General features: G+C 43.7%; 2 non-coding genes across 2 annotated transcripts; both read left to right on the top strand.

Moving 5' to 3' along the window:
• The first annotated feature begins 24054 nt into the window (after positions 1 to 24054).
• On the top strand, positions 24055 to 24136 carry trnas-cga (transfer RNA serine (anticodon CGA)). The gene has a single exon. It is a non-coding gene; the product is annotated as a tRNA-Ser (tRNA).
• Positions 24137 to 49216: 25080 nt separating this feature from the next.
• trnas-uga (transfer RNA serine (anticodon UGA)) lies at positions 49217 to 49298 on the top strand. The gene has a single exon. It is a non-coding gene; the product is annotated as a tRNA-Ser (tRNA).
• The last annotated feature ends 22791 nt before the right edge of the window (positions 49299 to 72089 follow it).

Raw genomic sequence — 72089 nt, 5'->3', positions numbered from 1 at the left:
AAGGGTTAAAGGCGATTTGAAGGGAACATTGGTCATCCAGATATTTGTGGGGGTCTGGAACTCACTGTCTGAAAATGTCTGTTCTGGTGTGTTGGCTGTGCCCTCCCTGGGCTGGCGTGCTGGGTGAGCCTGGCCTTGCTGGGCTGTTGGGAGTCATTGGGTTTAATTTCCTGGTCCGGGGCGGTGTCGTTCAGCCTTTGGGTGTGTCTTGTGGTCTCTGAAAAGGTGATAGCTGCTGGAGGTTGTTCAGGGCAGTCTGTGAACCGCAACCTCGTTTGTTCCACCTGCTTTCTGCAAATTTATCCAATATCAAGTTGACTGCAAACATCCTACTCCCTTCTTTAGTTATCACCGTGTCTGCGTTTCACTTGGGACTATGTCCATAGTTTAGCACAAACACAGGGTCGTTCAGATCCACTTCCCGTGACGCGACCATCATTTACATTTTGTTGCTACCGGCTGCTCTCTACCTGATCATGAAGATTGGGGTGAATCAACGTGATTCTGGATTTAAGTGACCTTTTCAAGAGTTGCTCAGCCGGGGGCACGCCTGGGAGCAAGGGAAATCTCGTGCGGTTGCTGAGCAGTACTCGGGACAGGCGGGTTTGGAGTGAGCCTTCTGTGATTTGTTTAAGGCACTGTTTGATTTTTTGTACTGCCAACGCTGGCAGCCCATTGGCTTCTGGTGTAAATGGGGCCGAGGTTACATGTTTGATCCCATTGCGGGTCATGAATGCTTTAAATTCGGCACTGGTTAAACATGGCCCGTTTCACTGACCAGTACATTAGGCAGGCCATGGGAGGCAAATATGGCCATCAGACTTTCAATGGTGGCCGTTCCTGTTCTTCCCGACCTTATTTCATGTTAATTCGATTTTGAGAAAGCATCCACTACCAACAGGAACATTTTACCGAGAAACGGGTCCGTATATTCGCCATGGTTCCTCGACCATGGTCTGAAGAGGGCCAGGACCACAAACATAGTGGTGCCTCTTTGTGCGCGTTGCTCAACTGAGCAAACACGCTGCATTGCTGTAAACAAGACTCTCAGTCATAGTCGATACCGTGTCACCACACGTGGGATATGGCTATCACTTTCATCATTAATATACCCGGCTGGGTGTTTTGGAGATCGGATATGAACATGTCCCTGCCCTTGTTGGGTAGGACTACACAGTTACTCCACAACAGGCAGTCTGCCTGAATCGACAGCTGGTCCTTTCCCCGTTGGAACGGCTAGATTCACTCTTGCATTTCAACGGGGATGCTGGCCCAGCTCCCATGCAGTACACAGTTTTTTCAAGGGTCAGCAAAGGATCTTGGCTGATCCAAGCCCTAATCTGGTAGGCCGTGACAGGTGAGTTATCATTTACAAACACTTGCATGACCATCAAAAAGTCTGCGGGCTGCACCATCATCAACAAGTTTGCAGGCTGCGCCATTTTCACCTCCGTAATGGGCAATGGTAGCCGACGGGGATGATCTGTACAGTTCTCGGTGCCTGGCCAGTGGCGGATGGTATAGTTATACGATGATAGCGCGAGTGCCCACCTTTGTATGCAGGCTAAGGCATGAGTATTTATCCCCTTGCTTTTAGCGAACAGGGCTTGTGATCGCTTTCCATCTCAGATTTACGGCCGACAGGTACTGATGCATTTTCCATACCTTGAGCACACACACTAATGCCGCTTTGTCAATCATGCTGTAGGCCCTCTCGGCCCTGCACAAGCTCCTGGAGGCATAGGCGACAGGTTGCAACTTCCGTGCAACGTTAACTTGGTGCAATACACACCCGGCCCCATATGACGATGCATTACATGCGAGCACAAGTCTTTTACACGGGTTATATAATACATGCAGCTTTATGGAGCAAAACATGTTTCTGGTTTCTCAAAAGCAATTACTTGTTTTTTTCCCCCATACCCAGTTCGCACCTTTTCGCAACAACATATGTAGAGGTTCTGAGAGATTGCTTACCCCAGTACGAAGTTACCAAAATAACTAGGGAGTCCGAGGAACAACCGCAGCTCTGTGACGTTCTGTGGGCTGCGCGATTTCCTGAAGCATGTGTCTTGGCTTCTGTGGGCCGAATGGCGTCCGGCCCGATCTTTCCCCCCAAAAACTCCACTTCTGTGGCTATGAAGACGCATTTCGACCTCATCAGCCGCAGCCCTCTGCGATCCAGTCGCTGAACGAACTGCTCCAGATTTTCTATTTGCTCAACGGTGTCGCGACCCGTGACCAAAATATCATCCTGAAAGTCCAAAGTGCGTGGTACCGACTTGAGTAGGCTCTCCATGTTTCTCTGGAAGATCGCTGCAGCCGACTGAATTACAAGCGAGCATCTGTTGTAGATGAACAGTCCCTTGTGCGTGTTGATGCAGGTGAGCCCGTTCGAAGAATCCTCCAGCTTCTGTATCATTTCAGCCGAAGTCAGGTCGAGCTTGGTGAATGAGTTGCCTCCTGCCAGTGTCAAAAATAGGTCGTCTGCCTCAGGTAAAGGGTATTGTTTCTGCAGCGAAAACGATTAATAGTTACTTTATCATCGCCGCTGATCCTGACTGTGCCATCACTTTTGAGTACTGGAAAAATCGGGCTGGCCATATCGCTGAATTCCACTGGAGAGATGATGCCCTCGCATTGCAGCCTGTCCAGCTCGACTTCTATTCTCTCCCTCATCTTGCGAGGTACCTCTCGCGCGATGTGGTGAATGGGTCGTGCCTCTGGGACCAAGTGGATCCGCACCCTATCCCCAGAAACGTCTCCAATGCCTGGTTTAAAAAGGGAAGGAAATTTGTTAAGAATCTGGGTACATGCGGCCTCATCGACATGTGATAGCGCTCGGATGACATCCCAGTTCCAGCAGATTTTGCCCAGCCAGCTGTTTCCATGCAGTGCGGTGCCATCGCACGGGAAAATCCAGAACGGATGTTCATGCACCTTGCTCTTGGACGTGACTTTACCACAGGGCGCCCAGGACAATGATGAGCTCTTTGGTGTAATTTCTCAGTTTCGTGTGAATGAAGCTCAGGGATGTTCTGAGTGCCTTCTTGCAACTCAGTCTCTCAAACATCGGTTTATTCATGATGGATTGTCTTGTGCCATGGTCCAGTTCCATGGCTAACGGTAAGCCAACCAATTTTATATTTTGCATGATAGGTCGCCATTTCGTCGGAAATGTGTGCACCCCGAGTACTTCATCATCTGCCTGCTCGCTCTGAGGCTCGAAATTGGTTTGGTCCACTGTGGACCAATCCTCCTCTGCCACTTGGTGGGTAACAGGCTTTGCAGAGCTTGCAGCTCGTCTGCAAGCTCGTCGGAGATGCCCCCACTGTTCCAAATCTCTTGCAAACATACCCTTTGAAGCGGCATGAATCTGCTGAGTGGAAGCCTCCACAAAGCCAACAAGTTGTTAATTGCCTTGCATTCATCCTTGGTTGTGGAGCTCGAGTCATCTGGTTCATCTGAGGCCTGCGGACAGTTGCAGACTCGTCGTTTCTGCCCTTTATAATTCTGCTCGCAAACAGTTATTTTATGAACATTGCTCGCACTTTTGTGCTTGTGATTTGTTTTGGTGTTATCATTGGTGGACATAATCGCAAAGGCCTTACTGAGGGTCAGTGACACTAGTGTAAAAGGTTTTGGAGGATGGTCTCGTGACCAATGCCCAGTACAAAAACATCACTGAGCATCTGCTACACGTAGCTATCAAAGTCACATTGTCCTGCAATCGCCTTAGTTCGGCGAAGTAGCTCGCCACTTCCTGACATTCAGATTGCTGCACGTGTAGAACCGATACCTCGCCATTAGAAGGCTCTCCTTCGGGTTAAGATGCTCCCTAACTATTGTACACCGCTCCTCATATGACTTATCAGTGAGCTTCACTCGAGCCAGAAAATTCTTCATGAGGCTGCAGGTCGCTGCCCCGCAGACCGTGAGGAGAACTGATCTCCTTTTTGGAGCGCTTTCTTCTCCATCCAGCTCGTTGGCTACAACGTTCTGGTCCAGCCGTTCGACATAGGCTTCCAAGTCCTCACCCTCCGAGAACTTTTCAAGGATTCCCATAGTTTGCTGTATCTTTGGGTTGGATTCGTTATTATCTTCCTAACACAGGTGAGACTGCACACAGGGAGGTTAAAGTAACAGTGACCTCACTCTTTATTAAGACACTCCAGAGTGAGGAACAGGCCTTCGGAGCCGGCTTATATACAGTGCTCCCAAGGAATGCAGGGAGCGGAAAATGGGAGTGCATGCTTTATAGATACACAAAAGAATGCCTTCTGTAACTCTAAATACTCCACATCCACTGGTGCCCCCTGATCCAACCTGTTCGTGGCATCCTCAAAGAACTCCAACATTGAGTCTTTTTCACTCTCAGTCTGTCTATCTCCGTCTCATTCTGTCTTTCGCTCTTTGTCTATCTCTCTCTCTCACTTTGTCTATATCGCGCTGTCTGTCTCTCGCTATTTGCCTGCCTCTGTCTCTCAATTAGTTCGTCTCTTTCTCACGGTGTCAAAGAAGTCCAGCATTGAGGCTTTGTCATTCTCAGTTTGTCTGCCTCCTTCTCAGTCTGTCTGTCGGTCTTTGTCTATCTTTCTCTCTCATTTTGTCACCATCTCGCGATCTGCCTCTCGGTGCTTCTTGGTTTGTCTCTGTCGCTCAATTAGTTAGTCTCTTTCTCACGGTGTCCAGTTCTGGTTGCAGCTTGATGACTGTACGGACAGATTCCATTCCCGTCGTTTCCTCGTTAGTATAATGCAGACTACCCCCGCCACGCGAGAGTGCAGGGTTCAATTCCCCGACGAAGAATCAGCATTTTAATGATATCAGATTTTACTTCTGTTTCTTGGTGCAGCTTGATAAAAAAATTATCTGGAGGAATACAGAAAAGTAACAATACGGCAAGAGGAGATTGTCTCTTCCAATGGTTTAGGGAAGATGTGCCCTTCTGCTGCAGAGAGAGGGATGATTGAGTCTTGCCTGCGCAATATTGATAGAGACAGAGATCCAGCAGGCGTGGCCGAGTGGTTAAGTTGATAGACTAAAAATCCACTGGGGTTTCCCTGCGCAGTTTCAAATCCTGCTGACTGCAATTAAGATAAGAAATTGGATTAAAACTAGACTATTTAAACACTTGAACCTGCTCTGCTATTGAATAAGATTATTGGCTCAGCTCCGCTCATCATTATTCTTTTGCTCACTAATCGCTCAAAGATCTGTCCATCTTTGCCTTAAATATATTCAATGACGAGTCTCGATAGATCTCTGGGGCCGGGAATATCATAGAATGACAACACTCTGAGAGCAGAAATTGCTCCTCATCTCCGTTTTAAATGGGCGACCCCGTATTGTAAGATGATCTCCCATAGTTTTGGTTAACTCAATGTTGAACTAAATTCTCTGCATCCAGTTTGTCGTTTCCAATCATTTTCTTTTAATTTACAATAAGATCACCTCTCAATCTTCTGAACTCCATTGTCGGTTGGAAGAACCCACTCAAACAAGCAAAAGGCAAAAAGTGCCACATAACAACAACATTTCAAAAGTGCAAAGTGTGTTAGAAAGACAATCCTGAAGGCTCTGTGCCTCACTGCGAGGAGTATTCGGAATAAAGTAGAAGAATTAACTGCGCAGATAGTAGATAACGATTGGCATCACGGAAACATGGCTCCAGGTTAGCCAAGGCTGGAAAATCAACATCCAGGGGTACTCAACATTTAGGAAGGAGAGACATAAAATAAAGGGGGCGGGGTGCCGTTGCTGTTTTAAGAGGAAATTAAAGCAATAGTAAGGAAGGACAACAGCGTGGATGATGTGGAACTAGTGTGGGTGGAGCTACGGAATACCAAAGGGCACAAAACGCTCGTGGAGTTGTGTGCAGACCAACAACCAGTTGCAGTGTGTTTGGGGAAAGCATCAAATAAGGAATAAGGGACGCGTGCAATAATGTTACAGCAAAAGCTTCTACTGATATCTGAAGAGATAAAGATTAGCGAAGACTGATGTAGGTCCTTTGCAGCAGGATTCAGGTGAAGTTTAATGGAGATCAACGAAATGGCAGACAAATTGAACAAATACTTTCGTTCTGTCTTCATGAAGGAAGACACAGATAGACTTCTGGAAGTACTAGGGGACTGAGGGTCTCGTGAGAAGTCCGAACTGAAGTCTATCCTGATTATGCGGAAAATTGTGTTCGGGAAATTGATGGGATTGAAGGCCGATAAATTGCCGGGGCCTGATAGTCTGCCTCCCAGAATACATAATGATGTGGCCCTAGAAATAGTGGATGCATTGGTGATCATTTTTCAACAGTCTATAGACTCTGGTTCAGTTCCTATGGACTGGAGCGCAGTTAATGTAAAGGCACTTTTTAAAACGCGAAGGAGAGGGAAATCTGGGAAATATAGACAGGTTATCCAGACATCAGTAGTGGGGAAAATGTTGGAATCAATTATTAAGGATGAAATAGTAGCACATTTGGAAAGCAGTGACAGAATTGGTGCAAGTCAGTATCGATTTATGAAAGGGAAATCTCCCTTGACAAATCTTCTGGAATTCTTTGAAGATGTAACGAGGAGAGTGGCCAAGGGAGTACCAGTGATGTGGTGTATTTTGACATATAATGGCTTTTGAGAAGGTCTAACACAAGAGATTGTTGAGCAAAATCAAATCACGTGATATTGCGGCGAATGTACTGACGTGGAAAGAGATGTAGTTGGCAGATCGGAATCAGAGATTTGGGATAAACGGGTATTTTTGAAAATGGCAGGCAGTGACTAGTGGAGTGCCAAAGGGCTCAGTGCTGGGACCCCAACTCGTTACGATACACATTCCTAATTTAGATGAAGGAATTGAGTGTAATATCTCCAACTTTGCCGACGGCACTTAGCTGGCTGACGTTGTGAGCTATGAGGAGGAAGTGAAGAGGCGGCAGGGTGATTGGATAGGTTAGGTGAGTGGGCAAATGCATGCAGATGCAATACAATGTGGATAAATGTGAGGTTATCCACTTTGGTGGTAAAGACAGACAGACAGACTATTATCTGAATGGTGAGAGATTAGGAATAGGGGAGGTGCAACGAAATCTGGGTGTCATGGTACATCTGCCATTGAATGTTGGCATGCAGGTACAGCAGGCGGTTATGAAAGCAAATGGCATGTTGGCCGTCATAGCGAGGGGATTCGAGTACAGGGGCAGGGAGGTGTTACTACAGTTGCACAGGGCCTTGGTGAGGCCACACCTGGAGTATTGTGTACAGTTTTGGTCTCCTTACTTGAGGAAGGGCATTCTTCCAATTGAGAGAGTGCTGCAAAGGTTCACCAGACTGATTCCTGGACGGCGCGACTGACATATCAAAAAAGACTGGATCAACTGGGCTTGTATTCACTGGAGTTCAGGAGGATGAAAGGGGTCTCATAGAAACGTTTAAAATTCGGACGGTTTCAGACAGGTTAGATGTGGGAAGAATGTTTCCAATGTTGGGGAATTCCTGAACCAGGGGTCACAGTCTAAGGACAAGGGGTAAGCCATTTATGATGAAGATGAGGAGAAACCTCATCACCCAGAGTGTGGTGAACCTGTGGAATTCTCTCCCATCGAAAGTTGTTGTGGTCAATTCATTAAATATATTAAAAAAAGGAGTTAGATATAGTCCCGACTACTCGGGGGATCAAGGGGCAATGCCAGCAAGTAGCAATTGGGAACTGAAGTTGCATGTTCAGCCATGAACTCATTGGATGGTGTTGCAGGCTCAAAGGCCGAATGGCCTACTCCTGCACTTATTTTCTATTTTTCTTTGTTTCTATGTTCTCATAGAAATTCTGAAACCCTACAAAGGCAGGGATTAAAATCAATCCCAAGAAAGCCCAGATGCGACAATATTTGGGACATGAGATATCAAAAGGGACTGGAACAATGTCTCGAGATTGGAAATAAGCTATGAGAATCAAGTCATGTGCAAAGACGCTCCGAGTGGTATGGAAAGTGCTGGGACTCCTTATGTACTGCAGATGAGTTATAGCCAATTTCGCAGCCATAGTTGATCCAATGCAGAAACTGGTGAAAGGGGGAAACACTCCCTACAAATTGTAGCGTGGGGCCATGAGCAGGAAACAGCATATGGTAATCTGAAAGTAGCCTTAATATTTGTGCCTGGCCTGGGTCTCCCGAACATCGACATATCTTTCCACAGTTACGGCGAAAATCAGGAAGGATTCTACAGGGCGCCGATCACTCAGATGTATGGGGACCGGATGTGTCCTCAAGCCTATTACTCAACCCAAAAGCCACTCGTGCCAGTCGGTTTGTTCCAGTGTGTGGCGGCTCTGGATTTCGCAAGGTAGGCAGAGAAAATCTGTGAACCGGTAGTGATAATCGGGGAAATTGTTCAGCACATTAAACAAACGCTGGGAGAAATGCTCAACACCGGAAAACTGAGATCCTAACCCGAACCCTAACCCTAACCCAATGTACGCAGGCTAAATGGGAGGCAGTGACACTCTCCAATGATGAGACCGTTAAAATAGTACGAGACACAGGGGAGGACCCTGCAGAGGGTAAACTGGCCACAAATGAACCCCATGAGTGACACACCCGAGAGTGGGAAGACTCACACCGTAATATATGTGAGATCACACTCGAGGACTCCGATTTAATCCTTCATGCGGGCGGGTCCCGCAATTTTTTTCGAAATGTCCCCACATACAGGTTGGGTGGTCGCCAATGCAGCGCTTCACCGTGTCCTAATTCGGAAACTGGACGGAGGACTTTCTGCACAAGTGGCAGAACTCACTGCCCTGACAGAAGCCCTCCAGTTAGCTGAAGGCATGCGGGTAAATATCTGCACAGTCAGCTGATATGCTTTTGGAGTACTCCATGACTACTTGACCGCCTGGGGAGGCGAGGATTTGCCATCTCCGGCGGGGAGGCCATCAAACATGAAGGCCGAATTAGGCTGCTATTAGATGCGGCGAGTAAACCCGCCGTGGCAGCGGTAATAAAGGTCAAAGGCCATCAGAAAGTGATAGATTATGTCCAGAGAGGTAATGATTATGTAGTAAGACAACGCAGGAGGCAACAGTTTCATCTGAAGTGAGGGAGAATCAATAACGAGTATCATCACTAAAGAAGATATTGATATTGCAAAATTACTTGCAGATGTAAGTTATGTAGAAAAGACAAATCGGAAAGACATGGAGGGGCACCAGATCCAGACTCCGTGTGGAGAATGGACGGTAAGGTGACAGACCCCACATGTATCAGGACGATGCTCATGGAACTGCACCACGGCATTAACCATGCCGGGCGAAATGCCATGATCAATAGTGTCTCCACGGATTGGTGGTTGCCACGCATGGGACGAGACATTGATAAATAATGCCAGCAATGTATTTCCTGTTACCCGACATAATCCGTGAAAAACCATTAAAATTAGAATGGCCCATCAAACACGGTCGCGAGGGTCATTGGGAGAAAGTACAAATTTATTTCACGGGACCACTGCCAATCTGTAATGGAAAGAAATACTGTCTCGTAATAATTTATTTGTTTACACGGTGGGTGGAAGCTTCCCTTAACCCGACACAGCTCGTGGCATAGCCGAGGAAATGATTCCCCGCTGGGGCATCCACAACGAAATCGACTCCGATCAGGGAACCAATTTCATAGGACAGATGGAAAACTTAACTTTGCACCATATTGAGGAATAAATAATAATTTCACATCCCCTACTATGCGTATGAATTGGAGAATAAACACAGTCTTGTCAAAAGCAATCCAAGAAACGGACAGGCTTAGGCTGATCTTCTCCCTGCTATCCTGATGAGACAAAGGCCAACACCTAAACAGACAACAGGAGTAATTCCATGTGAACTCATGCCTGATCGGGCAATTGCGACTGCCCGATGTTACAGTTACAGGAGAGTCAGATGTGGGCCAATTGCGGGATCAGATTAGAAGATATGTAATGGTGTTAAGTAAGTAAATTAAGGATATGGGGCAGGAAGTAAGATAACGGCAGGCAGGCCGGGATGAATACGAAGAGTTCGAGTCCCCGGTAGATCTTCCCCAAGTGCTATTAGACAGTAATGGTTAAGGGGCTATTGGGACAAACTGGGTTCGCACCGCAGTGGTAAGGAGCACACGAGATATTAATCAGTGGTGATGCATGTGGATATGAATAGAGTAGGACGGTCGAAACTATGGTCCCAGTTGAAAAGATCCACTGATATGTATCGTATAGCACAAGGGACTCCCGCCCTTTTACAGGACGGCCTGGCTTATGATGATACTGTTATGGATGATCCGGACAACGGATCAACACCACGAGGAAGACCCATGGATCCCGAATTCAGGCGAATCATTGTGGGGGTTGGAATCCACATGGCGGTGATATTTCGTTTAGACTGAGGTCCGGTGGACATTAGTCTGACACCGACTTCACCATCCGAAAATGCTCGTGGGTGCAACCGAAATTCTTAGGAATTTCTGTGATATCACACAGAACGGCATGTATATCCTATAAACTTGTTAGTGTCTTTATATGGACGCTCCTTATCGATCGCAACGATTATCGCAAATCATTATTATGACCATAAAGACTTTAAGGAATCATGCAAAAAAAATGGAAGAATACTATGATACAGATTCACAAGTTATGATTCATAAGTCTAATGTAATTAAGGTATGCGTCATGGCAGAACGAACATTTCGACACAGATACTACAATTGCCTTTAAAAAGACAGGTCATGTCCCTCGCCAATAATACGTGTGAGATGGGCAGACGAGTGAGCATTAACGACGGCACCGCCCGCCTCGCCAACACCACCGAAACCGTTAGAATATTCCACACATAACACGGGACCAGCATGCAGGATAGTCCTGAAAACAAAGGGAATCCAATTGTAAGAAAATATATACCATGACATATTAGCTCTAATAGTAATCCTGACGGACATAGGGCTAACAGAAAAAATGTGACCTTCAGTTACGGGCATTTCACACTCGAATGCTCAGCATAGTGTTGACAGAATCCCGGGACGCATCAGGAGCATCCAGATACCGGAGCCCTCTGAAAGCAGTTCAGACCGACAGACAGAAACGTGTTCTGATCAATTAAGTCTTAAAAAGTGTCAATACGGGAACCTGATTTATAAATGCCCTTGGTGTACATGCGAGACAGTGACAATTGGAAAGTCTTAAAGACACAGTCAGGAAGTTGCTGCAGGGGCAGACAGCTGCCGTCAAAGAGCCTGTGCGTGTAGGCGATGGGACAGCAGGGAGGTTAGTCAAAGGGATTACAGTCCTGCAGGGCCATGCTGCCACCATTAATCGCTGGATTGACTGACAATTCACTGCAGAAAAGGCAGAGGTTCAGCGAGACCTCTCCCACGCTTGTGGGGGATGGATGATTGGGCAGGTCAGGGAGAACCAGTACAAAATGCACAAGGGTGAACTCCCGGAATGGATTAACAGCACCCAGCTTTTTCACCGAGCACAGCACCCAGGGTCACTGTACATGTGCATCATGAAAGGAATGACAAGAGTCTTTTCGTTAACCGGCTGATGCAAAGATTCACTTTCTGCCCTGGTGGGGATAGTCCGAATGACTCTGGTAATGACGAACGGGGAGTTTGGATCACACCCCCAGTTAGAGGTAGAAAACTGGGCCTAATCCCGGGTGAGAACTGCATGCGCTATTAAACAATTGATCTATATGCCATCAAACCGAATGGATCCTGCGAGGGGTCACATTATCAGGGTACCGCAGCGTATGATGTCTAACAATATGTCCACATTCAGTAGGCTGGGGAAGCGAGGATGGGTGCGGATTGAATTAAAACATCGGGTTTGTCTTAGAAATCAACTCATCAGAACCGAATACACCCACTCAGCTTAACGCGGAAAGGGGGAATACTGTGTGGTAACCAACCAGCCAACTTATGCCAATGGAAATTATCTCTGTAATATCACTAACCCCAACTTTTGCTTCACACCGATGCTACCAGTAACAATTGGAGGAGCACGAATGAAGTATATGCTTGCTCGAGAAACCATTAGCCTGAGACTGAATGATGATATTAAACAAGATTAGCACCCATATGAAAGTGGACTGACTGCACCAATACCCCACTTGCCCGAGGGCGTGAGAGAAATAAAGGATCTTCTGCCTGCAAGTATAAATCTATATCACGTGCTCAAACAGTAACTGTGCGAACTGGTTTAGGACATTGGAAAAGACCTTCAAAGTACAACCTGGTACGAGAAGGCATGGAACTGGGGACTGAAAGGTAATATCCAGCCATGGATACGTATCATTTCTCAGTTATTAGTGGCATTTCAACTGATTTTGGCACTATGCTGGTTGATAATGACATGTGCAGCTTGTGGAAAGTGTAGAAAGCGGCAGCAAACGAAAGCAATGACACGTATGCAAGAGAAAGATAGACTGTTGTTGCATGTGGGACATTAACACCCCGGCTTAAGAAATGGACATCACAAACCTGGTGGCAGATCACTGCAAAATGCAGCGGGAAGTCTGAAGCATTAGATAGCATCGCTCTTCTGGTCTCATGGTCTCGGGGGAATCAAAAACCAGAGGGGGAATTGAAGTGGGACTTTTAGAAACCACCAGAGTGGAATAATGTTGCAGTTTGGAAAATGTGTTCACAAATGGACAAGTAGTAATATTGAGTTTTAGGATCAGCATCAGGGAAAAAAGCATGTCAAGTCGTTTTTGTCTGGCAACAACTCGCAAGGCCAATCAGAAAGCAGTTTATCTGCAAGAGGATGAGGTGGCAAGCTTAGCAAAGATAGATATAAAATGCAGACTTGCGGTTAGGCTAGTTGTTGAATAACAGGAAACATGGCTTGTTGTTCCATAGCTGCAAAGTGTAACATTTTTCAGTGTAGTGGAGCAGGTGACTTAGTGAATTGCATTTTTTGGCATTAAGTACTGAGAGCTGATCGCCACAAGCTGAGGAGTCATTAACGGGTTGCGTGATCTCAATTCAAACTGCTGTTCTCCCTTGGCCAAGGTATAGGTATTCGAAAATAAACATATTTTTATACTTTAGTAGACGTGGGTCACGCAGTTATTTTGAATCTACAACAAGAGACACAGGCGAGGGCAGAAAAAAAGATTGACGATGAAGATTCCATAAAGGCAAGGGTATACTTAACAGGGAATGATGAACATGCATGGTTTATTTTGCCTTGAAAAGAGAAGGCTGGTGTTGACCGAATAAAGCTCTTAAAATTGTCAAATACTTGGACTGAGCAATTGCAGTGAGAATATTTCCAGTTGTGCTTTGGAACAAAACCAGAGGGCATCAATATGAGAAAGTCACCACAAAGTCAAATAAAAATTATTTACGCAGATCGTGGTGAAAATGTGGAACTCGTTACCACAGGGAGTGGTTGAAGCAAATAGTGTAGATGCATTTAACGGGTGGGTTAGATAAACATTTGAGGGAGAATGGAGTAGAGCATTATTTGATCAAGTTGCATGAGGAAAGACAGGATAACGACTTTTTAATTCCTGATTTGTTTAATGAACTGAATTAAATTCCCAGCCGCCATGGTTGGATTTGTACTTATTTCTCTGAAATACAAATACAGTAACATTACCACTGTGCTGCCATGCACTAAGTTTCATCCCGCAACTGTGCAACTCGGTCAAAGGATGAATGGCCTCCTGCAGCGCCTATGCAACAGGCTTGAGTGGCTGAATGAACTTCTCCTGTTCTTGTGTAACCTCCCTCTATGTGCTGTATATCCTTCTCCTTTTCCAATATAACAGGCTCGGGATTTTGAATGTCCTACTGCTTTTCCAGTGAAACAAACTATATGGGCTCAATGGCCTCCTCTTGTTCCTAAAGAACAGTTTCGAGGGGCTGAATAGTGTTTCCCTATTCCAAAAACTGTCTGGAAGATGCTGAAATACCCGCCTCATGTTCTCATGTCAGATGCCTGAAAAGCTGAATGGCTGCCTCCTGTTCCTATTGGACATGTTTGAGGGGATGAGAGCCTGCTCCTGTGTAAAATATTCAAGGTCCTGTATGGCTTCTTCCAGTTCATGCGCAATAAGCTCACTTAGGATTACATTGGATTACTTCGCATATACGGCACATGCAGATGCCATTCGACTCAGCCAGTCGGTATGCTGCATTGGAGCCTCCTCTCGTCTTTCCTCATCTAAATCTATCAGTCGAACCCACTATTCCCTTCTACTGAAAATGCTTGTCTTGCATCTCCTTAAAGGCAATGATGCTATTCGTTTCAACCACTCCCTGTAGTAGCGAGTTCCACAATGTCACCCTGCTTTGGGATGATGAGTTTCTTCTCAATTCCCCATCTGATTTAATGGTGACAATCTTATAATGATGGCCTCTGGTTATATTCCTGGCGACAAGTGGAACATTCCTATTGTATACATCATCGACACCTTTCATAATGTTAAATGTCTCGATTAGGTCACCACCGTTCAAGGGAAAATGAGCCAGCCTGTTGATCTTACTCTGATATTGATACGCTGGCTGTTCTGCTATTATGCTGATAAATCTTCTGTGCATCCTCTGCAATGCCGCTATTCCGTTTTTAAAATTGTGGCGACCAGAACAGTACACAGTCCTCTACGTGTGGTCAAACTGACGTTCGATACGTTTTAGAATAACGTCGTCACTTTACAATTTTATACGTCAAAGAAATAATTCCTATTGGTTGCTTTGCTTTTGTATGGCCTCGCTAACCTGTGTCGTAACTTTTACAGTTTTGTGTAATTGTACTTCGCGTTCCCCTTGTTTTTCTGCGGCAACTAGACTGTGCCACCGCCTCCCCCCCCAAATAATAAGTGACCTCCCCATTCTCCTTCCAAAATGTAATACCGCACATTTATATAGTTAGAAATTAATTTGCCAAATATCTGCACATTCTGCAAATTATTAATGTCCTTCTTAAATTTGTTGCAGTCGTCCTCAGTATTAACTATCCCACTCCCTAATTTTGTGTCATCCGCAAATTTCGAAATAGTGTTTTTGATTCCTAATTCTAAATCGTTCATATAAATGGTGAACAACAGTGGTCGCAGACTCGATTCTTGGGGAGCACAAATACCCACCTTCTGCCGCTATGAAAAGCTACCTTTTTCTCATACACGTTGCTTTCTAAATTTTCTTTTATTCATTCATGCATGTGGTCATTGCCAGCAGGGGAACCATTTGTTGCCCATCTCTAACTGCCGTTGTGAAGTGGTGGTGAGCCACCTTTTGCAATTGAGTGGCTCGCGTAGCCATTTCAGAGGACCGTGAAGAGTCAACCAGATTGCTGTGGTTAAAGAGTCACATATAGGCCCAGACTTTTCAGGACTGCAGCTTTCCTTCCCGAATGGATATTAATGAACCAGATGGGTTTGCTTTAAAATTCTCGATTTATTTAATTTAATTTGAATTCCCTGCTCTCGTGGTGGGCTGTAATTTCTTCTGTGCATTATTAGTCCAGCGACAAAAGCATCATGCTGCAATGATTGTCTTCTGGTTATATAATGTACTCGAGGGGTTGGCAGCTGAATAATTCCTCCTTTTCCGATGCAACAGATTCGACTGGTTAAATGGACTTCTTCTCCTGTTGTACAACAGGCCTATGCAGCCTTCGGCTTCCGCCTGGCCTATGACGAAAGCTCGAGTGTTGAATAGACACCTCCTGCCCTTGTGTACAGGTGAAGGGTTTACCATTGCTATGCAACTGCTCCGTGCGACCGAATGGATTTCGACTGTTCTTATATAACAGGCACAAACAGCTGATTGCCTTCCTCCTGTCCTTTGTAACCGGTATTAAAGTTTAATGGACCTTCACCATTCCCTGTGGAACAGGCTCGATTGCTTGCTCCTGCATAACATACTCAAGCTGCCAAGGGAACTCACAGAATAAATTAGTTTGGTGGGAATCGATACAACAATCTTTGAATGCTTTATATGCCATTGATTAAAAGTCCAATGCGCTATCAATTGCGCCACAGAGCTGCCAAATATTGCAGCAATACAAAAGTAACATAGTATTGATGCCGGAAATCTGAACGAAAAAAAAAAACTCTGCAAGCACTCAGCAGATCAGGAATAATCTGCGGACAGAGAAATAGAGTTAAAGTTTCAGGTCAATGAACTTTCATCGCATATGGTCTGTTCAAAAGAAATGTGGTGTCAGAGCAGAAACATTCTGTGTTCGTTTAAAAGGGAAGTGCTTTCAGCAGCGAATCAATCTCTGTCTGTTTCAGACAATTGTGTTGTCATAGAGCATAGTAATTTACAGCCCGGAAGGAGGCCATATCAACCCATCCTGTCCGTGACGTCCGATAAAGAGCTCGCTAGCCTAATCCCACTTCCCAGTTCTCGGTCTGTAACTTTGTAGGTTAACTGTACTTCACGTGTATATCCAAGTAATTTTTAAATGTGGCGACGGCTTCTGCCTCGACCATCCTTTCTGGCAATGAGTTCCAGATACCCACCAGCATCTGGTGGAAACATTTCCCCTCAAATCCCCTCTACAATCCGACCAATTAAGTTGAGTCTATGCCGCATGTTTTGTTCCAACCCTCCAAAAGAAAATAAATCCTTCCTATGCACTCTATTTGGCCACTCATAATTTTATAAACATCAATACGGTCCCTCCTCAGCCTCCACTTTTCCAAAGAAAACAACCCCAGCCCATCCAATCGATCCACACAACTACCATCTCCAGTCCATGCAACATTCTCGTAAACCACCACTGTAACTCAGAGTGCAATCAGATCATTCCTGCAATGCAGTGTTCAGAAAAGCACGCAGTACTTTAGCTATGGCCTAACTGGTGCTTTGCACAGTTCACGTGTAACTTCCCCGATCTTGTATTCTATGTCTCGACTAATAAAGGCAAGCATACTGTTTTGCTTCTTATTTATGTTATTTCCCTTGCCTGTTACCGTCAAGGATCAGTAGACATGCACTCCAACGTCCTCCCATTTAATGTGTACTCCATTGCCTTATTAGATCTCCCCAAATGCATTAGCTCATACTCCTCCGGGTTGAAGTCCATGAGCCACTCTTCTTCTCACCTGATCAGTTCATTGATATGTTCCTGCAAGTCTGCCGCTTTCTTCCTCATTATCAACCATACCTTTTTGACGAAGCTTTTCGTCACCTGCACTAATTTCTAATTATGTGGCTCAGTGTCGAATTTGTATTGCATAATACTCCTGTGAAGTGCTTTGTGATATTTCACGACATTAAAGGTGCTATATTAATAAAAGTGGATGTAGTTGTTTAAAAGGGGTGACGCATAAATTTATGTAGAAATTGCATCACAGAAATAGAACATTTTCCCCAACTGGTTTTGCCGGAGTTAATGCTGCACACTAGCCACATTCACCTCATCCTATAGCATATCCTTCTATTCCTTTCTCACTGATGTGCTTAGGTAGCTGCGCCTTTAATGCATCTGTGCTATTCGCATCAATTATTGCTCTTGGTGTCGTCTTCTACATCCTACCCACTCTTGAATTGCCAACTGAATTTATCGGTGACTATCTTATATTTATGAACTCTATTCTGAAATCCTGCAATGGAGCATATATCTTCTCCTTGTCGACCCTATCAAACCGCGTCATAATGGTAAAGATACCTGCCTTGTCTTTTCCAGGGAAAGCTCCCCAGTCAGTTGAGTCTATCCCCATAAGTAAATCTTGTCAGTTCTGGCCTAATTGCTTCCTTTTGTGCTGTGAGATTCTATGATTCTACAATTTAATATTTCACATCGACTGAGACATGCAACAGGACGAGCATGCAGGCCAATTGTCTGATATTTAGCACCGAACACTAGACAATTAATTAAAGCATATTTTGTAGCTGCGATGACCAAGTGGCTTCGGCGCAAAACTTAAAGTCCAATGGGATTTCGCGGTGCAGATTCGATCCCTGCGCTCAGCGATTCTAGAGCAAACTGATTATTTGATCCCGAGCCTGTTCAAAATTAGCGATTGTTGTAAAGATCACTGTGAAATATAAACAACATAAAAATAATGCCTTTCGAAAAAGAGCCGTGGGAATCATCTTCAGCTGATGAGTTGAAAACACGACTGAACCCTGCATTCTTCTGATAACATCAGGTTTCGCGCCAAAGTCAGAGGCTTTATCCATTAAGTTATGCGACCCTGCAGTTCACAGCAGAATAATGGTCAGAATGAGCGATTACAAACCGGAATTGTATATATTTCAGTTCCATACTTTGAACCGCAAACCAATCAGCGGCATTGAGCCTTTCACTGATTGAATTACGAGAAGTCCCAAAATAAAGGAGTTAATCGAATTGTCCTTTAAACGCTGGAAACATTCCGCAGGTCCATGTGCTCTCGGCAGAACTACGATTTTGCAGCATTGTTTCAAATTATTGCAGTAACAGTGTGAGTTTCATTACTAAATGTTTAAGATGCTGTAAAATAATGAAGCTGAGATATTCGCAACGCCCTCCCTTCCTCAAAAAATAACAACTAAAGGCATCAACAGTGTTAGAACACGAAAATTTGTAGTTATCAACGCCACACTTTAACCAACCATGCTAACCCGCCATGTTAACCTGCACTTATATCGGCTATTCAAGAAAAAGCGAGCATTTCTACAGCTCTTGTCATATCAGGACTTCCCAAAGCGTTACACAGCCAGTTAAATACTTTAAAAGTGTGGCCACTGTTCTAATATAGGAAATGTAAAAGCAGATTTACACTAGCAAGAATGCACGACGTCATAATGACCAGATGTTGATTGAGTGATTTATATTGGCCACAGGACACTGGGGTGAACTCTCCTGCTCTTCTTCGGAATAGTGGCCTGGGGAATTTTTAGGTCCAGCTCGGAGGGCAGACCTGGCCTGGGTTTAAGATTTCATCCGAAAGACAGCAACTCCGACAGTGCAGTGATCCCTCAATAGTGCCACTCCGATAGTGAAAAATCGACTTGACCTCCTCCTCACCAACCTGTCTGTCGCAGATGCATTTGTACATGGCAATCTTGGTAGGAGTGAACACAGCACAGTACTTGTAGATACAAAGTCCAGTCTTCACACGGAGGTCACTCGGCAACGTCTTCTCTGGCACTACCACCGTGCTAAATGGAATAGATTCAGAACAGATCCAGCAGCTGAAAACTGCTGTCAGACATCATCACCAGCTGAATTTTATCCCTCACAATATGTAATATTATGACCCAGCACATCCCTCACTCTCCCAGTATCTTTTATAGAGGCTGATCCCACAGCCCTCTTTTTTCAAGAGAAAAAAGACGAGTCTGATCATCCTTTCCTGATATAAATACGCCGTCTGTTCTGTTACCATCGTTCTAACTCTGGCCTGCAAACTCTGCAATGCCTCTATTTCCTTTTTATAATCTGGCGACCAGAACTGTTAGCAGTACGCCAAGTTTGGTTTAACCATGATTAAATACAAGTTTAGCATAACTTTGCGACTTTTCTATTCAATACATCAAGAAATAAATCCTCGTGCTTGGTTTTTTTCTTTGGGTTGATAACATGTGTTGTAACTTTTAGAGTTTTGTGTATTTGTACTCCGAAATCTCTTTGTTCCTCTACGCCCCCCAGACCGGCAACCTCCAATTCTTCCCAATTCTTCCTACCAAATTGTGTTACCTCATATTTATATGGTTTGAAATTCATTTGCCAATTATATGCCCATTCTGGATGATTGTATATGTCCTCCTTCAGTTTGTTACAGTCTTCCTCAGAATTGAACATCCTCCTGATTTGGTGTCATCTGCAACATTTTGAAATTATTGTTTTTGATTTGCTGATCTAAATCTTTAATAGAAATTGTGAACAAGAGTTATTCCAGCACCGATCTTGTGGAACACCACTGCGCAACATCTGCCACAATGAAAAGCTATTTTTTACCCCTATTCTCTGCTTTCTGTCTTGAAGACAGTTATTTATACATTCATCTCGTTGTCTCCTGACTCCGCAATCGCTGACCTCGCTTGAGGCATTTTTTTCTCCTGACTAACAAACGAGAGGTTCAAATGTTTATTTTATAAATTCATGCATATGGGCAACGTTAGTGAGGGCAGCATCTGTTGTTAATCTCTAGTTGCCCTTGTGAAGATCGTGGTGAGCCACCACATGCACCTGAGTAACTCACTGGGCCATTTCCGAGGGCAGTTCAATGGAAACCACGTTGCTGTGGTTCTGGAGTCGCATATCAGCCTGCACTCGTCAGGACAGCAGCTTTCCAACCCTAAAGCAGACTAGTATACCATATGGGTGTGTTACGAAAATGGTCACCATTACTGATACTTTTAAATTTCGAGCTTTAAAAATGCAATTTAAATTTCACTGCTTTCGTGTTGGGCGGTGAATTCCTCTCTCTGGATTACTCTTGCATTAACATAAATATCTTGCTTTTTTGATTACCCCCTCGCCCCCCTGTGTAATGTGCTTGATGAATGCTCCTGTTCCAGTATAACAGTTTCGTGGGTCTGAAAAGCCTCGTACTCATTCCATGCAACAGTTTCGAGGGGTAAATGGGCTTCGAATCTTCTTATACATCAGGCTCAAGGAGCTGTATGACTTCTGCCTCTCCTCTGGCTCAATCCCGAAGATTTACTTTCCTCCCTCTGTCCCTGTATAACAGTCTCCAGGAGCTGAATGGCTTCCTCCTGTGCATTGCAACTAGCTTGGGGGGTGGGTTAATGGACTCCTGCTGGCCATGCGTTGCAATCTCGATGACCTGCTCCTGCTTCTGTGTAATCGATTCAGGGCGCTAATAGAACTCAGAGGAAAAGTGGGTGGGATTGGAGCCACTTTTGTAAAAAGAAGTGCTCGGGCAGCAGTTTCCCTGTCTGAATTGTTGATATGCTGCAAAATGCATTTGTGCGGCCAAGTTAACAGGAAAGCCTGACGCAAAATCCGACTGAGGTGGGACTCGAAACCACAACCTTTGAATACCTTGTGAAATTTCTCACTAGAAGTCCAATGCGCTATCCATTGCGCCACAGAGCCGCTGTGAGATAAACGAATACAAAAGTAAAATAGTTTTGATGCCGAAACTGTAACTAAAAACAGAAAAATCTGAAAACACTTCAGTCGACCAGGAATAATCTGCGGAGAGAGAAACAATTTTCACGTTTCAGGTCGATGAACTTTCATCGCAACTCGATCATTCTGTGTCTGTTTAAACGGGATGTGCTGTCAGTTCTGGATCATTCTCTGTTTATTTTAAATTATGTGCTGCCAGAGACTCATAGAAATTTACAGCACGGACGGAGACCATTTCAGCCCACCATGTGCGCCCCGTCTGAAAAGAGCTATCCAGCCGAATCACACTTTCCAATTCTTGATCCGTAGCCCAGAAGATTACACCACGTCAAGTGCACATCCATCTAATTTTTAATTGTGGTGAGGGCTTCTGCTTCTCCCATCCTTTCAGGCAGTGAGTTCCAGACCCCCACCACCCTCTGCATGAATACATTTCCCCTCAAATCCGCTCTACCCTCATACCAATTACTTTAAATCTATGCCCCCTGGTTTTTAACCACTTCTAAGGGAAATATATCCTATCAATGCACTCTATCGAGGCAACTCAAAATTTTATTCACTTCAATAAGGTCCCCTCTCAGCCTCCTCTGTGCCAAAGGCAACAACCACAGCATATGCAATCTTTACTCAGAGCTAAGTTATCCATTCCCGGTAACATCAACGAAAATCAACTCCCTACACCCACGAGTGCAATCAGATTGTTCCTGTAATGCGCTGACCAGAACAGCATGTAGTGCTCCAGTTGTACCACAACTAGTGTTTTCTAAAATTCAAGCTTAACTTCCCCGCTCTTGCATTCTATAGCTCAGCTAATAAAGGCAAGTATTCCGTGGTGCTCCTTAACCACAATATCTACATGGTCGGCTACCAACAGGGATCGGTGGAATTGCACTCGAAGACCACTTTGCTCCTCTGCACTACTCAGTGACCTACCATTTAATGTATATTCCCTTGCCTTATTAGCACTCCCCAAATTCAATACCTCAGATTGAATTCCATTAGCCTATTTTCAGCCCGCCTGACAATTCATTGATATCTCCTGCAGTCTACAGCTTTCTTGATCATTATAAACCATAACTGTTTGACCAAGCTTTTAGTCCACTGCACTAATTTCCACTTATGCGGAACGCAGTCAAATTATTATCCCATAATACTCTTGTGAAGCGCTTTGGGACGTGTTACTATATTAAAGGTGCTGTAGAAATACAATGTGTTGTTGTTGTCTCAAAGGTGTCTTCCCTAATGTTATATAGTTTGCGCCGTAGAAAGGGACCATTTTCCACAACTGAATTTGCCAGAGTTAATGCTCCACACGAGCCCCCTTCTACCCGACTTCACCTCGTCCTTTCAGAGATTCATAGCTATTTATAGAACGGAAGGAGGTCATTTCAGCTCATCGTTTCCGCTCAGTCCATCAAAGAGCTATCCAGTCGATTCACACGTTCCAGCTCTTGGTCCATATGCCTGTAGATTATGGCGTTTCAAGCGCACATCGAAGTACTTTGTAAATTGGTTGATGGCTTCTGCTTCAACCACCCTTTCAGGCAGTGATGTTCAGACCAGCAGCACCATCTGGGTGAAAGCATTTCACCTCATAGCCCCTCCAGCCTCCCACCAATGACTTTAAATCAATGCCTCCTGGTTGTTGATCATACTGATAAGGTAAATAAATCCGTCCTATGCACACTACAAGTTCCACTCATAATTTTACAAAACCTCAGTAAGGTCCACTCTCAGGCTCCTCTGTTCCAAAGAAAACAAGCACAGCCTATCCAATCTTTCCTCATAGCTAAGTTCTCCAGTCCAGGCAACATTCGCAAAAAAACGGCTCTGTCCGCTCACGGGTGCAATCAGATATTTCCTGCAATTCGGTGACCAGAACAATACACACTACTCTAGTTGTGGCCTAATTAATGTTTTACACAGTTCAACTACAACGTCCCCGCTGTTGTACTCTGTGGCTCAGCTAATAAATGCAAGCATTCCGTGTTGCTTCTTAACCACCTTATCTACCTGGCCTGCTACCATCAGGGATCTGTGGACATGCCGTCCAAGGTCCTTTTGCTACTCTGCCCTTTACAGTCACCTACCATTTAATGTTTATTCCCTTGCCTTATTAGCCCTCACAAAATGTACTATCTCACACTTCTCCGACTTAAATTCCATTATCCATTGTCCTGCACACGTGGTCAATTCATTGATGTCTTCCAGCTGTCCACATTTTTCTTTCACAATATCAACCATACTAGTTTTTGACTCCTGCGCTAATTTAGACTTATTCATGTCGTTGTCAACTTGTTATTGCATAATACTCCTGTGAAGCGCCTTGGGACATTTCACTATATTAAAGGCGCTATATGAGCATGTTGTTGTTGATGTTTAAAAGTGATGTTACTTAATGTTGTATAGATTCTGCAACATATAAAGAGAACATTTTCACCAACAGGTTTTGCAGGCGGCACACGAGCGCCCTCCCGCCCTACTTCACTGCCTCCGATCAGCATATTCTTCTCATACTTTTTCACACATGTGCTGAGGTGCACCCTCTTTAATGCATCTGTGCTAGTTGCCGCAGCTACTTCTCGTGGTAGCATCTTCCACATTCTACCCACTCTTTGGTAAAGAATTTACTCTTGAATTTTCTATTAAATTTATCGGTGACTGGCTTATATGTAAGACGACTATTTCTCAACTCGCGTACAATAGCAAATATTTTTTCTGTGTCGACCCGACCAAAACCATTCATAATGTTAAAGTCCGTATCTGCCTTGTCTTTTCCATTGAAAAGTTCACCAGTTTGTTCAGTCTTTCCCGATAAGCAAAACCTTCCAGGTCTTGCCGAATTGCTCCCTTCTGTGCTGTGAGAATCTACAATACTACGATTTAATTTTCACAACGACTGGCAGACACAACATTGCAAGCATATGGTTCAATATTTCTGATATTTCGCACCGAACATTGGACTATTGAACAATTCCATTGTGTAGCTGCGATGGCCGAGTGGTTAAGGCATTGAACTCGAAATTTAAAGGGGTTTCCCCGCGCACATTCAAGCTCTGCTCGCAGCGATTGTGCAGCGAACCTATTTTTTTTATATTTTCCCTGTGGATATCACTGGACCAGAATGTGATCACCGTTCCATGTACTGCCCTTCAATGACGCGAAGCAGTAGTTCGAATTGTAAAAACTGATATATTATCGGCATTAAACAGTGATTAGTTTGTAGGAAACAGTTTACAAACATCAGTGAGGAATATTCATAGAAAGCATCATGAAACAAATACATTTTAACAAAGATCCCTCCAATGTTTAGGTGGAATTCACCGTCAGCTGATGAGGGCGAATTTGATTTGGCTTCGTAAAGTTGAACGAGATTTAATACAACGACGACGATAATGACTCGAACCTGCGATCTTCTGATAACATCGGGATTTGCAGGGATGTAAAGCACCTTATCAATTAGTCCAAACGCACTCTGCGGTTTAAAGACAACAAATGGTGATAACGAGCGAACACACGGGAATTGCATTTATTTCAGTTGCTTACTTTTCAAAACAAACCAATCGGCGGCAGCGAGCCATTCAAGGATTGAAATACGAGAAGGCACAATGTTCCTGTGGTTATGGAATTGTTCTTTAAATTATGGAATAACTCCGCAGGTCCATGAGCTCTTGGCAGAACTAAGGTTTTGTAGCATTGCTTCAAAATGTTGCAAGTCCCGTGTGATTTCCGTTCCTCAATGTTTATACTGCTCTGAAATAATAAAACTAATATACCAGCACCACAACCCCAAAAATAAAATAAATATACAATAAGATGATCGAAACCATGACGTTATCATTATTACCACCACGCTCGAAGGCAACTGAGCTAATCAGCCTTGTTCGCATGTGGCTTTTTCAGATGCTGTAATAGAAAAAAACCGAGCATTTCCACCGCGTCTTTCACCTCAGGATTTCACAAAGTGCAACAGAGCAAATGAACGACATTTAAGGAATGGTCACTGTTGTAACGTAGGAAATGCAAAAGCAGATTTGCACCATTAAGAAAGCACAATGTGATCGAGACCAGATTTTGGTTGAGGGATAAATATTGGTCCCAGGACACTGGATGAACACACCTGCTCTTCTTCCTAATATTGGCCTTGAAATGCTTTTTGTCCAGCTCGGGGGGCAGACCGGGCGTCGGTTTAAAATCTCATCCTCAAGACAGCAACTCTGACAGTGCATAGCTCCCTTAGCTTTGTCTCTCCAACAGCGAAAAACCTACTCGACCTCCTCCACACCAATCTGTCTGTCGGAGATACAGCTTTCCTGGACAGTTTTGAAAGCAGTGAACTGAGGGATATCCTTATTCGTCAGGAAATTGTGTTGGGGAAATTGATGCTATGAGGCTGCAGAGTGACTTGGATAGGTTAGGTCAGAGGGCAAATACATGGCAGATGAAATATGATGTGGATAAATGCGAGGTTATCCACTTTGGTGGTAATAACAGAGAGACAGACTATTATCTGAATGGTGACATATTATGAAAAGTGCAGGTCCAACGAGACCTGGGTGTCATGGTACATCAGTCATTGAAGTTTGGCATGCAGGTACAGCAGATGTTTAAAGAAGCAAATGGCATGTTGGCCTTCATAGCGAGGGGATTAGAATACAAGGGCAGGGAGATGGTTCTTCAGTTGTACAGGGCCTTGGTGAGGCCACACCTGGAGTATTGTGTACAGTTTCGGTCTCCTAACTTGAAGAAGGACATTCTTGTTTTTGAGTGAGTGCAGCGAATGTTCACCAGACTGATTCTCGGGATGGCGGGACTGACATATGAAGAAAGACTGCCTCAACTGGTCTTGTATTCACTGGAGTTCAAAAGAATGAGAGGGAATCTCACAGAAACTTTTAAAATTCTGACGGGTTTAGACAAGTTTGATGCAGGATGAATGTGCACAATGTTGGGGGAGTTCAGACTCAGGGCTCACAGTCTAAGGATAAGGGATACGCCATTTAGGATCAAGAAGGGGAGAAACTTCTTCACCCAGAGAGTGGTGAACCTGTGGAATTCTCTACCACAGGAAGTTGTTGAGGCCAATTCACTAAATATATTCACAAATGAGTTAGATGCAGTCCTTACTACTAGCGGGATCAAGGAGTATGGCGAGAAATCAGGAATGGGGTACTGAAGATGCGTGTTCAGTGACGAATTCATTGAATTGCGGTGCAGGCTCGAAGGGCCGAATTGCCACCTCCTGAAACTATTTTCTATGTTTCTATGTTTCTATGAACACTGCACAGTACTTGTGGATAACAAGGCCTTTCTTCATACGGTGGACACGCTGCATCGTGTTTTCTGGCATTACCACTGTGCTAAATGGGATCGATTCTGAACAGATCTAGCAGCTCAAAACTGGTCATCCATGAGGTGCTTTCGGACATTAGCAGCAACAGAATTCCACACAATCTGCATTCTTACGGCCCAATATATCTCTCACTCCAACTTCAACTTCTGAAAAGAGGACCGACACTTGTTCCATGAGAATCGTAGAAGTGAATGCCAGCAGCAGCACCAGACTTCTTAAGGTGAGGTGCAAACCTCCTGACATTCGAACACAGGACGACATGCACAAAAATTAGCGGGAACAGCATGTTATAGACACGGCTAAGCGAACCGACAACCGACGGATCAGATCAAAGCTCTGCAATCTTGCCAAACAGAGTCATTCATTTTTTATTTTAATTTAATTAATTCCTGGGATTTTGGCATCGCTGGCAAGGCCAGCATGTATTGCCCATCTATAATTTTCTTGAGCAAGTGGTGGTGAGCCGCCTTCTTGAGCCACTACTCTCCATGTGTTGAAGGTTCTGTGAAGGATGGACTTGCAGGATTTGACCCACTGATGATGAAGCAACAGTGATATATTTTCAAGTCCGGATTGTGTGGAACCAGGAGGGGAACGTGGAGGCGATGCTGCTCCCGAACTCCTGCTGTCCTTGCCGTTCAAGATGGACGAGGTTGCGGCATTGAGAGATGCTGTTGAAGAAGCCTTGGCAAGTCGCTGCGGTGCAACTTCTAGATGGTACACAATGCAGTCACTGTGCGGCACTGGTGGAGGCAGTGAATGTTTTCGGTGGGGGATCGGATGCGAATTAAGCGGGTTGCTTTGTCTTGGAAGCTGTCGACTATCTTCAGTGTCGTTGGAGCTACACACATCCAGGTAAGTAAATGTATTCCAAAACACTTCAGATTTGTGCCTTGTAGATATTGAAAAGTGTTTCGGGAGTCGGAGGTGAGAAACTATCAGCAGAATATCCACCCTCTGCCCCGATCCTATATCGGATTACATGGAGTTACATAGGATTACATAGCATAGAGAATCATAGAATCTTATAAATTGACAGCACAGACAGAGAGCATTTCGGCCCATCGTGTCTACAACTGCCAACCAAGGGCGAAATAGCCTAATCGCAATTTACAGCACTTGGGAAGTAGTGCGGTAGGTTACGGCACTTTAATTGCACATACATTTATTGTTTAAATGTGGTGAGGACTTTTCCCACATCACCCTCTCCAGCAGTGAGTTCCAGGCCCCTACGACACTCAGGGTGGATAAATTACGCCTTATAACTCGTGGAATCCTCTCCAATTACATTAATACTATGGCCTCTCGTTTGTGTCCTGTCTGCCATGGAAACAGGTGTTCCTATCTACTCTATCCAGGCTTCTCATCATTTTCTACACCTCAATAAGGTCTCACATCAGCATGCTCTGTTCCAAAGAAAGCACAAGCAGCATCTGCACTCTTTACTTAGCCAAATGCCTGCAGTCCAGGCAACATTCTTGAAAACCTCCACAGCACCCTTTCCAATGCAAGCACCTCTTTCCAGAAACGTGCTCACCAGAACTACAAGCAGATATCAGTACTACGGCCTAAACTGTGTTTTTTTATAATTCAAGTATAATGTCCTTGCTCTTGTATCCCATGCCTCGACTAATAAAGACAAGTATACCTCATGCCTTCCGAACAACCTTATGTATCAGGCCTTTTCAATGATATGTGGACCTGCACTCCAACGTCCCTCTGTTCATCGACACATCTCAGTGGTGTACCATTTAATGGTTATTCCCTTGCCTTGTTGAACCTCCCCAAATGCATTACCTCACACTTATCCGGATTGAATTCCATTTGCTACTGTTCTGCCCACCTTGTCAGTTGTAGTGGAATTTTTTGGCTATCTCGTTGTGCGAGGCCCCTTGGGGAAGAGTGACCATAATATGGTGGAATTCTGCATTGGGATGGAGAATGAAACAATTAATTCAGAGACCATGGTCCAGAACTTAAAGAAGGCTAACTTTGATGGTATGAGGCGTGAATTGGCTGGGATGGATTGGCGAATGATACTTAAGGGGTTGACTGTGGATGGGCAATGGCAGACATTTAGAGACCGCATGGATGAACTCCAACAATTGTTCATTCCTGTCTGGCATAAATATAAAAAATGGAAGGTGGCTCAACCGTGGCTCTCAAGGGAAATCAGGGATAGTATTAAAGCCAAGGAAGTGGCCTACAAATTGGCCAGAAATAGCAGCGAACCTGGGGACTGGGAGAAATTTAGAACTCAGCAGAGGAGGACAAAGGGTTTGATTAGGCCAGGGAAAATGGAGTATGAGAAGAAGCTTGCAGGGAACATTAAGACGGATTGCAAAAGTTTCTATAGATATGTAAAGAGAAAAAGGTTAGTAAAGACAAACGTAGGTCCGCTGCAGTCAGAATCAGGGGAAGTCATAATGGGGAACAAAGAAATGGCGGACCAATTGAACAAGTACTTTGGTTCGGTATTCACGAAGGAGGACACGAACAACTTTCCGGTTATAAAAGGGGTCGGGGGGTCTAGTAAGGAGGAGGAACTGAGGGAAATCCTTATTAGCCGGGAAATTGTGTTTGGAGAAATTGATGGGATTGAAGGCCGATAAATCCCCTCGGGCCTGATGGACTGCATCCCAGAATACTTAAGGAGGTGGCCTTGGAAATAGTGGGTGCGTTGACAGTCATTTTCCAACATTCCATTGAATCTGGATCAGTTTCTGTGGAGTGGAGGGTAGCCAATGTAACCCCACTTTTTAAAAAAGGAGGGAGAGAGAAAACAGGGAATTATAGACCGGTCAGCCTGACATCGGTAGTGGGTAAAATGATGGAATCAATTATTAAGGATGTCATAGCAGTGCATTTGGAAAGAGGTGACATGATAGGTCCAAGTCAGCATGGATTTGTGAAAGGGAAATCATGCTTGACAAATCTTCTGGAATTTTTTGAGGATGTTTCCAGTGGAGTGGATAAGGGAGAGCCAGTTGATGTGGTATATTTGGACTTTCAGAAGGCGTTCGACAAGGTCCCACACAAGAGATTAATGTGCAAAGTTAGAGCACATGGGATTGGGGGTAGTGTACTGACATGGATTGAGAACTGGTTGTCAGACAGGAAGCAAAGTGTAGGAGTAAATGGGTACTTTTCAGAATGGCAGGCAGTGACTGGTGGGGTACCGCAAGGTTCTGTGCTGGGGCCCCAGCTGTTTACACTGTACATTAATGATTTAGATGAGGGGATTAAATGTAGTATCTCCAAATTTGCGGATGACACTAAGTTGGGTGGCAGTGTGAGCTGCGAGGAGGTTGCTGTGAGGCTGCAGAGCGACTTGAATAGGTTAGGTGAGTGGGCAAATGCATGGCAGATGAAGTATAATGTGGATAAATGTGAGGTTATCCACTTTGGTGGTAAAAACAGAGAGACAGACTATTATCTGAATGGTGACAGATTAGGAAAAGGGGAGGTGCAAAGAGACCTGGGTGTTATGGTACATCAGTCATTGAAGGTTGGCTTGCAGGTGCAGCAGGCGGTTAAGAAAGCAAATGGCATGTTGGCCTTCATAGCAAGTGGATTTGAGTACAGGGGCAGGGAGGTGTTGCTAAAGTTGTGCAGGGCATTGGTGAGGACACACCTGGAGTATTTTGTACAGTTTTGGTCTCCTAACCTGAGGAAGGACATTCTTGCTATTGAGGGAGTGCAGCGAAGGTTCACCAGACTGATTCCCGGGATGGCGGGACTGACCTATCAAGAAAGACTGGATCAACTGGGCTTGTATTCACTGGAGTTCAGAAGAATGAGAGGGGACCTCATAGAAACATTTAAAATTCTGACGGGGTTAGACAGGTTAGATGCAGGAAGAATGTTCCCAATGTTGGGGAAGTCCAGAACCAGAGGCCACAGTCTAAGGATAAGGAGTAAGCCATTTAGGTCCGAGATGCGGAGGAACTTCTTCACCCAGAGAGTGGTGAACCTGTGGAATTCTCCACCACAGAAAGTTGTTGAGGCCAATTCACTAAATATATTCAAAAAGGAGTTAGATGAGGTCCTTACTACTCGGGGGATCAAGGGGTATGGCGAGAAAGCAGGAATGGGGTACTGAAGTTGAATGTTCAGCCATGAACTCATTGAATGGCTGTGCAGGCTAGAAGGGCCGAATGGCCTACTCCTGCACCTATTTTCTATGTTTCTATGTTTCTATGTTTGTATGCCTGCTATGAACCTAATTTGGACACCAACATCCGCTGAACCAGAGTCATGAAGATAGGTGAAGCATGACAAGGACGGATGGAGGGGGCACACAGATGGACGTTTGTTCTTACTGATATCTATTTGTTCTTCTGCTGATAAAAGGGGAACTGAATGTTTAAACAACTACCTCAGTGTCTCACCTACCTTATTGCGGAATGTGTCTATTTTTCTGTTGTAACCTTGATGAAACACGCAGTTGTAGTTTGCGATTTTAAATGTGGGGCACTCTTTGCCAGTCGGGGAGTTTCTGGGGTTATGGGTTGCTGAAGCTGAGAACAGATCTCAGACATCGCCACGTCTACAAATACATATATTAAACTTGCGTATTTTCCCACTTAAAGCAGACGGTTGTCTCGAGTCTTCTTCTTTGACATAGATTTGTACTCCAACATTTTTAGCATCGTCGGCAGGATTTTGTGGCACGGTTGGAACCTGGTGGAGGGGTCACAACAAGAGTGTGTGACTTTTAAATACCACTCACAAATTCGGTGACCTGGAAGTCGATGATCAGATCGGGCACAGATCTGAATCAAGTGAGTTCTGCGGAGCGGGTAAGACACAATTTTAATAATCGGTACTTTACAGTAATACGTTTTAAAGTAGGAATTATAAGTTGGTGACAATGTTGTTGCTCCAAAGGACCGATTAGTATTTGTCAGGAAGCAGTTAGAAGAACCGAGATCTTGGGTAGGATTAAAGTCGTGTGAAGGGGCCAGTGCGGTGAGACCGCCCATAGCCAGCTCACAGAATGGCGTTGGGGAAATAATTCGACGATGGTGAGGAAGGCACCGTTACTAAATTCTACGCAGGCGACCGGAAGGGCTTAATCGACAAGATGCTTAAGGACGGATGGGGTCACGAGAAGGATCCCACTCGCAAAATACGACAACTATTGACTGTCGCAACCCCCTCGACGTGCTCAGCCAATAAGGCAACTTCTGTGGGACTACATTGGTTGATGATAACGAGGTGGGGGTGGGGGGGTGGGGATGTGGGGGGAATGGTTGTGATGGGAATAATCGAAAGTTCACTTCTGTGGAGACAGAAGTACAGACAGTGTTTGTAAATAATTTTAAAATAAGGCGGTAAACAGAGCGCTTTATTAGAAAATGGTCCAGTGAGGGGGAAATAGAATGGTTAAAATGGACTGATGATAAGCTAGAATTAAAAGTATGTACGCGCTCGCAATGGTAAATAGTACAATTATACGCTGGAAATGCAGAGAACGAAGTAAATATATTGTGTACCGACAAGGTAGGAAGTTGAGTCGATACAAAACGTAGAGAGTCAAGCGATAGAAAGCATTTACCCCAGAATATCCATAACTGCAGTCGGGGAGGGCCCTGGAGAATAGTCCCGTGCGACCCAATCCATAACTATTGCTCCACCAAAAGGAAAGGGACCACAAACAGTCTGGTATGGAGATCGGAGGGAAAAATGCTGTATGAGAATGTATACCCTGAAGTTCTGTCTATAATAGTAAATATAACCAATTTAGGACTGCAAGAAAAGTGTGACCCGAAAGTAAGGGCGCTATAAACCCGTTTGTTGCATGAGATATTGGAAGACTATCGGGATGGCTCAGAGGCATCTAGGTTTCCAGACCCTTTCAAGACAAGCCATACACGGAGGCATAAACGGGCTTTGGTCAATGATATCCTGACAGGAGTATTCACGGGAACATCATTTGTTAACGCCCAAGGTATGCAATATCTGGAGGCACAAACAGAGCGGGTCATAGACACAGTCAGGTTTCTGCTACAGAAAGGGGTAGGAAACACCGAGGACCTTGCTAGCGAAAGAGATAGGACAGCTGGGAGCTTAGTTAAAGGGATTATTGTCCTGGAGGACCAGCCTGCCACCATTAATCACCGGATTAACCTAGAATTTAAAAAAGAAAAGGATGAGTTTCAGCCAGACATCTGCCACTCTTACGGTGGATGGATGATCGGGCAGGTCAGAAAAGACCTGGAACAAATACACTGGGGCAAAGACCCGGAATGGATCAATAGCAACCATCTGTTCCGCCTGGCAGAGCATCCGGTGCAACTGGACGCATGGACGATGAAAGGAGTGACAAGAGTCTTTCCATCGACAGGCAGATGCAACGATTCCCATGCTTCCCTGGTGGGGATGGTCCTCATGCTTCCAGTAATGGTAAAGGGGGAGTATGGACATTATCGCCAGTTTGAGGTGGAGAAACTGGGTCTAATCCGGGTTGAGAACTAGATGCGATATTACTGATGGATCAATATGCGATCAAACGGAACGGTACCACGAGTGGGGTCTCATTATCAGGTTGCCGCAGGATAGGAAGCCTAACGATATGTCCACAACCAGTGGACTGGGGGAGGAACGAAAAGTGCGGATTTAACTGGACGAAGGGATATGTTTTGGAAATAAGCCCATCACAGTATGAACCAACTCACTCAGCCTCCTGTGGAAAAGGTGAACACTGTGTGGTAACCAACCAATTAACTGGTGGCTATGGCATTTATCACTGTAACATCCTGAACCCCAGCTTCTGCTTCACCGCGAGTCTACCAGTAACGATTGGACGAGCGTGAATGAAATATATCCATGCTCGACAAACTATTACACTGAACTTGACTGATGAAATTAAGCAAGCTTTATACCAATACGACAGTAAGCTGGCTGCCCAATACGTCACCTGCCTGCGGACTGATGTATATCAAAGACCTCACTCTGGCAAGCATAAAACGATACCACATTATTGAAAAGAAGCTACGTATAGTGGAAAAAAAGATATTGCAAAAATGCCTTCAATATACACCTTCGTATGAGAAGGCGTGGAACTGGGGACTGAATGTTAATATACACTATTGGGTATGAATAATCTCACACAAATTAGTGGCTGCAGAATTAGTTTTGTCATTGAGATACTTGTTTCTCTGTTGGACTTCTTATAAACTCCGTAGGGTAAAGAAGCGAACGCTGACTACTTTATTGGAGGTAAAGACATTATTGATTACAGTAAGCTAATTCAGAAACGTCTGGATCTCAGTTCTCCCCAACCTCGCGGCTGATCACGACGGCAGGTGCGGGGAAAATGAGAAGCAGAGTGACAAAGGTGATCAATTGGGCTGGCCAAGGATCAAAAGGAGGGAAATTGTAGGGGAATTCTTTTGGTAATTGCTGCTATGAACCGAATTTGGACTCCAATATCCGCTGACCCTCTGTCATGAAGATAGCGGAAGCAAGACAAGGGACGGATGGAGAGGGAACACAGCTGCTCGTTTGTTCTCACTGATATCTGCTTGTTTTTCTGCGGATAAAGGGCAACTGAATGTTGAAACAATGACCTCAGGGTCTCATATACGTTGTTGTGAAATGTGTCTATTCTTCCGTTGTAACCTTGATAACAAATGCAGTTTTAGTTTGCGACCTTAAATATGGGGCACTCTGGGCCAGTCGCGGTGTTTCTGGCGTGATGGGTTGCGGTACCTGAGCAAAGATCTCGAATGTTACCACGTCTACAAATACGTATATTAAACTTGTGTGTTTTCCCAAATAAAGCAGACGAGTGACTCGAGTCTTGTTCTTTGAAATAGATTTTTATCCCAACACGAGTGCATTGATATCTTCCAGCTATCGGCAGCTTTCTTCTTCAATATCAATGGCAATGAAACAGGCCCTTCCGCCCCAGCAGTCCATACTGTCATGCATGAACCAATTCAGCCACCTCTCAAATTCCTCATCTAAATCTATCAGCATAACCGTCTCTTGCCTTCTCCCTCATATGGGTGTCTAGCCTTCCCTTAAATGCATTTATGCTATTTGCTCCAACCACTCTCTGTTGTAGCGAGTTCCACGTCCCCACCAATATTTTGGTAAGAAAGTTTTGTTTGAGTTCCTTGTTGGATTTCTGGTTGACTGTCTTACATTAATCGCGTCTACTTATGCTGCTCCACATAAGTGGAAACATTCTCTCTGTATCTGTTCTATCGAAATCTTTCAAATTTTAAGGTCCTCAATTCGGTCACCCTACAACCTTCTTTTTTCAAAGGAAAGGATAACCAGGATAACTTCCATGATTCTCAAAGCTATACCTCTCGAAATAAAGCCACACACATGGTTTCCTTTTCTTGACGTTGTTAACCTGTATGGCAACTTTTACTGATTTGAATAATTGTACTCCGTGTTCACTTTGTTTGTCTACCACACACAGGATCGCATCCTCAAAATAATAAGAGATCTCCCTCTTCTTCCTACAATATATAACACCTCACATTAATCTGCGTTGAACTTCGTTTTCCAATTGTAACCCCAATCTGTAAGTTTCGTAATGTCCTCCTGCAATTTCTTGCATTCGTCCTCTGTATTCACTAAACACATCACCGCCCCCGCAATACAAAGTTTAGCCATGCACAAAGTTAGAAATTGTAAATTGAGGTGAGTTTATAATGGGGAATGAAAGAAATGGCAGACCAATTGAATCAATTCTTCGGTTCCGTCTTCACGAAGGAACATACAAATAACATTACGAAAGTACTAGGGGACAGTGGGTACAGTGAGAAGGAGGAACTGAAGGATATCCTTATTAAGCACGAAATTGTGTTGGGAAATGGATGGGATTGAAGTCTGATAATTCCCCGAGACCTGATAATCTGCATCCCAGAGTACACAAGGAAGTGGCCCTAGAAATAGTGGATGCATTGGTGATCATTTTCCAACAGTCCATCGACTGTGGACTGGATGGTCGCAAATATAACACCACATTTTTAAAAAGCATGGAGAGAGAAAACGGCTAATGATAGACCGGTTAGCCTGACATCAGTAGTAGGCAAAATGATGGAATCAATCATTAAGGATGAAATAGCAGCGCATTAGGAAAGCAGTGACAGGATCGGACCAAGTCAGTATGGATTTATTAAAAAAAAATCGTTCTTGACGAATCTTCCTGAATTTTCTGAGGATGTAGCAAGCAGAGTTGACCAGGGAGAAACAGTAGATGTGGTGCATTTGGACTTTAAAAAGGCTTTTGACAAGGTACCGCACAAGAGATTGGTGTGCAACATCAAAACACATGGTACTGGGGGTAAGATACTGACGTGGATAGCGAACTGGTTGGCAGACAGGAAGCAGAGAGTCGTGATAAACGGGTCCTTTTCACAATGGCAGGCAGTGACGAGTGGAGTGCCACAGGGCTCAGTGCCGGAACCCCAGCTCTTTACAATGTACATTAACGATTTAGATTAAAGAATAGAGAGTAATATCTAAATTCTACTGATGACCCTAAACTGGCTGGCGGTGTGAGCTATGAGGAGGACGCTAAGAGGGAGCAGGGTGACTTGAATAGGTTAGGTGAGGGGGCAAATACAAGGCAGATGCAGTATAATGTGTATAAATGTGAGGTTATCCATTTTGGGGGCAAAAAAATGAAGGTTGAATATTATCTGAATGGCGGCAAATTAGGAGTAGGGGAGGTGCAACGAGACCTGGATGTCATGGTTCATCAGTCACTGAAAGTGGGCACACAGGTACAGTAGGCGATAAAGAAGGCAAGTGGTATGTTGGCCTTCATAGCTAGGAGATTTGAACATAGAAGTAGGGAGGTCTGAATGCAGATGTAGAGGTCCTTCGTCAGGGTTCACCTGGAATATTGTGTTCAGTTTTGTTCATCTAGTCTGAGGAAGGACGTTTTGCTCTTGAGGGAGTGGAGCGAAGGTTGCCCAGACTTATTCCAGAGTTTGCTGGGCTTTCATATGAGGAGAGACTGGATCAACAAGAACTTTATTCACTAGAGTTTAGAAGGATGAGAGGGGATCTCATCGAAACGTAGATGATTCTGACGGAACTGGGCAGGATAGATGCAGGATGAATGTTCCCGATGTTGGAGAAGTCCAGAACAAGGGGACATAGCTTTAGGATAAGGGGTTGACCATTTAGGACTGAGATGAGGAGAAACTCCTTCAATCAGCGAGTTGTTAACCTGTGGAATGCCCTGGTGCAGAGAGTTGTTGATGCCAGTTCACTGCATATATTCAAGAGGGAGTTGGATATGGCCCTTACGGTTAAAGGGATGAAGGGGCATGGAGAGAAAGCGGGAAACGGATACTGAAGGAATGATCCGCCATGATCTTATTGAATGGCGTTGAAGGCTCGAAGGGTCGAATGCACTAATCCTGCACCTATTTTCTATGTTTCTATGTTTCTATGTTCTAAATCATTAATGTAAATTATGAACTACAATAGTCCCAGCACTGATTCCCGTGGAACACCACTATTTACCTTCTGCCAATATGAGTAGTTATATTTGACTTGCTTGGTCCAGATAAGTTCGTGATGAATGTTGGCCAGCAGGATGTTTTAGGTGGGGGATCATGTGGTGGTCAGACGTTGAATGACAAGTGGCGCTGCTTTGACAATCGCTTGCCGGAGATCGTCATTGCCTGGCACTTATGTCATGCGAGTTTAATAATCTGCTGGATGTGGATATTTGTGGCATACACTAACATATGCAGAGTAGTTGCTGATAGGATAGTGAATGATTGATAAATGCAGTCTGTATGTAGAGAGAGTCGTGAAGGTAAATTTTAACAGCCAGCAGAGAATGTTTAAGAGAGGGAAGATAGATTATGAAAGTAAACGAGCACGACACATAACAATTGTAAAAACAGATAGTTTGAGTTTCTACAGATACGTTGAATGGAAAAGTGTTGCGAACGAAATGTGTGTCCCCTGGAGGATGAGACTGAGGCATTAATAATGACGAACCGGGAAATGGCAAAGCCGTTGAACACATATTTTGTGTCGGTCAAAGGCCGAAGTTCGAAGGTAGAAGGCTCGAAAAACATCCTAATAGTGGAAAAACAAGGGGTGATAATGAGAGAGGAACGTAATGCATTATTGGATTAAAGACGGTCGAGTTTACTGGACCTGACTGCTTTCATCCTTGGGTCTTAAGAGAAGTTGCTTTATTGATAGTGAATGCATTGGTTGTTATTTACGAAAATGACCGGGATTCTCGAGCGCTCACAGCGGCTTGGAAAACAGCAAATGTAATATCACTATTTATAAAAATGAGGCAGGTAAAAAGCAGGAAACTATCGACCAGTTAACCTAAAATCACTCGTTGCGAAAATGCTGGACTCCATTATTAAGTAAGAAGTAGCGGGACATGTAGAAAAACATGATTCAATCAAGCAGAATCAGCTTTGGTTTATGAAAATGAATAAATGATTTACAAATTTGCTGGAGTACTTTGAGGATGTAACGCGCAGGTGGATTAGGGGAAGAAGTAGATTTGATGTATTTGGACCTCTAGATGGCTTTCAATAAGTTTCACGTCAGTTATTACTGCACAAAGTACAACCTCACGGGGTTGGATTAAAAATATCGGCTAACTATCAGAAAACCGAGAGTCTGGATGAATGGATCATTTTCCGGTTAACAAACAATGACTAGTGGGTTGCGGCAGGTGTCAACTACTTACAGTCGAGATTAATGTCTTGGTTGAAGGGACCGGGTGTAATGTAGCCAAGTTTGCTAATGATACAAAGATGGGTGGGAAAGAAAATTGTGACGAGGATGCAAAGCATCTGCAACGGGATTTAAATAGGTTAATTGCGTGGGAAAAAAATTGGCAGATGGATTATAATGTGTTAAAATGTGAGGTTATCCACTTTGTTAGAAATAATAGAAAATCAATTTTTATTTTAAATGGAGAAACATTGCAAAGTGCTTCAGTACAATGAGACCGAGGGGTGCTTGTGCATGAAATACAAAAAGTTAGTATGCATTGGCAGCAAGTAATAAGGAAGGTCAATTTAATGCTGGCCATTTTTAAAAGGTGGATAGAGTATAAAAGCAGAGAACTCCAGCTGCAACTGTACAGGGTATTGGTGAGACCCCACCGGAGTATTGTTTGCAGTTTTGGTCTCCATATTTAAGGAAGAATTTACTTGAAGTGGAAACTGCTCACAGAAGATTCACTTGGTTGATACCGCAGTTGAGGGGGTTGACCGTTGAAGAAAGATTGGGCAGGTTGAGCCTATACACACTCGAGTTCAGAAGAATGAGATGTGATCATATTAAAACTTATGACAATAAGCGGGCTCGAAAAAGGGGAATGCATAGAAGATATGTCCACTCATTGGTGAAACTAAAGCTAGAGGAATCGTCTTAGAATAAGGGGTCGCACATTTTAAACTGAGATGAGGAGAATTTTCTTCTCTCAAAGCGTAGTAAATTTATGCAATTCTCTGCTCCAGGGAACAGAAGAGGCTGGGTCATTGAACAGATTTAAAGCCGAGATCGACAGTTTTTTGAGAGATAAACGAGTAAAGGGTTATCGGATGCGTGAAGAGGTGTGGAGTTGAGGCCAAGATCAAATCAGCCATGATCTTATTGAAAGGTGGAGCAGGCTTGAGGGGCCAAAAGACCTACTCGTGCTCCCATTTCTTATGTGCTTATGATGTAATTGATCGATAGTGCAGGATTTGAAGACGCCTGGATAATATCAGCTTTTAACATAAAAGTATGTTGAATGTAGCGATTAACAAAAAGGCAGGTTCGTTCAATTGATTAAAACGTGGTATTACTCATGCCACAGTCGTGGGTTTGAACCTCTTGTGGCCAATTGACGTTTGTTTGTGGGGCGTTTTCTATTTTCTTTTTGTTGTTTTTCATCAGCTTTAAACGTTTGGAAGGAAACTTACGTAAGTCATATAAATACTTCGAAATAATACTGCAAAAAGTTACTTCTGCCGAGAGCTCATAAACCTGACAACTTCGCCGTGTGTTTTTCTGGCCACAGCTATTACTTGACCTGTCGAGTTTTTTCCAGCATTTATTGAACAATTCCATATGCAGCATCTGCTCCACTATGCATTTTATTTTGGAGCCGTATCCCAGTTTGTATTATGAAAGAAATTTTTCCAAAATAAGTTGAAGTTTGGAAATTGAAAATCAGTATAATCCGAGGATTGGTGCTTCAGTGTTAGTATGCTTGCCGACTCTTAAATCTGTGCAGTACGCTCCCTCGTACAATAACATATTTCCTGTAATGTGTTGACCAGAACTGCATGCAGACTTTAGCTGTGTTCCAACTCTGGATTTTTGTAGCATTTCAAGCAAAACCGCCCTTTTCTTGTATTCCATGCCTCTCCTGTCAAACGTACGTATCCCGTATGCCTTCTTAGCCATGTGTCCATCTACCTTCATGGATCTGAGTACATGCATTCCAAGGACCCTATTTTCCTCTAAGTGTCCCAGTGCCGTCCACTGATTGTTTATTCCGTTGCCTTTTTGCCCTGCTCAAATATATTACCTCATACTTCTCCAGATTGAATTACATTTTCCACTGTTCTGCCCATCTGTTCAGTGCATTTATGCTGTCTACGGCTTTCCTCCTCATTATCTAATACAGGGCAGGATTTAGTATAATCTTAAAAAGTCTTAATCATACATCCTGCATTCAAGTCTAATCATTGCTATGTACCGCAAAAAGCAAGAGGCCGGAACTGAGCCCTCTGGAACCTCACTTGAAACACAATTCCAACCACGCCTGTGCATGATGGCATATTCCAAATGTAAGGAACGGGTGAATAAGGTGGAGGAGCTGAAAGCACAGATAGACACCTTGAAATATGATGATACTTTAACGATTACAGAAACATGGCATAAAGAGGGGCAGGGTAGGCATCTCTATATTCCTGGTTACAAGATTTTCAAACAAGATAAGGATGGGCATAAAAATGAAGGGATGACAATTTTTGTGAAATAAACATTTATAGCTGTGAGAAGGGTTCATAAGTTAGAAGGATTTTCAAAAGAAGCTAAATCGGTTCAACATAAGAACAAAAAGGGACAAACGCATTACAGGGATTGAACTGCAGGCCCCTAAACAATCCGAGGCAGTTAGAAGAAGAAATCTGTTGGAAAATATCTGAAAAATGCACACATATTAGGGAGCAATCGTGGGTGATATCAATTATTTTAATATTAACTGTGATATAAGTAGTAAAAATGCATTGACGTCACAGAATAGCTCAATTGCATTCAGGATAACTTTTTGTTAGCCAAATAATAGCAAGCCAAAAAAGGGATGTTGCGGTTTTGTACTTCGTTTTAATAATTAAGCTGGGCAGATGGAAAGCATATCGGTGGGAGCATCACTGCAGTGCACCCGCGAAGCTGAGAACTTCGTGGATAGCATGTTTCTTGATGTGGTCACCTCGCAGCTTAAACGTGTGCAGGGTGAGAATGAATGTGCGGCCGCCAGACTGAAGAGAAGGAACAGCCAGGTAATTCAGGATTGAACTGAGTTTTTCTTACTCTCCACCCAGCTTTCTGTTCTGAGTACTGGTGTGGGGGTGGGTGGGTGAATCGTTCTTCGGGGAATGCAGCCAGAGCCATGTCCACGGCACCACTGCCGGCTCAGCTGCCCAGGAGGTAGGAAGACGAGTGGGAGCAATATTGTTAAAAGATTCAATAGTTAGCCGTGCAGAGACGCCGCAGACATCACTCCAGAATAATATGTTGCTTCCATGGTATCAGGGTCAAGGATATAACTGAGCGGTTGCAGGGGATGCTGGGCGGATATGGTGAACAGCCAGAGGACTTGATACATTATGATACCAATGTCACAGGTCGCAAGTGGGATGAGGCACTGCATGTTGATTTGGGGGAGCGAGAAGGGGGATTAAAAAGCATGAGGTGCAGCATTTTTTTTGTGGTGGAGGAGAAGCGAGAGATCATGGCGAAGATGCTGCGAATTTATGTGACGGAGAAGCGGCCAGATATTTTGGCGGAGGAGCACTGACAGATCGTGGTGGATGTGCAGCGAATACTTTTTTTGAAGAGGAACGGAAAGAGATCGTGGTGGAGATAAGGTCAGAGATCGCGGTGGAAATGGAGCGAATGATTGTGGCGGAGGAGTGGTGAGAGTTCGTGGGAGAGGTGCGACATATGAAGGTACGAGGCACAGAATAGGCGACGGCCCAGGGGCAGCACGGGCTATCCAACACTGCGAAATGTGTGTGCACTAGGTCCATGCAGCAGAGCAGTTCTCCAGTGATCCAGCTTAACCCATGCCACGAGATAAACTTCAAGCTCTGTCAAATCCCTATGGTGGCTTATGTGCAAAGGTCACCACACGTATAAAACTTCCACTCGCAGGCATCTTCCACCCCTTCAATTTGTGAACTGGACTGAATTATCGGGTCCTTCATTGAAACAACTGTAAACACATGCTGAAACAAGTCACTCTTGTTCGAAAGATCGTCTAAGTTGATGATAAAAAGTTAGTAATTTCGGCTTATGCCCGGTGCCACGTGTCAGCGAGGAGAATGATATTAGAGCATTTACTATAACGTGACGGAAAGAAGAGCAGGTACGATAGGTCAACATTCCTGGTTAAATGTTTGTCAGGCAGGTGAGAGGGGGGTTAAAACCGAGGGAAGTGGGGAGGTCGCAGTATTGATTAAGTAAACAATTGCAGCTGTGAGGTGAGATAATGTGTTCGAAGGGTCTTCAATTCAGGCTATATGAGATAAATTGAAGAATCTAAAATGGGCTGGGAGTGTAGTAGAGATGCCCAGAGGTAGATCGACGAGCAAATATATAGGCAAATGTCTAAGAAGTGCAACAATTGGAGGGAATTTAAAGTAGGCGATTTCAACTACGCTAATATTAACGAGGATAGAATTGGTGTGAAAAGTATAGCGGGTGCAGAATTCCTGAAAGTGATTTAGGAGATCATTTTTAGCCAATATGTAGCAAGTCCAACATGATAGGGGGCGGTTCTGGGCTTAGATTGCGCGAATGATGCTGAGCAGGTCGAAGGTGCATCAATCGTGAGCATTTTGGTGCTTGTGATCATAACTCAGTTAGATATCGTGTAGTTATGAAATTGACAAAGTTACATCAGGAATATAAAATCTCAAGTTGGGAAAAGTCAGTTTTGGCAAACAGAGATCGGATTTCGCCAAAGTGCACTGGAAATAGCTACTTGAAGGCAAAAACTGTGTTAGAGCATTGGGAGGCATTCAAAGAGCAGATCCTCAGGGTTCAGGACAAATATGCTCCTTAAAGGCAAAGGGTGAGACTAACAAATCTAAAGCCCCTTGATATCAAGGTGCTTGCAGCGCAGAATAAAGAAAATAGGGGTACATATGCCAAAGCTTGGGTTCAATAGTTCACAAAATCTAGAGGAGTAAAGAAAGTGCAATGTTGAAATTTAAAAAGAAATTGGGAAAGCAAAGAGAGATAATGAAAAGATATTGACAATTAAATCAAGGAAAATGCAAGATTGACAAATACATTCAGAGGAAAGGATATCAAAATAAAGTGTAGGGATCATTAGAGACGATAAAGGTAATCTGTGTGTGGAGGCAGAATATGTGTGTATGCTTTTAATGAATACTGTGCAACTGTGTTCTGAAAAGTGAGGGGCGATGCAGACGTTGCAATCGGTGAGAAGTGTGAAATATTAACTGAATTAATCATAGTGAGAAAGGTAATATTGAGGGATGTAATAGCTTTGAAGGTGGAAAGCTCCACAGGGCCGAGAGAAGGACAAGAGCAAATAGTACAAAGTCTGATCATTATAATACTCTCTGGGTACAGGTGTCATGCCAACGGACTGGAGGACTGCTCATGCCGAACATTTGTTTAACAATGGATAGATGAACAATTAAAGACCAGTCAGCCTTACCTCGGTTGTGGGAACATTATCTGTAAAAATTCTGAGGAACAGGATAAATATTCATTCAGAAAGATACAGATTAATCAAGGACAATCAGCATGGATTTGTTAAGGGAAAATCGTGTCTGCGTAAATAGATTTCATTTTCTGAGGAGGTAACAAGTGCATTTTTTGTCGTGCATGTTGATTTTCGCAAGGCTTATGACAAGGTCCCATATGACAGACTGCTCACGAAAGTAGAAGCCCATGGGATCCAAGGCAAAGTGGCAACGCTGATTCCAAAATTGTCCCGGAGGCAGGAAGCAAAGTCCAAAACGTGTTTTTGGAACTGGAAAGCTGTTCGAGGGAGGATCCGCAGGACTCCGTAGGAGGATCCTTTTTCTTTGTGGTATGTATCAATGATTTAATTTGAATGAAGGGCATAGGATTGAAACGTTTGCAGATGATACAAAAATTGGCTGTGTGGTAGATAATGAAAAAAAGCTTTGTTGAATGCAGGAAGATGTGAATTAAGTGGTCAGCTGGGAAGAATCGTGGCTTATGGAAACCAATATGTAGAAACGTGACGTAATAAATTTGAGGACGGCGAACCAGGCAAAGGGTCGCACGTTAGATGGCAGGACACTGAGAAGTGTAGTGGAACAAAGGGAACAAATCCGTGAATGTTGCAGGACAGGCACACAATATCGTGCAGAAGGCATCCGGAATGCTTTCCTTAATTTGCCGAGGCATAGAATACAAGAGGGATGATATGTTAGAGGGATAATCAAATGTGTCATATGGGTCAAATTGATCAATAAAAAAGGGGCGATCACACTGCTGCGTGTGCATTATAGACCGCAAAACTATGGGAGGGAGATGGCAGATAAAATATGTCGGCAAATTGCCGTGGGACACAAACCATAGGATAGTAATAGTCGGGGATTTTAACTATCCAAATATTGGGACACATATAGTGTAAAGGGGAGAGAGTGTAGAATTCTTAAAATGTATTCAAGATAGATTATTTCACTCAGTATGTAACAAGTCCAAGAGGAGATGTGGCGGTTTTGGATTTTCTTTTGGGACATGAAACTGGGCAGGTTGAAGGGGTATCAGTGGGAGAACAATTGGCTGCTAGTGACCATAATTCAGTCAGATTCAAGGTAGCTGTTGCTAAGGAAAATTATGGTCTGGAATAAAAGTCCCAAATTGGGAAAAAGCTAATTCTGCCAAGTTGAGGAGTGTTTTGGCCACAGTGGACAGGAACAGCTACTTGTAGGTAAATTATTTTCGGAACAGTGGGAGGCCTTCAAGGAGGAGATCAGGAAGGTTAAGGCCAAGCATGTACGCTTAAAGTAAAAAGCTGTGAAAAATAAGTCGAGATGCGCTTGGACGTCTCGGGACTTACAGGCGAGGATTAAGAAAAAAAAAAGTAAGCTTTTTCAGATACCAACGGCTAAATATTAATGAATCTTTGGAGGAATATAGAAAGTTAAGAGATTATATTAAAAATGATATTAGGAATTCTGAGAGAGAGCATGAAAAATTGTTTGCTTGTAAAATTAAGGAAAACCCAAAGATGTTCTTCAAATATATTAAGAGTAAGATGGTAACTAAAGAAAGTATAGGAACTCTTCGCGACCATGGGGAAAATCTTTGTGTGGAGGTGCAAGATTTTGCTGAGGTTCTTAATTAATAATTTGCATCTGTTTTCAAAAAGAAAGGGGCAGTGCAGATACTGCCATCGAGGAGGTGTGTGATATTCTGGATGAAATAAACATAGAGAGAGAGGAAGCATTCTGTTTTTTTCGCAGGTTTGAAAGTAGATAAGTCCCCAGGCCCGGACCACGTCTATCCTACTTCAACTCATCCTATTCGCAACCTTGTACTACTTTCACACTCATGTGCTTAGTTTGCTCCCTCTTTACAGCATATGTGTTAGTCACCTCAACTCGTGATCGTGTTAGCACCATCCACATTCTGATCAATCTTTGGTGAAGAAATTACTCTTGAATTAATCGGTGTCTGTCTTTCATTGATGACATGTAATTCTGAACTCCTGCACAATAGCAAATATTTTCTCCACGTCGACGCTATCATATCACTTCATAATATTAAAGACAATATCTGCCTTGACTTTTGCAGAGAAAAGCTCTCCAGTCTGTTCAGTTTTTCACGGTAAGTAAATCCTTCCAGTTCTGTCCGAACTGCTTCCTGTTGTGCTGTGAGATTCAATGATTCTACGATTTAGTTTTCACATCGACTGGGAGATACAAGAGGGCAAGCATGTCGACCAATTGTCTTTATTTTTCAAACGACGATTTGATTATTAAAATAATTGCAAAATGTAGATGTGATAGCTGAGTGGTTAAGGCATTGGAATTGAAATCCAATTGGGGTTTCCCGCGTTGGTTCCAAACCCTGCTTGCAGCGATTCCCTGACGAGATGACTGAAACCGAGACTCAACCGAATTCCCTGAACTGCCTTTTGTTAAAATGATTGATGCAAACTTATTATTCGAATTGGAAACACTAATAATTTACTAGAATCAATAAGTGATTGTTTTTTTGTTCGAAACTTTTGCAAAGAGCATTGAGAAATATACACAGAAAACAGCATTAAAAAGTGCATTTTTTAAAGAGCGCTGCAATGTTTGGCAGGAAACCACATTCAGCTGATGAGCTGAACAAGTTTAGGCAGTACTCAAACCTACAATCTTCAGATAATATCAGTGTTTGAATCGAAGTAAGACTCTTTCTCCATTAAGCCACGCTGCTCCTGCAGTACACACCAGACTAATATTGAGAATGAGCGATGATTCACGGGAATTTTATTTATTTCAGTTCCATACTGAGAACGCAAACCAATCAGCGGCAGTGGGCCATTAACTGATTGAAATACGATAAGTCCCAAATTCTCGAAGATAAGCGAATTGTTCATTAAATGCTGGAAACAATCTCTCTTTCCACCAGCTCTTATCAGAACTAAGATTTTGCAACATTGCTTCAATATTTTGCAGGGCCCATGTGAGTTTCGTTCCTAAATGTTAAAGCTTCTCTAGAATAACAAAGCTAAATACTCGCAACACCGCCCTCCCCCACGCAAAAATAAAATGTCCCGTACGGTGCTGGAACCCGCGGCCTTCACGTTAACAGCACCATGCATGAACCATCTGAATTAACCGGCCGTACTATCGTGAACTTTTAGCGGATGATCTAAAAGAATAAACCGAGCATTTCTGCAGCGTCGTTCACCTCAGGACTTCCCAAAGCGGTTCACAGCCAGCTAAGTAGTTTTACAGTGTGGTCACTTTTCTGAGGTAGGAAATGCAAAAGAAGATTTGCAACAGCAAGAACCAACGATGTTATAGTGAACAGATGTGGGTTGAAGGATGTACATTGGCTCCATGACACCGGAGTGAACTCTCCTGCTCTCCTTTCGAATAGTGGGCGTGGGATCTTTTAAGTCCAGTTCGGAGGGCAGACAGGGTCTCGGTTTAAGATCTCAACCGAAAGTCAGCAACTCCGAAAGTGCTGTGCTGCATCACAACTGTCGCTCCGACATTAAAACACCTACTTGACCTCCTCCTCACCAATCTGTCTGTCGCATATGGAACTGTCCATGGCAATATTGGTAGTAGTGAACACTGGACAAACCTTGTTGATACCAAGTCCTGTCTTCACACGAAGGACAGTCTGTATCGTGTTATCTGGCACTACCACCGTGCTATGTGTGATAGATTCTGAAGAGATCTAGCAGCTCAAAGCTGGGCATCCTTGAGGTGCTGTAGGACATTAGCGGCAGCAGAATATTATTCCACACAATCTGTAACCTTATGTCCAAACATATACCTCACTCTACCGTTACCTTGTAAACAGAGTACCAAACCTGGGTAGCGCCTCAGCCTCTTTTTTCAAGTGAAAGTAGACCCAGCATGTTCAACCTTTCCTGATATGTTTGCACTGACTGTTTATGCATCATCCTTGTAAATCTACTCAGCATCCTCTCAATGCCTCTATATGCTTTTTATAATATGGCGAATGGAACTGTAAGCAGCATTCTGTGTGGTCTAACAAAGGTTAAATAGAGGTTTAGAATAACGTCACTACTTTTATATTCTGTACGTGTAGAAAAAAATAATCTCGTTTTCTTTGCCTTTTGTATAGCTTGATAACCTGTGTTTTAACTTTTAGAGTTTTGTGCATTTTTCTTCTTTGATCGCTTTGATCCTCTACGCCACCCATACTGACATCCTGAAATAATATGCAACCACCCTATTTTCAGAACAAAATATAACACCTCACATTTATATGGTTTGAAATTCAAATGTAAATTTTTCATGACCTCCTGTAATTTGTCGCAGTCGTCCTCAATTTTGACCACCCCACCTAATTAGATATCACTTGCAAATTTCGAAATTATGTTTTTGCTTCCTCGTTCAAATTTTCAATATAACATTTGAACAACAATGATCCCAACACAGGTCGTTGTGGAACACCACTACCCACCTTCTTCCAATAGGAAAAGCTCCATTTTAACACTACTCTCTGCTTTACGTCTTGAAACCAGCGAGCTATCCATTCTTCTAGTTGTCTCCTGATTCAGCATTCTATAACCTGGGCTTGAGGGTCTTCTTGTTCCTGTGCAACAATCTAGAGGTCCCAGTGTTTTATTTGATTAAGTCAAGCATGTCGACTTCCTTAGCAAGGGCAGCATTTGTTGCGCATCTCTAATTGCCCTCGTTAAGGTGTTGCTGAGCAACCATATGCAACTGAATGTCTCGCCAGTCCATTTCAGCGGGCAGTTAAGTGGGTCTAGAGTCACATCTCGGCCCAGACTGGTAAGGTCGGCAGATATCCTTCCCTAAAGGATACTAGTCAATCAGATTGTTTTGTTATGATAATGGTCACCATTACTGGTACTTTTAAATTCCAGGTTTATTTAATTAAATTTAAATTACCGTACTCTAGTGGTGGCCTGTAATTTTCTCTCTCTGGATTAGTAGTCCAGTGAAATAACAGTCATGGTACTATGATTGGCCGCTAGTGTAATGTGCTCGAGTGGTTGAATGACTCCTCCTGTTTCTGGGCAACAGTTGGAGCTAAGGAATGGCAAACCCCCTGGACGGTGAGTGAATTATCATGTCACTATTATTGGTCTCCGCCTGTTTAATGTCCTCGAGGGTCCGAATGACTCCCCCTGTCCCTGTGTGTAATAACAGAAAAGTCCTTTATTGTAAACTGCCTCGGGTGTGCACCGGATTTATTTGATTCCCACTTCGTTTAAGAAAAAGATCCGACTTCCTGTATTGCCTAAAGGACATCCGACAGTGGCGCACTCTGGTGTCAGTTAACCTAAGTATAAATGTATTACCCTGTTCATCATGTTGCGTGTTGGAATGGCAAACCCCTGGTCCTTTGTAATATGCTCGAGGTGTTGAATGGCCTCATCGTATTTCTGTGCAACGTGTTCGTGGGTTTGGCATTGCCTTCTCGTCATCTGTGCTGCAGGTTCGCGCAACAGAATAGAGTTCTACTGTTCTTCCTCATGTCCCTTGCAACTGATTTGAGGGGTTAATGGACTCTGCCTGTCACAGGCTCGATGTCTTGCTCCTGTTACTGCGCAAACGACTCAGGGCGCCCAGAGATTTTAAAGGATAATTGTGGCCTTTGTGTAAAAGCAAGAGATGGGCTGCAGTTTCACATCTCTGAAGTTTTGATTTGCTGCAAAATTGATTGTGCGTAGCAGGAAACATACAATTCTGACGTAAAATCCGTCTCTGGTGGTATTCAACCCCACAACTTTTCAATACCTTATATTACATTAACTCCATGTCTATCTGTCTGATATTTTGAACCGATCATTGGACTGGTAAAGCCTACCACTAATGAAGTTGCGAAGGCCGAGTGGTTAAGGCGTTGGATTTGAAATCCAATGGAGTTTTCCCACGCAGGTTCGAACCCTGCTTGCAGCGATTCTACGGGAAGTGTTTCCTTCTTTAATTGTCTCCGTGTGGAGAGCGCTGGAATCTCATCACATTTCCCATTATTGCACTGATTGATGCGAATCTGATGTTGGAATTGTAAACACTATTAATTTAGAGGCATAAATTAGTGATGGTTGGTTTGTTCGAAACGATTTGCAAAGATCAGTGAGAAAGATACACAGGAGACAGAATGAAAAAATGCCTATTAATAATGAGTCCCTGCAATGTTTGGAAGGAAATCACCTTCAACAAATGAATGTGAACAAGTTTTGACTTTAAAAATGGAACAAGATTTGACAAACGCACCAACGCAAGCCTCGAATCTGCAATCTTCTGAAACCATTAGTTTTGCACCAAAGTGAGGTGCCTGAGCTAAATGGCCAAGCGCCTGCTGCAGTGCAGAGCAGCGTGATGGTGAGAATGAAGGATTGCACACCGGAATTGTATTTTTTTATGTTTGATATTTTCCACTGCAGACCAATCTGCGGCAGTGAGCCATTCTGTGATTGAAATACAAGACGTAGCAAAGCCGCGGAGGATATGCAAATGTACCTTAAATGCTGAAGAACTAATATTTTGCAGCATTGCTTCAAATCATTGCAGGTCCATTGTGAGTTTATTTCCTAAATGTTTATGCTGCTCTAAAATAATTTCACCCTACCACCAAGAATAAAATAATTAGCCAATACTTGAATAAAACGCGCCACTTTGGCGTTATTCGCATCAAACTCGAAACAACAGAGCTAACCAGCCTTATTGCTATTCACTTTTTTCAGACCCTGTGAAAGAAAAAAACTATCATTTCTACGGCGACTATCACCTCAGGACTTCCCAAAGCAGTTCGCAGCAAATTAATTACTTCTAAATTGTGGTCACTGTTGTAATGTAGGAATTGCAAAAATTGACAGCATGGAAGGAGGACATTTCAGCTCATCGTGTAGATACTGGCCGACTAAGAAATTCCCATCCTCAATCCCACTTTCCAGCTCGATGTCCGCTCTTAGGTTACTGCAATTTTAAATGCTCATGCAAGTATCTTTAAATTGTATGAGGGTTTCTGCCGCTACCAGCCAATCAGGCAGTGAGCTCCAGACTCCCACGACCAACTCATAGCTTGTCGAATCAGCAGTACTTCTCCAATAACATTAATATATTCCCCGTGGTTGTTAACGACTCTGCAAAAGGAAACAAGTCCTTCCTACCCACTACATCTTGGCCCCTGATAATTTTATACACCTCTGTATAAAACTCCAGAGAATCAAGTGTGAAATGGTCTCGCCTCAGCGTCCTCTGTGCCATAGAAAACAGAACAGCATTTCCAAACTTTCCTTAAAAAAAAACAGTCCGGGCAACATTCTTGCAATCTCCTCTGCACCCTTTCCAGTGCAATCATATCTTTCCTGAAATGTGGTGCCCATAACTGAACACAGTAGTCCAGCTTCAGCCTAATCAGTGTTTTATGCAGTTGAAGTATAACCTCCGAGATCTTGTAATCAATGCCGCGAGAAATATAGGCAAGTATTGCACATGCCTTCTGAACCACATTATCTACCTGGCCTGTTACCTTCCATGTCTTCTGAACCACATTATCTACCTGGCCTGCTACCTTCAGGGATCTGTGGACTGGCACTCCACGGTCCCTTTAGTCCGCTACACATTTCAGCGTCGTAGCAATTAATGTTTATTCCCTTGCCTTTTTAGACCTCCCCAAATACATTACCTTCCAATTATCCGAATTGAATTCCATTTGCCACTGTTCTGCCCACCTGCCCAGTACATTGGTATCTTCCTGCAGTTTGCAGCTTGCTTCTTCATTATCAATGACACAGAAACAGGCCATTTGGCCCAAGCAGTCCATGCCAGCATTCATGCTCCACTTCATCCTCCTGGAACAGCTCCTGCCACTGTGAAAAGTTACATTTTACGGCACAAATCGCAAAGAAATACCACCAACGATGTGTCCGCAAGATCCTCCAAATGGCCCAGGATGACAGACGCATTAATATGAGAATCTGCGATCAGGCCGACATCCCCATCATCTAAGCACTGACCACATTCGACCAGCTCTATTGAGTGGGCCGCATTGTTCACATGACTGATGCAAGATTCCCAAAGCATACGCTCTGCTCGGAAATCATTCACAGCAAGTGAGCCTCAGGTGGACAAAGGAAACGTTTCAAGGACACCCTCAAAGCCGTTTGATAAAATGCAACATCCTCACCGAAACCTGGCAGTCCATGGCCACAGACCGCCTCAATTAGATAACAGCATCCTGGAGGGCGCTAAGCACCTCGAACTTCGTCCCCGAGTGCATGCAGAAAGCAAGCACAGGCAGTGGAAGGAACTTGCGGCAAACGAGATTCCCCACTCAACTTTTCCTTCAACGAAGGTATGTAACACCTGTGACACAGACAGTAAATCCATTATTGGACTGTTCAGTCACCAAAGAACTCTCTTTTCGAGTGCAAGCAAGTCTTCCTCGAATTTCGTGGGTTGACTATGATGATGATAGTCAAGTTAATTTGTGGTGAACGTTGACCCACACGATTTTGTTGGTGGATGAATATGTGATGATATTGTGATGTATCACTGGAGTTCAGAAGAATGAGAAGTGGTTTAATAGAAACGTTTAAAATTCTGACGGTTTTAGATAGGTTAGATGCAGGAAGAATGTTCCCAATAATGGGGAATCCAGAACCAGAGGTCACAGTCTAAGGATAAGTGGTAAGCCATTTAGGACCGAGATGAGGAGAAACTTCTTCACACAAAGAGTCATGAAGCTGTGGAATTCTCTGCCAGAGGAAGTTGTTGAGGCCAAATCACTAAATATATTCAGAAAATAGTTAGATGTTGTCCTTACTACTAGGGGGGTCAAGATGTATGTTGAGAAAGCAGGAATCGGGTCCTGAAGTTGCATGTTCAGCCATGAACTCATTGATTGGCGGTGCTGGCTCGAAGGGCTGAATGGCCGACACCTGCACCTATTTTCTACGTTTCTATGTTTCTATGTTTGTGAACCTTATCTGTCTGTAAGATTGCCACAAGCGGGCACACCTGTGGGAGATATATTGGTCACCTGTGGGTACCTTGGTGCAAAGAGGTATAAAAGTCAAACCACCACGTTGCTGCCTCACCTTAAAGTTATATTAAATGGTCCAAGGTCGCACTGGCTTAAGTCTACAACACAACCTCTTGGATTTATTCTCAACATAACAACTGGCGACGAGTTACAGACCACGAATTTTCACGCGGAAATGGTTGCCTTTGTTATTCTTGACAGATTTATTGAGGATGATGATTGGGACACCTTCGATGTGCGCCTCGACCGGTACATTGTGGCCAACAAATTGGTCACACCTGAAACAGAGTCAGCGCAGATTCTCCTCACCATATGTGGGTCATCGGTATATGGCCGAGGTAACAACTGGTTGGCAGCGGCCAAACTAACGGACAAATCGTACACGGTGCTGTGCACGCATGCTAACGATCGCCTCAAGCCCAAGGAGAGCATCCTGATGGCCAGGTATGGTTTTTACACACATTGTCGCTCCGAGGGCCAGACCGTGGTGAGTTTCATCGCTGACCTTAAACGCCTTGCGGGGCAGAGCGACTTTGCAGGTCCTTGGGGAAAATGTTGCAGGTACTTTTCGTGCTTGGAATTTGAAACGAAGTCATCGTTCACAAGCTGCAATCTGCCGAATCCCTGTATCTGAGATCGGCAATCACGATAGCCCAGGTCTTCATATCCACGAGCGACAACACGAAGCGGATATATTCACAGAACCGAGGCACACCGGCAAGTACTAGACGTAAAATAATGCCTTCAGCAGGCAGTACTATACACGATAGGGCTAGGGTGACTCAGAGGCCGCTTGGGTGTGCTAATGTGAATCCATTAACTCCATGCTGGTGCTACGGGGACAGTCACAGAGCCTATCAATGTCGTTTTGAGCACTCTATGTACAGGGGCTGTGGGGCAACGGGGCACCATCAGCGATTGTGCAAGCGACCTCGGACTCACAATGTGGCACAATCAGCAGAGAGCGACGGATCCAGCGCAGACCACGCTGAACGAGCAGGAGAGGCAAATCAGCTGAAGGATGAGATGGAAGTGCATGGGGTATACATCTTCACCACCAAAAGTACTCCGATAATGATAAAAGTCAAACTTAGCAACATTCCAGTCTCCTTGGTACTGGGTAGGGGAGCAAGCCAATCGATAATCAGCCACAAGGCCTTTGACAAACGGTGGAGTAACAAGGCACAGAGGCCGAAACTGAGCGCCGTTCAAACTACACTTTGCATTTACACCAAATAACTCAGACCTGTCATCGGCAGTACGGCAGTGAAAGTAGCGTATGAAGGAATGGTGCATGATTTACCACTATGGATTGTACCAGGCGATGGCCCTACGCGGTTCGGCAGGAGTTGGTTTGGCAAGTTCCAGTGGTACTGGGACGACATCAAAGCCGTGCGCTCAGCAGATGACGGTCCGTCCACACACATGCCCAACAATTTCCCGGCACTATTTGAGACAGGCATTGGCAAATTCACAGTGAAGCTCCACCTTTTTCCTGGAGCATGGCCCGTTCATGACAAGGCCCGTTCAGTCCCACATATGATGCAAGCCAAAGTCGAAATCGTGGTGGTCAGACTTCAGCAAGAGATAATCATATCGCAAGTCGCGTTCAACGAGTAGGCCAGTCCAATCGTGCTGGTGCTGAAGAGCGATGGGACGGTCAGAATCTGCGGCGACTGCAAGGTGATGATCAACCGAGTCTCGTTACAGGACCAGTATCCACGACCCAAAGCGAAGGATTTTTTCGCAACGCTCGCAGCGGGAAGGTCGTTCACCAAGCTAGACCTCACCTCTGCTTACTTCAAGCAGGAGCTGGCTGAACCGTCAAATAAGCTGACGTGCATCAACATGCACAAAGGACTGTTCGTGAATCACAGATGCCCCTTTGGGATTTGATTGGCAGCGGCCAACTTCCAGAGGAACAAGGAGATTCTGCTGAAATCGGTTCTTTCACAGTGGTATACGAGGACGACATCTTGATCACTGGTGGAAACACCACCGATCAATTACAAAACCTGGACGAGTTTCTAAAGCGACTGGATCGAGTGGGACTGAGACTGAAACGCTTCAAGTATGTTTTCCTGGCGCAAGAGATCGAATTTCTGGGGAAAGAAATTGCGGTGGACGGCATCAGTCACACGGACTCCAAGACGGAGGCTTTCAAGAATACACCCGGACCACAAAACGTGACGGAGCTTCGTTCGTTAGTGGGACTCCTCAACTACTTTGTTGACTTTCTACCGGGGGTCAGTACTTTGCTGGAACCTTTGCATTACATGCTACGCAAGGGTAACGACTGGGTTTGGGTGAATCTCAAGAAACAGCCTTTCACAAGGCCAGACACATGCTGTGCTCCAAGAAATTACGTGTATTGTCGGACCATGTAAACGTTTGGTACCAGCAAGTGATGTGTAGTCGCACAGGGTAGAGTATGTGTTACAACAAGCAAATGTATCAGGCAAACTGCAAACAGTTGCATATGCATCCAGAAATTTGTCCAAAGCTGAAAAAGACTGCAGTGTGGTGGAGAAAGAAGCGCCTGGCTTGTGTATACGGGGTTAAGAAACTGCACAAATAACTATTTGGTCTCCGGTTCGAGATCAGAACAGACCTGGAACCTCTCACATCACTGCTCTCAGAAAGCAAAGGTATCAACACCAATGCTTCGTCTCACATGCAAAGATGGGCACGAACGTTGTCTGCATATGACTATGTAATCCGCTACAGACCAGGCACAGAGAACTGCAATGACACCCTGACTCGGTTGCTGTTCCCCACTGCCGGTGTGGAAATGGTGCAACCTGCAGACTTGCTTCTTGGATTGGATGCATTTGAGAGCGAGGGGTCACCAGTCACGGATCGCCAGATCTGGTCCTGGACCAGGCAAGACCCCTTGTTATCACCAGTAAAATGGTGCATCCTCAATGGGAGAAGGTCGGTGGTTCCCTGAGAATTGCAAGAGGAAATAGAAAATAGGTGCAGGAGCAGACCATTTGGCCCTTCGAGCTTGCACCGCCATTAAATGAGTTTATGGCTGAACATGCAACTTCAATACCCCCTTGCTGTTTGCTCGCCATACTGCTTGATCACCCTTGTAATAAGGATTATATCTAAATCCTTTTTGAATATATTTAGTAAATTGGCCTCAAAAACTTTCTGTGGTCGACATTTCCACAGGTTCACCACTCTCTGGGTGAAGAACTTTGTCCTCATCTCGGTCCTAAATGGCTTACCGCTTTTCCTTAGACAGTGACCCCTGGTTCTGGACTTCCCCAACATTGTGAACTTTATTCCTGCATCTTACCTGTGTAAACCCGTCAGAATTTTAAACCGTTCTATGAGATCCCTTCTAATTCTTCTGAACTCCAGTGAATACTAGCCCAGTTGATTCAATCTTCCTTGATATCTCAGTCCGGCCATCCCGGGAATCATTCCGGTGAACCTTCACTGCACTCCCAAAATAGCAAGACTGTGCTTCCGAAAGTTAGGAGTCCAAAACTGTACACAATACTCCAGGTGTGGCCTCACCAAGGCCCTGTTCATCTGTCGTAACACCTCCATGCCCCTGTACTGAAATCCACTAGCTATGAAGGCCAACATGCTATTTGCTTTCTCAACCGCCTACTGTACCTGTATGCCAACCTTCAATGACTGATGTATCATGACACCCCGGTCTCGTTGTACCTCCCCTTTTCCTAATCTGTCAACATTCAGATAATAGTCTGTCTCTCTGTTTTCACCAGCAAATTGGATAACCTCAAATGTATCCACATTATACTTCATCTGCCATGCATTTGCCTACTCACCTAACCTATCCATGTCACTCTGCTACCTCATGGCATCCTCCTCGCAGCTTACACTGCATCCCAACTGAGTGTCATCCGCACATTTGGAGGTACGACATTTAATCCCCTCGACTAAATCATGAATGGACAATGTAAACAGCTGGTGCCCGAGCACAGAACCTTGCGGTACCCCACAAGTCACTACCTGCCATTCTGAAAAGTACCCATTTACTCCTATTCTTTGCTACCTGTCTGCCAACCAGCTCTCAATCCACGTCAGCACATTAGCCCCAAACCCATGTGCAAAAACTTTACACATTAATCTCTTGTGTGCGACATAGTCGAAAGCGTTCTGAATGTCCAAATACACAACATCAACTGGTTCTCCCTTACCACTCTACTGGAAATATCCTCAAAAAATTCGAGTAGATTTGTCAAGCATGATTTTCCCCTTCACAAATCGATGCTGATTTGGACCTATCCTGTCAACTCTTTCCAAATGCTCAGCTGTGAAACCCTTAATAATTGATTCCATCATTTTCGCACTACCGATATCAGGCTGACAGGTCTATAATTCTCTCTTTTCTCTAAGCCTTTTCACCGATGCACGGACGAATTGTCACTCCTGTCGGATTGTCTCCCATGGGGGAATCGCGTTATTTTGCCCAAAAAGGGCAGGTAAACGCTTATAAGTGGCCTACACAGTGCGCACGCAGGCAGAGTCATGCACGCTTGCACGTATGGTGGTCCCACATCCGTACACCTATGGAACATACACTCACAGCTAAGCAATGCACCCACGGATGCCCACTGAGTCTGTGATCATGGTCTTCCAAATCATAGTCCAGTGTCAACGTAAAGTTCACTGGCCCCTTCCTCAGGAGGAAATTTCTAGCAGCAGTGGATGCTTCCTCAAAATAGATTGAACGTATAATAATATGATCATGTACATCCACTGCCACCATTGAAAGCCTCAGGGCCAGGTTCGCCACGAATGGGTTAACCAACGTCCTTGTCAGCGACAATAGTCCATGTTTCACCAGCTCAGAATTCAACGATTCAACACCCGCAAAGGTATCAAGCAGGTCAGGTCTGCTCCATTGAACTTCGCCTCCAATGGCCAAGCGGATGACTGTCCAAACCATCAAGCAAAGCTTCAGACGTTTAACTGACACGTCCTTGCAGACCTTGTTATGCAGGGTCCTGCTCAGCTACCGGACGCGCCCCCACTCCCTCAGGTTTTTCGCACTGCAGCATTGCTAATAAAGAGAGTAATCAATATCAGGCTCTCCTTCGTCCAGCCGGACATCAATGATCACATAGAAAACCGGCAACAGAGGCAGAATGTGTGCCATGATCGCACGGCGGTCTCATATTACAGTGAAGTCAATGACCAGGTGTTTGTTCTAACTTATGTGCACGGTCCCAAGTGGATTGCTATCATAGGATTAGCCAAGGAAGGGAATAGAGTCCTTGTTTTGAAATTGTTGAATGGGTAAACGTGTAAAAAACACCTCTATCATACGAACTGCAATTCACGTGCTACCAAGAACAATTTGAGGAACACCCCACCATCTACGATCCACCACACATAACCAATCGGCAAGTGTTATCAACTCAACCACGATAATGAACCCACCTTGCCCGACAGTCCAACCAGACCAGCTGAGCTTCCATGCAGCGATGACACGATCAACTCACAAATGCAAGGATGTCAACTCAGGCCATCGATCAGGGAACACAGACTGCCAGATCGCCTCAACCTATAAGTAAACTGTACTCAAGATTTTGGGGAGAAATTACATAACGTTTGTGAACCTTACTTGTTTGTAAGACTTGCCTCCAGAGGGCACACGTGTGGGAGACCTATGGGTCACCTGTGAATAACTGGAGCAAGCAGGTATAAAAAACAGGCCACCATGTTGCTGCCTCACCTTGGAGTTATCGTAAACAGACCAAGGAAACAATGACTTAAGTCCACAACACAGCCTTGTGGAGTTATTCAAAACATAACAGTCATAACGTTGACAGTCAAGTGGTGCTGTTTTGAGTCTTGCTTGCTGGAGATCGTCTTTGCCTGGCACTTGTGTGACGCGAATTGCATAACCTGCTTGATGTGGTTATTTGTGGCACACAGCAACATATGCACCATAATTGCCGATAGGTTAGTGAATGATTGATAATTGCAGGATGGATGCGGAGAGATTCGTGCAGGTAATTGAAGGCTAGTTCCAGGAATTGAAGTCGTCGCGGAAATATCAGCCTAGGACACAAACGTATGTTGAATTTAGCTGCTTACATTACTGACGTTTGCCACCGTTGGTTACAGCATGACGCTGCTAACGCCATGTTCGGGGGCACGGCCACCATATGGGTGATAGCATGTTTTGTGGGGTTGCTAGTAGATTATTCGTGTTGTTTTAAAGCTGCTTATTGTTTGTAAGGATACTCACACAATACTTTGAAGTAATGCAGAAAAAAGTTCGATCTGCCGAGAGCTCATGGGCCTGAGAGGTTAACCCAGTATTTCTCTCGCCAACGATGTTCCCTGACCTGCTGAGTGTTTCCAGTATTTATTGAACAATTCCAAACAGCATCTGCTGCACATTGCATGTTATGTTGGTGATGTGTCACCCTATCAAATATGAAATAAAATTATTGCATATAAGTTGCAGAGGTTGGAATGATAAATTAAATATATATCCGAACATTGGTGCTTCAGCTGTAGGATGCACACCTACTCATCAATCTGTGCAGTATCCTCTCTCATACAATCACATCTTTCCTGTCCTGTGATGGACAGAACTGCAAGCAATACACTGGCTGTGGCCCAAATGTTGTTTTATGGCGTTGAAGCCAAACCTCCCTGCTCTTATAGACGATGCCTCACCTAATAAATATATATTCCGTATGCCTTCTTAACCAACTATCGTTCCACCTTCATGGATCTGTGAAACTTCACTCCAAGGACCCCTTGTTACCTTATACATCTCAGTGTCCTATCATTGAAGGTGTAATCCCTTGCCTTGATAGCCCCCCCCAAAGTAAATTACCTCAGACTTCTCATGATTGAATACCTGTTTCCATTGTTCTGCCCAACAGTCTCTGGCTTTCCTCTTCATCATCAACCACACAGCCGATTTTAGTACAATCTAAAAACGTCTTTATCATATCATCTACATTTATGTCTCAAGCATTGATATATACCACTAAACGCAAGGTACCGACTACTGAGACCTACGGAACTCCATGAAAACAACCTTCAGTCACTTATTCTTTAGAAGATGAGCATAGAATCTGAGAAGATAAAGCACAGTTAGAGCTGGAAGGTCGAAGATTAGTATGGCAGTTCAGACGACAGAGCAAATAAAGATTGGAAAATAGACAATAAATGAGTTTGGCTGTGCGATCTGACGTATTACTAAATGCAAGGAGTATGGTGAATAGAGCAGCGGAGCTGACGGTACAGATTATTATGTTGCGCATGATATCTTAGCAATTACTGAAACAAGGAATAAAGAGGGGCAGGATTTTCAACTCAACACTCCTGATGACAGGTATTTCAAACAAGATAGAGACAGGATTATGAAGGAGGGGGTGGCAATGTTGATTACTAAAAGTATTGCAGCTATGAGAAGGTGTGATATGTTCGAATGATCTTCAAATGAGGCTAAATGACAAATAGGAACAACTGCATTGCTGGGAGAGTAGAGTAGGCCCCAAAAAAGCAATGTGTTGGCAAATGTCTGACAGATGCATGAACATATTGCAGTAATATTGGGTGATTTCATTTACTGTAATATTAACTGGTATACAATCACTGTAAAAAATATAGCCAGCATATAATTCTTAAGTCGCATTCAGGATAACTTTTTTTCAGCCTGTATTTAGCAAGACCAACTTGGGCGAGGGCGGTTCTTTACTTCGTTTTATGCAACCAAGCTAGGCAGGTGGAAGGGGCATCAATGGGAGAATCACTGCCGTGACTCCGTAAGAGCGAGAGCTTCATGTATAGCACGTTTCCTGAGATGATCACTCGGCAGCTTAAGAGAGTGCAGGCAGGAAATGGATGTGTGGTCGTCAGACAGAAGGGGAGGAGCAGCCAGGTATTGAAGAAGTCCCCTGACTGCAGCTTGCTCCGCTAACAGCATTCTATTCTCCGTACTGGTGTGGCGATGGCTCATCCGTGAATGCAGTGAGAACTAATTCCACGGTGCCACAGCTGGCACAGCTGCACAGGGGGGCGAGGGTTGAGGGAGAAGCGTGGAAGAGCAATAATGGTAAAATATTCGATTGTTAGTGGAACAGACTGGCGGCAGATCACATTCCAGTCAGGTACGTTGCCTCCATGGTGCAGGGTCAAGTTTTGAACTGAGCAGCTGCAGGGGATGTCGTGGGGAGTGAGTGAACAACCATAGGCTGTGGTCCATTATTGTATCAATGATATAGGAATAAAGATGGATCAGGCACTGCAGCTATATTGTATGGAGCTAGGAGAGAGATTAAAAAGAAGGACTCCAAAAGTAGTAATTTCCGGAATACTCCCAACGCCACGTGCCAGTGATGAGAATGATTTTATATCTATTGCGGAGACATGGCTGAAATAAGGGCAGGTATGTTCGGTGAACATTTCTGCTGAAATGATTTTTAGGCGGGTGAGAGAGTGGGATAAAAAAGAGTTGAGGAGATACGTCGCAGTGTTGATTAAAGAAACAATTGCAGCTGAGGAGAGATAACATGCTTGATGGATCATCAATTCTAGATATATGGGATCAATGGAACAACATAATCGCGGCAACCACACTGTTGGACGTGTATTTTCGACCGCTAACAGTCAGAATGAGAGAGAAGATCAAAAATTGTTGGCAAAGTTACAGAGGAGGAATAGAAGTCGGTTGCAACTACACAAATCTTAACTGGGATAGAATTAGTGCGGATTACATATTTTGGAAACATTTATAAAATGCATTCAGGAGATCTTTATTTGCCATTATATAGCAGGCCAAAGAAGGGAGGGGCGTTTCTGACTTAGTTTTAGTTAATGAAGCTGAGCGGGTGGAAGAGCTATCAGTCGGAGAGCATTTTCGTAATAGAGATCGTAATTCAGTTACATTTAGTGTAGTTGTGGAAAAATACAAGATTAGACAGGAATAAATAATCTCAATTCCGGAAAAGCCAATTCTGTAAAGCAGACATAGGATTTAGGCAACGTTGACTGAAAACAGATATTTGAAGCCAAAATTGTGTCGAAGTATTGGGACGCATTCAAGGAGCAGATCCTCAGGGTTCCGAGCAAATACGTTCACTCAAAGAAAGAGGGTGCGACTAGCAAATTCAGAGCCCCCTGGATACCAAGGGGTTTACAAGGTAAAATAAAGGAAAATATAGGGGCTTATGCCATAGCGATGCATCAATGCATCAGAAACATTCGAAGATTATACGAAGTGCAAAAGTGAAATTAAAAATGAAATTAGGAAAGCAAAGTGAGTGCATGAAAATATTTTGGCAAGTAAAATCAACGAAAACCCAATGTTTTATAAATACCTTAAAAGCAAGACGATATCTAAAGAAAGAGTAGGGCTCATTAGAGACCGTAAAGTAATCTATGTGCGGAGGTGGAATATTTGTTTACGGTTCCTAATGAATACTTTGCATTTGTTTTCATAAAAGAGAGCGGCGATGCAGATGTTTCAATCGGGTCGGGGGGAAGGTACGTAAAATATTAAATGAAATAAACATAGTAATGGAGGAAGTCTTCTGCAGGTTAACAGCTTTGAAAGTGGAAAAATTCACAGGGCCACGTGAAATGTACCTAGGCTTTTAAGAGAAGCAAAAGAGGAAATAGCATAGGGTCTGACCATAATAATACTCTCTGGCTCTGGACTGGAGGACAGCTAATGTCGTATCTTTGTTTAAAAAGGTGAAAGAGATCGATGATCAATTACAGACCAATCAGCCTAACCTCGGTTTTGGAAAGATTATTGGAAAAAATTCTGAGGAAAAGGATAAATATTTTTGAGAAAGTCTAGGTTTGGTCAAGGACAGTCAGCATAGCTGTTTTCAGGGAAGGTCCTGTATGACTAAATTGATTAAATTTTCTGACAATCATTGTCCACAAGGGTAGCGCATTTGATGTCGTGTATCTAGATCTTAACAAGGCTATCGACAAGGTTATATATGGCAGACTGCTCAGGAAAGTAAAATGCCATGAAATCCAATGCAACGTGGGATGTTGGATCCAAAATGTTCCTGGAGGCAGAAAGCAAAGGGTAATAGGTGTTTTCACAACTGGAAGGCTGTTCGAGTGGGGCTCCTCATGGCTCCTTGCTTTTTAAAGTATACATCAATGAATTAGACGTTAATGAAGGGGGTATGATTAAAACGTTTCCAGATGACACAACCTTTGGCTGTGAGGATGATAATGAAGAAGAACGTTCTTGAATGTCGCTCGGTTTCAATTAAGTGGTCACGTGGGCAGAATCGTGGTGAATGGAATTTACTGCGGAGAAGTATTTGGTAATGTATTAGGGGATGCCTAACAATGCAAAGGAATACACATTAAATGGTACGGCACTGAGAAGTGTACACTAACAAAGGGAATGTTTAATGCATGTCCACATACACATGAATGTAGCAGCACAGGCAGAAAAGTGCGTGAAGAAGGCATCCGGAATACTTTCCGTAAATGACGAGGCATAGAATATAAGAGCAGGTCGGTTATGCTGGAACTGAATAAACAGCTGGAGTACTGCGTGAAGCTGGTCACCATATTACAGGAAACACTTGATTGCACGAGACAGGGTACATAGGAGATTTACCAGGATGTGGCTTGGAATGGGGAATTTTAGATACGGGGAAAGATTAAACAGGCTGGTTTTATTTTCTCTAGAACATAGGAGGCTGAGCGGAGAATTTGTTCAGGTGTTTACTTTGGAGCTGCCTCGATAAAGTGGATAGGAAGGACCTTTTTCCCTCAGCAGAGGAAGTCAACAACGAGAAGGCACAGCTTTGAAGTAATTGGTAGGTGGTTTAGTGGGGAGTGAGAGGAAAGCTCTTCACCCAGATTATGATTTGCGGATTGGGGGAGGGGGCGTGAGAGAGGGATTGTCCTGCATCGCACTGCCTGAAAGGGTGGGAGGAGAAAAAACGGTCACCACATTTCGAAAGTATTCGGATGTGTATCTGAAGTGCCGTAACCTACAGGGCTGTGGATCAAGAGGGAGAAAGTGGGATTAGGCTTGATAGCTCTTTATTGGACGTTGCAAATGCGACGGGCAGAAATAGCCTCCTTCTGAGCTGTATAATTCCGTGATTCCATGATTCGATGAATAGAAAAAGTGGACCTGAAACAGCTCATTGAAGGTAAATCAGTGTCAGAGCAGTGGGAGGCAGTCAAGAAGGAGATCCAAGTTCAGTGTCAACATGTTCCTAGAAAGCAAAACGGCAACTGTGTCAAATCTAGAGCCGCCTGGATGACAACGTGCATACAGGGAAAGATAAGACAAACACAGGAAGCTTTTATCAACAATCTCGAGCCCAGTTCTGCAGAAAGCCTGGTGGTGAAATTAAAAAGGAAAGTTGGAAAGAAAAGTGAAAGCATGATAATACTGGCACGTTGAATCAAAGAAAATCGAAAGATGTTGCACAATTGCACAAAGAACAAGAGGATAACGAAGGACAATATAGGGCGACCAAAATTGTAACCTATGTGTGGAGGTGGAGTATGTCAGTCAGATACGACATGAAAGCTTTGCAGCAGTTTAATAAAGGAGGGCGACGATGCCAGCGTTAAAGTTAAGGAAAAAGAGAATGTAATATTGGCTTGGATAAACATAGCAAGGGTACAATGATGAACCGGTTTTGGCATCTTATAATGTAAATAAATCTCCAGGACGCAATGAAATATATCCCAGGCTATTAAAAGAAATAGGTGTGGAAATTGCGGAGGCTCTGACCATCATTTGAGAGATCTCCCTCGCTGCAGGAGAGGTACAAAAACATTGCCTCACTGCTAACGTTGTACCATTATTTATAAATGGACAAAGTGAAGCACCGAATAATTACAGACAATTATTTAAAACCTGGTAACAGGAAAATTATTGGAATCAACGCAGAGGGACAGAATAAACCTTCATTTAGAAAGACATTGATTCAAAAAAACAGTCCGCATCGATTTGTTAAGGGAAGTTCATGTCTGACTTACTTGATTGAATTTTTTGAGGAGGTAGCTAAGAGGTGCGATAAGGGAAGTGCATTTGACGTGATCCACATGGATTTTAACAAGACATTTGACAAAGTCTCACATCGCAGGCTCCTCAAAAAAGTAACAGCCCATGGTAGTTAAGGGAGTGTTGCAAATCGGATCGAAAATTGGCTCAGTGCAGGAAGAAAACGGTTGATATATGTTTTTACGAACAAAAGAATGTTTACAATGGGGTTCGTAGGGTTCAGTATTCAGTCCCTTGTTTTCTGAGTTTATATTAATGATTTAGATATAAATGTAAGTTTACAAATGAAACAAAAATTGTCTTTGTGTTCGACAGTGAAGTGGGAAGTTTAGACTGCAGGATGATATCGATTGACCAGTCAGTTAGGTCGAAAAGAGGAAAATTACAATCAATCCAGAGAAGTGTGAGCTAATGCAATTGGGGAGGTACAACAAGATACACAAAATAGCAGGATACTGAGAGGTATGGAGGAACGGAGGGACCTTCGAGTGTATGCCCTCAGATCCTTAAAGTTAGAGAACAGGTCGATTAATTAGTACAAATGGCACATGGAATCCTTTACTTTTTAGCCAAGAGATAGAATGTAAGCGCAGGAAAGTTACGGTACAACTGCAAAACAACAGTAGGGCACAGCTAGAGTACTGCTCCAGTTCTGGTCACTACATTACAGGAAATATATGATAGCACTCGAGAGACTACAGAGGATATTACGAGGATGTTGCATCGACTGCAAAATTGAAGCTATGAGGAAAGATTAGATGAACTGTGTTTTACTTTGTTTGGAACTGGGGAGGCTGATGAAAGATTGAATTGAAGTGCATGAAATATGAGGGCCCCAGATAGAATGGGTAGCAAGGATATTAGAAAGCACATTTGCCTTAGCAGAGGGGTCAAAAACGAAGCGCTTCGAAGCAAAGTAGTTGGTATCATGATTAGAGAGGAGATGTGGGGAATACATTTATCCAGATGATGATGGCTGTCTGCAACTCACTTGCTGAAAGGATGGAGACGCAGAAACCACCACCACTATTTATGAGGTTCTTGGATGTGCACTTAAAGAACCATATCCTACAGGGCGACGGACCTCGTGTTGGTTGTTGGATTCAGCTGGTTAGCTATCTGTCAGCGGGCAGAGACACAATGGCACAAATGGCTTCCCTCGGTGTCGTATTATTCATATTATTCTATGACGAGAAAGAATTAGAGGGATTCAGAGATCTCGTAATGGAATTCCAGAACTAAGGGCCCAGGAAGCTGAAGGTATGGCAGCGAATGGTGGCGTGATTATAATCAGGGATGCACAACGAGACAGGATTGGAGTAGTGAAGATATGTCACGGGGTTATGGAGCTGAAGGAAATGACATATAGGAAGGGGCGAGGTCATGGAGCGATTTGGAAGCAAGGATGAGATTTTATAATCCTATGAGTTACTTAACCGGGAGCCAATGTAGGTCAGCGAGCACAGGGGCGATGGGTAAACGGGCTTGGTGCCAGTTAGAAGACAGGCAGTCATTTTTTGGATGAGCACAAGTTTACATAGCGTAGAACGTGGGTGGGCAGCCAGGAGTGCATTGGAATAGTCCAGTCCAGAGGCAAAAAATGCATGGATAAGGATTTCAGCAGTAGCTGCGCAGAGGCAAGTGTTGAGATGGCTGATGTGACGCATGTGGGATACTCCATAGCTCAGAGATAAAAGGTTGGCTGCCAGTGAGGAAGGATTTGATTGCATGCAGTCAGCGGTTTAGTTTAATGGACTGTGGTTTAAGTTATGGGATTGAGGAGGATTTGGAAAGAAGTCAAGAAGCCAACAAACTTCCTGACGGCAGCAGAGGAAGTGTACGGAATGTACATTAACTTTGGAATTTTAGTTTCTCAATCAGTGAAAGGTTCACAGCCGTTAATTTGTTTGGAGTGCAATGAATGTGTCCAGTGTTGGTCTGCTAAGCTCAGGAAGCAGAGAGGGAGCAAGGAAAGTTCACCAGACTGATTCCTGGGATGTTGGGATGGTTCGATGAAGAGAGATTGAACAGACTAGTAATATATTCGCTCAAGCTCAGAAAAATGAGAAGGCAACTCATTGAAATAGACAACATTCTGACAGTGCTTGACAGCATAAATGCAGAGAGGAGGTTTATTCTGTCTTGGTAGTCGAGAACCAGGGGACACTGTCTCAGAATAAAAGATCTGCTATTTAGGACTGAAACGAGGAGAAACATTTTCACTCAGAGGGTGCTGAATCTTTTTGAATTAGATACCCCAGAGGGCTGTGGAGGCTCAGTCTTTGAATATCATCATGACAGCGATCGATAGATTTGGGGCTGTTAAGGGCATGAAGGGATATGGGACAAAGCAGGAAAGTAGGGTTGAGGTAGAAAATCAGCCATGACCTCATTGAATGGCGCAGCAAGCTCGAGGGGCTGAATGGCTGAATCCTACTTCTAATACTTATGTCTTTTTGAAAGAAACAGAAATAAAAACTAACACGGTGTTTCATCATTAATAGTTGCCCTTAGACCCAAACCTCATCCTAGCTCACCCTGGACCGTCAGCGAACATCAGCGCATCGATTCCAAGACTTTCACTGATCTTACCCTCCTCTGCGGATCGTCCCACACGGCCGCCAACCGCAGAGTTGCCTAACCCCGCAGAGCCAAGTAAAACCATCGTTTCAACCTTTTTCGTGCCCCACGGAACTGATGAATCCCTGTCTCCACTCTATTTTTCTCCCCTTGAGCCGGCTGTTCCCACATTGTGGGATATGTGGAATAGCGTGATGCAATAAAGCAGAATCGGCATTGTTTTCTGAAAGGGAAATCATGCCTGACAAATTTGCTGGAGTGCTTTGAGGATGTAACGAGCAGGTGGATAAGGGGGAAGCAGTGCATGTGGTGTAATTAGACTTCTAGAAGGCATTCGATAAATTGCCACATAATAGGTTACTGCAAAAATAGAAGCTCATAGGGTTGGGAGTAATGTATTAACATTGGCTAAATAACAAAAAACAGAGAGTCGGATAAATGGGGCATTGTAGAGTTGGCAAAGCTCACTAGTGGGGTGCCGCAGGTTCTGGCTTGTGGGTCCTCAACTATTTACAATCTGTATTAATGTCTTGGATGAAAGGACCGAGTGTACTTTAGCCAAATGTGTTGAATATACAAAGATAGATGGAAAAGCACATTGTGAGGAGGACATAAAACATCTGCAAAGTGAGATAGACAGGCTAATGAGTGGGCAAACATTTGGCAGACGGCGAATCATGTGCGACATTGTGAGGTTATCCACATTGGCAGAAAAAATAGGAAACCAAATTAAATTTTAAATTGAGAAAAATTGCGAAGTGCTGCAGTACAGAAAGACTTGTGCAGCCTTGTGCATGAAGCAAAAAAATATTCGTATGCAGGTACTGCAATTAATCAGGAGCAAAAATGGAATGTTGTCCTTAATTGCAAGGGGGATAGAGTATAAAAGCAGAGAAGTCCCGCTACAAATTTACAGGTTATTAGTGAGGCTTCACCAGGAGTACTGCATGCAGTTTTGGTATCTGTAGTTAGAGGGATATAGTTGCATTGGAGTCTATTCAGAGAAGGCTCACTAGAATGATTTCGGAGATGAGAAGCTTGACCTATGCAGATAGGTTGGGTAGGTGTGGGCCAGTACTCATTGCAGTATCAGTGGAATGAGAGGTGATGATATCGAAACTTGTGAGATAATGAGGGGGCTCGAAAAGGTAGATGCACAGAGGATATTTCCACTCATAGGGGAAATTAAAACGAGAGGACATAGTCTCAGAATAAAGAGCCGCCCATTTAAACCTGAGATTATAATGTTTTTCACTCAGAGGGTTGTAAATCTATGGAATTCTCTGTTCTAGAGAACTTTGAAGGTTGTGTCATCAAATATATTTAAGGTGGGGATGGACATATTTTTGAACACTAAGGGTTATGGTGTGCGGGATGGGAAGAAGAGCTTAGTCCATGATCAGACGAGCCGTTATCAAATAAAATGACAGAGTGAGCTCGAGCGGCCAAATGGCTTACTTCTCTTATTTTTTATGTTTTCATGTTCTTATCATATAAAACGATAATTTGATACCAAACCACAGAAGGAGAAATTAGAGTAGATGAGCAAAAGCTTGGTCACAGAGCTAGGTTACAAAGCGTCCTAAAGTCGTGGGGAGAGGAGGAGAGGTTTGACAAGGAATTCCAGAGATGAGGGTTAAGGCAGCTGAAGGAATGTCCAGCTATTGTTGAACGATTATTATCAGGGATATTCAAGATGGCTGAATTAGAAGAGTTCCTATATCTCCAGTGGTTATGGGGATGGAGGAGATTAATGGCATTGGGAGGGGCATGGTCATAACGGAGATGTGAAAACAACAATGCCAATTTTGAAATCCAAGCATTGCTTCAGCGCGAGCCAATATCGGTGAGCGAGCATCAGGGTGCTGGGTGAATGGGATTGATGCGAATTTGGATACAGCCAGAGAGTTTTGGAACGACCTCAAGTTTACGTAGGGTAAATCGTGGGAGGCCAGTAAGGAGAGCGTTGGAGTAGACAACGAAGGCATGGTCAGGATTTCAGCAGCCGATTGGTGAAGGTAACGGCAGTGACGGGCGAAATTGCGAATATAGGACACTCCTCAAGGAGACAGCTCGGGAGCAAAAGTTTGGCAACGAAGTGGGAGGGAGTTGGTGAAATGCAGTCAGCGGCATAGATTAAGAGCCTCAGCTATAGTTTAATTTAATTGAATTATGAGCATTTCTGTGGGGGACAAGAGGCAACGAAGTTACCTGAGGGCAGCAGAAAAGCTGGAAAGGAGGACGAGAGGAAACGCTTGCATTGTGTTTGGTCTCCCGGACTTCTCATATTTCAATAAGTGAATGGTTCACATCCGCTGTTGGGGTGTAAATAATGGAAGTGATATAAATATTATCAGGGCTTTAATCTCTCATTACATGAATGTTAAGAGCAGATGTGTGTGACTTAAATAATAAGGTGTGTGATTCTTATATAAATCAGAATGTTATCGGACGTTTGCAGCTTCGAGTCTTGCCCTGAATGCATTATACACTTGTTAATTCTATTTTAACTTTATAAAACCAAACCTCATGTCCAATCATTAGCTTGATGAACAGTTGGCAAACAGCGGTGTACATAAAAGGTGATATTTCACGAATCTCCAGAAAAATACATTCCACTGAGGAAGAAACGGCGAAAGAGAAAAGATGGCCTTCCGTGGATAACAAAAGAAATAAAGGACGGAATCCAATTAAAAACAAGGACAGACAATGTGGCCAAAACTGGTGGGAGGCTGAAGATTGGGAAGCGTTTAAAAGCCAACAATGGTTGACAAACAAATGATTAAGAATGGGAACATAGACTATTTGCACTAAATATAAAAACAGATAGCAAGAGTTTCTATCGCTATATAAACATTAAAATCGTGGCTAGTTTAAATCTTGGTTCCTAATAGGACGAGACCGGGGAGTTAATAATGGGAAACATGGAGATGGCAGAAACTCTAAAAAAATATTTTCTATTATTTTTTATGTGAGAGGACACGAATAATATTCCAACAATGGATAGTCAAGGAGCCATTAGGCCACGCGGCCGTTGCCAGCACCATCAATTGTGTTGTTGTTTATATTGCGAGCAAATTCGGGGCAACTGCAATATCAAGGAGTGGATTTTGGAAAAGATGAGCATATTTCGAGTCAACGAACAGATGCACTGCGATCTGGGTGCGCACCGGCGCAGGCAAGCCCAATATAAATTGGAACACAACAGTTTAACAATTCGGTTATTGCAGCTGAAATCATACTCCTTCTCAAACTATACAGGATGACCCGGGTTTTTGAGAAAATCCGTTATAAAGGGAAAGAATATGAACCGGAACTGACAACCAGTCCATTTAAACAGACACAGAATGATCCAGGACTGCAAGGACATCCCTTTTACCAAGAGGCAGAAAACCCTTGACTGACAGCAGTTCCCTTTTTTTCAAGAATAAAGTGAGATTTCGATCATCCCTGAAGGGAATTGTGCAGTGGGGCTCAGGACCACGCGGGGCAGAGACTGTTATTGAAACCACAGGTGATAGACAGGCAGGAAGGAGGGAGGGACGTAAAACCAGCCCAGTCTGAAATATATAAATATTTAACATTTTAAGAAAATAAATGCATTTAAATTGTATTTAAAAAAAATTGAATTGAGTTGTTTTAAGTAAATAAATAATTGATTCATAATCTATGTATTTTTTGATTGAACGAAGGCTGTGTGACTAGAAGAATTCCGATGGAAATCATGGGTGCAGTCAATAAATACGCAAACACAGTAAGCCCATGGTGGAAGACAAGCCATGAGAGAAGATGTGGGCTACAAGGGCGATCTTTTAAAGTCGCGTGTGTCTTTCTGCTGGATCTGACAGCAGCTGCTTGTGCTGCGAAAGAGGTCAAATGTAATAGAGCCCAGCGCAGGCAGAACAGAAAACGCATATTTATTTTATAAGTTAAAAATTTGGGATTATATATAAATATACACACATATATATATATATACATATATAAACAAAGTCAGTCAGTCAGTCATGTCTTGTCTTGGTTTGATTGGATTTGAATTTGAAAATAAGGATGGAGGATGTCATCATGTCACACAGCCCACATGCAAGTCTTGCCTAAAATCGCTATATTTCTAACTTGTGTATTTTCCATTCTTTCAGATGTGGAATAGCAAAATCACACAGCAGATTCATCTATCGTCAGAGAGTCCGCGAAGGAGTGTTCAATCAAATCAGCACGGTTTCAAGTTGCATGTCATGCATTTTTCTCACATGACAGTAAGATCGCACAGCACGTTTGCACACACTCTCGCTTACACAAACAAACAAACAAAATAAAATTCCTTAACCTCCAAAGGCAGGTTTTGAAATTTGAAATTGGAAATCCGGGACAGACAGCACATCCCTTTTAAACAGACACAGAATGTTGAGGGTCTGATAGCACACTATTTTATAGAGAAAGAGAATGGTCTCGGACAGACAGCACATCCCCTTAAAAGGGACACGGAAATAGAATGAATTAAACAGATAAATATGTAAAATTCGGCAGGTCGTGCAGATTTCGTGGAGGAAGAATCCGTTTTCACGTTCTGTCGGATAATCATTCCGATACTTCAGGAAAAAGTTAAAGATTACAGATGTTTTCAACAAAAATAGCGCCTGGAAAAAATACGCAGCGAGAAAGGTCAAATGGGAACGTCTGTGATACAGTGGAACGCAGGAGTTATTAAATAATAAATGGCAGAATGGAGAAAGCAAAGTGGGTAATCGGGCAATAACATAACAAAGCATGGTCCAGAGGAGGTGTTCATGGGAACAGCAGAACCATTACCAGACAATGGGAGCGGTGCTTATGATCTGATACGTTGAACATAATTTTGAGGCCAGAAGACGAGAACATGACTACAATATCGGCTGTCACCGCCTTTTAATCAGACCAGGCAGCTTTGCCAGCCCGGATTGATTTCCTGTCCGCCTTGAATTCGGCAGCCAAGAGACGAATTCAAAAGGCAGCTTCTCTCACCTTTTCAGCTCGAGAGAAACAGGACGCACTCATATTCAGGGCAGAGGTGGAGCTTGACGCTGAATGTATGCTTATCCCAATTTAGGTGAATTTATGCGAACAGACA

The sequence above is a fragment of the Pristiophorus japonicus genome, unplaced genomic scaffold (genome assembly GCF_044704955.1).
Source record: "Pristiophorus japonicus isolate sPriJap1 unplaced genomic scaffold, sPriJap1.hap1 HAP1_SCAFFOLD_47, whole genome shotgun sequence".
NCBI classification, from domain to species: Eukaryota; Metazoa; Chordata; class Chondrichthyes; family Pristiophoridae; genus Pristiophorus; species Pristiophorus japonicus.
The sequence above is the reverse complement of the archived record's forward strand: the minus strand, read 5'-3'. Positions and strand labels throughout refer to the sequence as shown.